Genomic DNA, 72,089 nt, shown 5'->3' on the forward strand with positions numbered 1-72,089 from the left:
TCCCTTAACAGCAACTAAAACCGACATCAGGCATTTGCCTGATTCATAATGAATTAATGGGTTCATTGAAGGTCATTTAGCAGCTGACAACATATGCAGACTACTGCATACAATAAGTATGCTTTCCGTGACCCCTCTGAAGTTTTTCATAAATATACTATCCATGGTTTGTGTGCGGTCTTCCCTCTTAATGCTGCAAAATGCAATGAAAGGTTAAAGTGGAATTACTTGTACTGTGGCTAGTGCTAAAACAAATCATGATAAGGCTCAAAATTAATTTAATCCATCAAAACTTTGTTTCATCTACAATGAGAAATCCAGATGACACTGTCCCTCCCTCCAACCTCTGGTGCTGACAAGTAGAAATATTATCATAATAACCCCAGTTACATACGTGAATGTGAACACCACATTTTATTACATGCAATAATTGTAGGGACCAGTCAAGGTATGTGCATTTCAACTCTAAAATATACTTTTATTCTATCCACATTAAACTGTCTGTTAAGATATTTCCATTAGGCACAGTGCTATATTCTAGAGCGTTTTAAAAAAATAAATCAGGTTATAGCATTAATTTGAATCAGGACTATCAAAAGATGCTATAAATATTTTATAAGATGTCAAAGAAGGCCAAAGTTCCCATAACTTTGTATGTCACAGAGAACTGACCATCTATAAATAGACTATAAATTGGTTTAACCCTAGAGTAAATTCATAAGTAGCGGCCCAAGTGATCATCAACCTATTTAGATGGGTAAACATCTTCATTTAAGAGCGATTTAGAGAAATAAAATCACTTAATCACTGCAAGCCTGCATTACATTCAGAAATATAAAGACATGCAATTTCCTCAAAGCAAAAGGCAGTTATTCATGTAGAAATCACTCAATTTTACTGTACAAATTCAATTTTACTGTAACTGTAAATAGACAGGACAAAGAAACAGCAGTAAATCAAAAATGCAATAACAAATACACACACACAAATAAATATATATATATATATATGTATATATATATATATATATATATATATATATATATATATATGTATAAACAATGGCATTCTCCATTGCCAAATGACTAAAACAATTTGGCTGATGCCTGTGCTTACAAATGATCCGGTCGGGGCATGTAGATCTGTTTATTCTGTATTTTTGTTTTGCTCCATATAAAGTACCTAAATCTTATATAGAGCACCAATATATTAACTTAAATGCAGCAGTGAGCTAATGTGCTTTCTTTTTCACTCAACAGCGTTGACCTTGTTTGTCTTTTCTACATTATTCTTACCTTTTCTTCCTGACTGCTTTTGAACAACCATTAAAGGTGAGTGATATCCTCTGTCAGCTCTACAACTGCCAAAGCACCAAAGGTACTGCTACAATCTTATTCGAATCATCTATCACACCAATGAGAAATTTTCTGTCTATTTTTGGTCTGCCACAGATTAACAGGTAAAAGCCCCCTGTCCCCTCTCTCTCTTTCCCACTGCTGTAGGCCAGTACTGGTTTAGATGTTATGCATCCCTGCATGCATTTTGAGTTCCCATGACTATTTTATAGAAATGCACTGTGATCTCAATGACATCACATTTCACAGTGTACGTTAATAAACCTGTACACGTCTCCATTAAGATGATGTAGGGTCGGTGTGGGGCTAATTATTAATTTGTTGGACTTTCAAGAAACAGTGAATCCACAGTGGAATAAGCTCAATTAAAATACTAGTAATGATACAAAACAGCCATCTCCCCATCAATGGTTGATCATTCCAGCAGATTGTGGCATGATTTTGCAGAATCCAGTGTACACCACATAGTTAGTCAGTACACGCACCATAATATCTGAAAAAAGCTGTGTCAAATCACTGGAGCTAAGCCAGGTGTGAGCACATACTATAGGTGGCAATGTTGTCTATATCGTTTATATATAAATGATATTTATAGGTTTCAATGAGTTAGTTATAAACTGTAGAAGATGTAATTGCATTGTAATTATTAGCTACTGGGGAGTGCAACTTAATGTAAAGTGTAACCTAATAAAAAAAAGAATTTTAGGTTATAATAAATCTAATGATAATAAGCAAAGGTGTAGGATATGTTAACTGTTTTCATGCATTTTAATGTGAACAACCTCTCTGAATCTACATCAGCAGTTTTGGAATGGCATCTAATCTGATATGGCTGTTAGCTTTTAAGACTTAGTTACTGGCAGGGATGCAGTGCTACAGTTTATAATAAATGTCATGTACTTTAGTAACACTTCAATTTGATGAAATTTTATGCATTTAAAATTCCCATATAGAATCTTAGATTGATGTACAGATTAATTATTCTCTGTAAAGAGATTCAGTATCCCAAATATACTTCCATTTCCAAAATATCAAACATTTGTAGATACATGCAAACATTTGCTCTCCACAGAAGTATATGAGAATAACAAAATGTGTCACACTTGCCACAGATCATTTTCTCTCTGCTCATGTTGATAAATCCCAGTTAATCTAAAAATTAACAGGAAGACTTTTGAGATGTGTTTTAAACGAGAATATCTACTAACTTTCATTTTTACAGACTGTAAAACAAACTGAATGGTTGCAACAGGACTATAGCTACATTCCAAATTAATCACACAACACTAATACTGCAAACATTTTTTTTTTATTATTATTATTATTTATAATGCAATAGATAGATGTTATTTTTGCCTCACTGGCATTTATTACTTTCTGCTGTGATGAAAGAAGCTGGTCCAAAATGCAACCATGGGTCAATACCGCAGTATTAACTGATTGCAGCGTTAAAATCTTACATCAGTTATTTTAGTCTAATTCAGTACATGGACAACACACCCTTGCTATCGCAAGCGTTCATTAACAATTTTCAGTTGACATGACGGAACAACTACAACTGGTATTTCCAAATTCCAGTTAAACAAATTATATGTGTCTGCAAATCTCTAATTAAGAAATACCCCCACCAACAATTACAAATTAAAGAAATGTGTCGGATACAGAAATTATATTTACCAAGGTGCAAACAAGGAAGCATAATTTGTCTGATTGTGTGAATTGGCTGCTCCACAGCTTCAGCGGGGAAACTTGTCACCTCATTGTTCTCAAAGGGTCTCGCAAACGGTTCGAGTTGAATTTAATGGTAAAAAGGATCTGCGCACAAAGAAAAGCATAAGCGCTGCAGGAGGAGGGAAAGGTGCCCCAGTCCTCTCCCCAAAGGATGGGCGGCAGTGTGGTGTAGTGGAAAGGAAAAAGCCTTGTAACCCAGAGCTTGCTGGTTTAATTCCCAGGTTGTATTCCTAGGTTCAATTCCCAGATATTGCACCCCTTGGGCAAGCCACTTAACCTGAATTGCTTCAGTAAATATCCAATTGCATACATTAAAAAAATATGTAAAAACTGTAACCTGTGTAAGTCTCTCTAAATCGGATCATCTGTTAAGAAAACGTATGGAACATGGCTCTTAGCTGACATCAAAGAAGACAAATATGTTATATTTTGGCCGGATAAGCTCAGTCTTTTGGCAGTCACGTTCTGTCCGTCTGCCCAAGATGTGCAGCAGGAGGGAAATCAGTCTCATCTCTCCAGCAGGAGAGACCCCAAGGTATGCTGATAGTGGCCAGAGTGACACAGTCTGAAAAGCTCCAGAGGACACCCATCAGTCTGTTGCTGAAGTCCTTTGCCCTCCTTGGCATTCCAATCTGAAAGAGTTCTGAAAGGAATTGGTGAATCTCCGGCTGAAATAAATGCCACATTGAGGAGGAATCGTGGGATAGATAGAGGGTGTTAACCTATCGTGTTGCTGTACATTTTGGATTTTGTCACTACGAAACCAGTTAACTTTTGAAAAAGGCAGCCACCAGTGAAACGTGTAAAAGGTGGAGAGTGTGTCACGAAGAAGGGGAAATGAGACGTGTGTTGACGTGTGTAGGGGCAGTGAAGTGTTTGCGAGGATGTACAGCACCAGTCAAGAGTTTGGACATACCATTCTTTCTTTAGTTGTACTATTTTCCACATTTTAGAATAATAGTAAAGACATCAAAACTATGAAATAACACAAATGGAATTATGCAGTGACCCAAAGGTGTTAAATAAATCAAAAAAATGTTATATTTTAGATTCTTCAAAGTAGCCAAAAATATTTTTTAAAAAATGTTTTGGAAAGAAATACATACATAGGTGTCAACTTCACTGTTTATATTGGTCTAAGAAACAAATTTGAAGTATTTAAGCATATGTCTTTAGAACAAAATGCCTTTGAATGCATGTTGAATGCATGTCTTAATCAGGTGTGTCCAAGTTTTGACTGGCACTGTATATGCGGGCCTACAAGCCTCTGGTGGGATGGGACCCCAACATGCTTTCAGGGCCTGTGGAGGAATACTCTTATGATCACATTGAGAATACTTGTACTTTTTGTTGAAGTGTGAGAGAGGTCTGAGTACAATCCTTTCAAGGGAACAGAAACCCCTGTACATCCACCCACAGACATACCGTCAGGCCTGGATTATTGCATGGGCCTATCGGGCACAGGCCCAGGTCCCTAAAAGCCCTAACCAAGTAAGCCTCGCTGCTCCAGGGTTGAACCTTGAGAGACCCTAAAAGGCCTGTAGCAATACACAAAGGGCTACATGGGCCTCCAACCTGAATGCAAGTGGTCTAGGGCTAGTCTGATCATATAGACATGTACTGCTTTAAATGTATGTTTTGCACCATATGTGAGGCCAAATATGTCACATAAGCACAGGGTGGTTGGACTGTGAGTCGCTTCTTGCTGTGCACATGCACCCAGGGGTTGGGGGGGGGGGTTATGGGGGTGGGGCCCAGGAGGCTTTCGTACCCAGGGGCCCTTGATTTCATAATCCGTCCATGCGTACCGCAGTTAGAGTCCTCCGGCATTTCCCCAGCCCTGAAGTGTCTTGTAGTGAGCCAAGCTCTGCAAGTCCTGTCCCTACAGCGAAGACGATCCAGTCACAGTCAGGGAAGGTCAAAGAACTAACAAGAGCAAGCCTCACCCACTCACAATCCAGACGTCCGACAGATTTTCCCCTCAGCTGGGGACAGACTAATGTAGACGGTGCTGGCTGTTGGTGATTTGTGTGTCATGTCGATCTAAAGCCCCTGCACATTCCACAGTCCTTAAATGTCCTCCAGGGCTGCGGTTACCTAACATTGAAGGGAACCTGATGCTGCTAAAAGCATGGTAAAGAGCTCATCCATGCTAGTACAGATGATTTTTGCAGGAAGAAAATCTCAGAAAGCATATTGTCTCAGTGTGTAACACAGCGAAAGAAACAGGCCAGTACAGTAATCATCTCTGGCCCCCAACACGCTTTCAGCAGAGGAGGTGAATCCTTTAGCAGGCTCTCTTCTCCAAACTGCCAACTGACTGGCTGTTGTGCATCAGGCCAAGTACATTTTATAGGCAGTTAGAAATTCTTTTGGGGATAAGCCTGGCTTGTACATAAGATATGGACTCCATTCTAACTGGTAGTTCACTGATTCTATCTAGTAATATAGTCAAGAATACAACTTCTGCATGCTGATTGCTTTCCCCCAGTGACATCATCGCCTATTGTATCTTCAGTTCACATTATTGAGACTGTCTCTGTTATCAGCAGTAGATTTTTCACTTTCTGCTGAAAAAGGGGTAGCATACACAGAAAATTTGATTAGAACAAATTTCTACGTCTGTGTCACTTCTTATGCATGTGAGAAGCTTATTGCAAACACTGCAATACAAGAAAGCATCGTGTTTGGGCTGCTAAACATTTAGATCCTTGTCTGATAAACCCTAATAAACAAATTAGCACTGATACCAAAACGGGCATCCTCTGCTCTCACTGAAATATGGCTTAAACCAGGGGGTAACATGTAACACCAAATGGTTCCCCTTTTCACCTTAAAAGCTTGCCTCTCCCATCAGGACTCTGTTGACTTTTCCCTGTTGATCATTACAGCTACAGATCTGATGTGGCACAGTTTAAATTTCTTAGTATTCATAGGCATTTTCTTAGTATTCATAGGCAAGTCACTACTCAACATTTTCAGTAAGACAGAAATACAGAAATTTAGCAGTAGACACAGACAGAGATTCAGTTTTTGAAGATTTTAATATTCACATGGGCAGAGAAGATCAATCCTTTAAAAGGCCTCTTCAATCTCAACTTGGTTCAATAGGCATCCTCCAAAAGGTGACAAACTACTCATGTACCCAGTCATGCATTAGACCCATTTATTTCAAGAGAGGCTTGACATCCTCAGCCTCAACAGTTATCTCTCATCATCCTGCTCTATCCGATCACATTTTGATTACATCTGAATTACCAGTGCCAAAAGTAATGATGCCTAATGGCAAAGCGTTTTCTTTGCTGTTCATCCTAACTGCTCGACTGCATCATACTTTCTAAAAACTCTCCCAAGTTTCTTATCGGCAGATTGTTGATCTTCTCCCCTCTCATCCATTTGATGAGTAGACAAGCACTGTTATACCTGAGTGGGTTCAGTATTATCTATAATCTTATTAGACCCTTACAGTCTCAAGAAGCTGGCTACCAGCTCATCCTCAAAATTTCAAAGGCTAAAAACAGGCAGGTAGGATTTTTTTTCTACATAAGAGACATTTATTCATCAGAGACATTCTCAGTGTCTAAATCCAGAGTAAAAACCCATCTCCTTAGTATATATTTTACACTTAACCCTGATCCTTGTAGTGTTTACTTTTTAACCATTGCCATCATTTAATTTTGTCTAGAAATGGTTTTCCTCCCCTTGTCACTTTGACGTGGGATGAATTTTGATTCTGTACTAAAATCACAGCCCTTCATAGGGGTGTAGGGGCTCCACCCCTCCTCCCCAGTCCCCTTAATCCAGTCCCATACAAGGACATTATTATCAAATCAGCATAGATAACAACAAGATGTGACATCCTCCTAAACACCAACTAGAATTAAGACAAGAAACTAAAGCCCTAATCAGCATACAGACCACCTTGGATCCTGTGTCTGTACTCTTTTGGTTCACCTGTCAATACCCGATAAGACTGCCAATTGTGTGCATTATGTTGAAACTTCAGCTTAATAGATAAACTGCAATTCATCTTAATGTATTGTCTCTGATTGCCACTAGGTTATTAAGGTCAAATTCTCTATTTTTATTTTCTTCAGCAAAGTATGTATAACATTTGCATAATTTCTTAACATATGCAAGGTGTTCTTGCAGAACATCTAATGAACTGTTTATATGGAATGCAATCCACTTAGCATTCTGTGACAATTATTGTAAGAGCTGTGTTCCAGATAAATATTTGACTGATTTATATGTCTGTGGCATCCAAGGGTTTACAAGTGAGGTCAGTGTGCACAGCTTACAAGGATGACTTTTGCCCCCTCCTTATCTCAGAATTATTTTCCTATTCTAAGATAACATTACCCTCCTGCCATTTATTCCCAGCCTTCACTCTTACCAATGAGCCTGAGTTACCTGAACTGTCTCAGTGAACACTGGGCTGTATAAATGGATAACAGGAGCAAGTTGTAAGCTCTGTAATTAGCTCTGAATAAGAGTATTATGTTAAGCAAAAAAAAAAAAAAAAAAAAGATTCATTCAAATTGATTAACCACTATAAGGTATGTGGTTTAATTAAATATTCCACTCTTTCCACAGAGAATGCTGTATGTCTGGTCTCTGACCGTTTGCTCTCTTCTGAATGTGGCGTTCGCATGAGGAAGGTCAGCCACTCTCATGCTTCTTCGGTTGCAACAGCACTTTCAACACGGTGAAATTAACAGGTTTTACATAAATGTCCATTTACAATACAGTCTGCCTGCTACTGAGGCCAATGTCAGATCAGGTGGATTAGGTGGATTTCATCTAAGCGGAATGGAGTCAACTGCATGTGCCACTTTGTGAAATATGTCATGACTTAGCAGCCATGAAAAAAAAACATGAATGGTGAATTTTGAATGTCAGGATGACTCAGGGAACATTTCATGTCCATTTAGCAATGGACACATCCGTATGCACTCATCAGACTTATTTCTCAAGCCATGGAACAAGATGCATGATGCACATGGACTGGCCACCCAACTTGGAACACCTCTGGGTTGAAATGGATAAGCACTAGCCTGGCTGGAATACATAAACATGCATCACGTCTAGCTGAGTGCGATATGATATCTCTGAAAGAAATATACACTCTCGTAGTGTTGTTGACACTGTGAGCACTGCAAGCAGTACATTTTAAGCGGAACATTCAGGAAATGGTATTTTCGAAGCATTCAGTTGATAAAGTAGAAAAAAAATTTAAATGTCTTTTAACTCCCTTTCTTTGAAAATGGTTTTGAACGTGTGTCATTAGTGCCCTAACATGTGAGGGCAAAGCCTTCACCTGTCCCCAAAAACTGCTTGATTAATTGAGTGTTAGTTGCATTCCTTATTGTAAAATCTTTGTGAATATGTTTAATAAGAATCCTTGTTTATTTCATATTCCACTTCATCCTATACTCCTTTGCAAGTCAGTTCACTGCAATTGTTTCATTGTCTGTGCCTGTATAATTGTAACTGTGTCTGGACAAGCCAATAGTTAATAAGCTTCTCCTGTGCCAATTACCATTTAGCCTGTCATTAAATGCAGGTGTCTGGCTACAGAGCAAGAGGCTTTTTTCAGCAGTATGTTTGGCTGTATACTCAAAGCTGAAATTTCTGTTTTGTGTTCATTTTAATGGATAAAATAAGTTATTTGATTCTTTTTGTAAATGTTTATTCATTTTTTTTTTCTTTCATGTGAGAAGTGCTGCCAGCTTCTTCACAGAAACCCATTGTTTCTGCATGAGAAGCAAATCAATCTGTATTTTGGTCTTGTTTAGTAAAAACTGGAGACAAAATTGTTTTGCATTTTTAAAGTCTCATTGTATTTTAAGCTGTCAAAGTGTATTATCTAATCAGTCTGTTACAGTAAGAATAGCTCATTAAAGCTGGTGACACGAATGTATCTGGTACATTACCCAAAATCAAGATATTTCATAGCCAAAGCAAGTCAGTGCCAACTTAAAGTCTAATGATTTTATCACCCTTATGACAGATTGGCCACATGATGTGTTTTAGATGGTGTTTTCACACTTTGAGAGTCAATGGCCCATGTGTCCTTTTGTGGAATGAGCAGGGAACATTGTTGTGTTCCAACTGTCAGTCTAAATCAGCCTGATCATTAATTAAAACACTGTATATGGGAATCTGGACAGCTTCTGGGTCAGACTCAGTCCAGGTTTCTGCGGCATGATGTAGTCTGTCATGCATGTCTCCTGACAGGACAGAACACCAATCAATCACATAGTCATTACCCCAACTGACCTTTGCGCTGCTAAGTACAATACAGCGTATAACTGCAACAGGCACCACTCGTACAACATCCCACTGTTACTGTGGACACTAACCACAGAGTCACTTGGCACATCAGTCTGTAAAATTACTTATTTGTTAATTGTAAATGTCTCTTCTTAAGATTATGTTTTGAAGTTCCTGCTTAGTACAGTTGGTACGGTACCACTGTGAACTCAGAGGGCTTCTATTTCCCACAGTTCCACCAGCAGAAGTGAGTCATAGATGAACTGCCCCAAGGTAACATCAGTTTCACACAGGCTTGCGGGAGGGGATCCATGGAGTCCTAACCAGAAAGAAACATCATTTGTAGAACTCCGTTCAGGGAGATGGCACAGGGAGAGAAATGCCATAAGCCTTGTTACACTCGACAAGGAGTGAATTATTTAAAAGTTCGCCTATCACCAGTGGCCCACAGGATGTTAAAGGGACCTGAAGAAGTAGATTTTTATGCAAACTGACAAATGTTTTGCAAGAAAATGTTGACCCACATACCAGCAAAGGTGGAACAAAGCACACTGTGCTCTCTGTAAGCGTCATGTCATGACACTGACTTCATTAAAGACTGTACTTCAGTTTTCAAACTTTTGATTCTGAAGAGCAGTTGATGTGAAAGGCAAATTTAAAAATATGTACAATTCTGTAACTAAGTTAATATTACCCATGAAATATCTACATTTTGAATTATGCACATCGTGACAGTACCAGAGGAAAGTTGCAATACTCACCTGCATGTACAAAAAATAGTATGACAAGACAACAGAATGTGGTGAAGCACTTGCAAAATGGGCAGGTCTGTTCATTAAGGACAACATGGCCATAATTTTAGTTCAGCAAGCAATAAATAAATAAATAATGCAGCCTTATGAAGCTGCATTAAAATTAGCTAATTGCACTAACATCAAGCTGCTAACCCTTTCGCTGAAAAACACACAACAAATGAAAGGGTTTCTCATAAGGGATAGCAAAGGTCAATATTTGAACACCAGATTTCATACAGTCCAAGGTCAAACATCTGGACAGCTCTTATCTCATTTCAAAATGACCAGCACATTATTTTTCCACAGGTGTCTACACCTTAGACTGCTGCACTCTACTACTGTCTTTCATGCCGAATATGTTGTATACAGAGCAGAGCTACCCACAATACCATGATATGGTCTGCCAACCTGCCACTTCCTCATATGACCTGTGGAGGGAGCCAACAGGTGAGTTGGTATTAGCCCTCTGGAACCAGCACTCCAATTCTCCCCACGCTCCCACCACAACAAGTATGAAGGTGAAGCTTCAGGGGTAAATATCGTAACAGAAAGAGTATGTACATAAATTGTACTTTATTGCTAGTGAATTTTACACATGGATACCAATACTAGCAACAGTTTACTATTAAATTTATCAGTTTTATGTGCTCTGTTTTCAGGTTTTCTATGAATGAGAATACAGCAAAACTGATCAGTTCTCTGTCAGTTTACAAACAGGGAATTAATCAGTTGTGTGTGTGTTTCTGACATTTGTTGTGTGTGTGCGTGTTTGTGACATTCATGTGACTAGTTGGAAATATATTTTAATATCTTCTTTGATATGTGTGATATGAAACATTACAACTAATGTGTTATAATAATCACTGTACTGTTAATAATATAAATGAAAATAGATTTTTAATGGGTCAATTTTTTTTTTTTGATGGAGTCATTATTTGTGAAGTATTTCTTTGTAAACTGGTGAACTGGTCCATTAAGCTCTTCAATAATTTTAGATATGTATGCTTGAACTACTTAAGGATTCAGATAGACTTTTTTTCAAACTGTGTGTCAGTCATCCATACTTGAGATGTCAAGAGTCCACTGATTGATTAATTATTAAAAATTATTCCCAGATATGTCATCTCAACGACATCAGTTCAGATTCTAAAAAACTTTTATTGGTGACAGTGTCAAAAAATAGTGTAAAAGCCTAGCGCACATATTTAATGATTAATACACTTGAATGTCACCCTCTGCAACAACAGCAAATATTTAGAGAGGAAAGAGATGATGATGCACAAGAGTTTTCCTAAAGGCTGTGGCAGAGATAAATTATTTGGTTTGTTAAGACACAGATTTTCTGAGAGACCTGTTCTACATAAGCCTACATTAGGTGCAGTTATTAAATGTAAGCTGGGTTGATGAAGAGTTCCCCTGTCGCTGACTGTCAGTGTATCGTGAGCACATCATGCATGGCTGACCATGGGATGATACACGTCTTTCAGCATTTACAGAATTGCTGACAGCAGACAACTACATTTGTTTGTTTGTTTTTTTTTTCCTTTTTTTGTGATGAATCGGGAGGCCACTTTGCAGCTACTTTCCCAAAGCCAATGCAGAGGGACCTCTGAGAGCGCGCCCTGCTGTGACGATGCCAACTGTCACACGTTCACGGTGGCGTCCCGCGAGGACAGGCTTCAGCGGAGTGCGAGTCTTGGTGAACGAGTGTACGCTCGTGACTCTGTTGCACCGGGAGCCTCCGGGAACCAGAGCTGCTCCAGGCAAGGAGACATGGCAAAGCTCAGCCACAGATTTATTCATCAGGACCAGAGATTCTGCTCAGTGCACATCACGTTGAAAGTTCTTATCTCTGCGAGGGTACAATAGTTCTGATTTCCTGGTTTGTTATGAACATTCTAGAAGGGGTGTGGTCTGAAACAGAACACCCGTAGTCAGCACAGGAACACAGATAGTACCGGCCAGATGAAAGAAACACAGCAGCTAAATATCTGATAAAATATTACATTACATTCATGCACATTCATTTGTAATGTAGTGAAATGTAATGAATTTGAGCTGAAATGTAATGACATGTAATGAATTGGATGAAACTATTGAAAATTTGACAGACGAATAAAATATCTGTGGTTCGGTACTGCACAATGTTTTCAGCCCTGCTCTGAAACCGCAGCTGTGTGCAATCTCTCAATTACACAGCTGGTGGCCTGCCCACCTGCCCAGCCACTTTAAAAGGAAAGCACACCGCCCACACAGGAGGGCGGTTAACCCAGCACCAAAGCTCCTTTTTGCATCGAGCCTGGGGCCTACCTGCCCTGCCTCCTTCTAGGCCCCCTCCGCAAATGAAATTACTCTACCTGGTGGTCCCAAAAAACTCAGCTGTGATCACAAGGCCACTCCCTCTTTCACCTGCAAGATGCTTAAAAAGAGTCACATTGTGCCCTTCCTAAATCATTCCTCTCTCAGCTATGGCTCAACAGCTCACGGGCAGCATCTGAGGGTCTGAAGACTGTAGTTTTCTCAACTGCTCCTTGGCAGGAAATAACCCCCCATCCCCTGACAGTCTCTTGTTTCTGCCCCTCCCTTCCTGCCTTACAGGTACCATCAAACCCCGGTGTTGAATGCCCTGGGAAAGTTCACAGATCCAAAGCTGCAAACATTGTGTGGTCAAATTTGAACCGCTTTCAGGAAATTCTAAGGTTGAATTATTGATTTATACTCAAGTATTGAACTGGGTTTTGGGTAGTTGCCAGAACAAATGTCTCTTTCTATGCAGATTCTTTCTAATGCCAGCGTCAGAGCCTGAATTTTTAAGGTCTTGCACTATGCAGGAATCCTACACCCCCACACCCCACAACTATGCTTTAGGGATGATGTATGTACTTTATTCTGTGTCTGCACAATGAAAACCCTCTGTTATGTAAGAGGAAAAATTCATATAATAAATAGAGTTATGCAGATCTGAACATCTTTTCATGTTTAGATTCTGCAGCAGAATGTTTACTCTCAGCATGATGTTTGATTTTTTTCTGGCCTTTTTAATTACAGATGTCTGCTTTTTAGGGATCTTGCATCTACTCTTTAGAAGACATAAAGTAGTCTTACTTTCATTTTCAGACATTTTACTGATCCATTTTGACAAGAGAAGTTGGCTGATTACTTCAGCCATGAAGGTGGTGCTGTAACATTAACATTGTACAGGTGTGCAGAATATAGACTATGTTTATTGAAATGGAGGATACATTTTCATACTGTGAGATTTGCTAACCTTATCCCATTAGCTGAGCTTTCAGTCCATAGACCATCTTCATATACACTGACATACACTACACTGCACAATAGCCTGTGAACACAGCCATGTGAAGACATCAAAGTTGTTTAATTTTTGGAAATATATAATTTCTGGCCAGTGTATGAAATACCTCAATGTCTTGTGATGGTAAATTAAACCTATATATAGCCACATCTAATTATCTCAGTATATTCATAAAGTGAAAGGCATGACTTAATTGGATACAAGCTTGGATTCCTTAACAAGGAATTCCCAGGACATAAAGAGGTTCAGTCTGTACCTGAGATGCAGATTTTAATTATAATACAAACAGTATAATGGTGTGCAGCATCAAACTGACAAGTAATTAAAATACATTAATGCACTGACTAATGACCTCTTATGTAGTAGGTCTTATTATCTGAGACTGAAATATATGTTTCCAGTAATTGTGATACTGAATACAGATCAAATCAATATTTTCTTCCTTCTGCATAATTTTGAAGTGTTTTCACAGGGGTGGTAGTATTACCTCAGATAAGCCTCAGATATGCGATGAGGCGAGGAAGAAAACAAAGGAATACTGGTGGGTGTTTCCAGCCTACCCTAGATAACATGGATTCTGTAATCCAATGCTTTGCCTATTATGTATGACAATGATTTATTACCCACCATTTTTAAAGGATGTTAGGGGGAGCCTTTGTAGTGCCCATGGCTGCACTGGTAGCTGAAAGAAACATTACGCCTGCCAGTACATTAAGATGATGCAATTGTACCCTTGACCAAGATACTTAGCCTAAATTGCTTCATTAAAATAGATCTCTATAAACATGTAATGTACATGTATGGCATCAGCGTTGAAGCTGGAGAGAGCGAGACAGGTATGTGCACAGTGAATGAAAGAACACAGTGGTCAGCAATGCAGAGCAAAAAGGAAAGAGTCCGCTAAACAGTTCAAACGGCCAGCAAGATCACCCTGCAAACATGAGGAGAGCAGATAAGTAAGAAGACGAAAAAGTCCAATGTTACAAGAATTTGAGCTGAGAAAGAACACAAAAAATAAATAAATAAATGAATGAAAACACCTATTCCCCGTCACGCTTCACGACACCCATGTCACTAAGAAAATAATCGTGCGTGTTGAAGGCAGGACAGGCTTTATACCTGACTTTGATTTTAAATGAGAAACTATCCTGCGTTTGTGTCCGGGTTGTTTTGATATTGGAAAACATATTGCTGTTCCTTGTTTTTTGTTTTGTTTCTGTTTTCATGTTTTCTTGTCATTTTCACTTGTCACACAGTTCCTGTTTTTTTTTTTTTTTCCTTTTCAAACTTTTTTGGCTTCTGGACAAAAACTTAGGATTGTTCCCTAATTAAAGGGGATACGATGGGATAGTAAAAGTCAAGGATATTACTCTAACTTATCCCACAGGCATTTTAGTTAGTAGAATAAGTTAAGGGTATTAAAATGCAGTAAGAACATGTCTCCTTGTACTGCTTAATTAAAACAATTGAAGCCAGAAGGCATTTTCCTCTTTTAGCATTTTACCCAACTTTACCCTAAAAGTACTAAAATATGTTGAGTGTGCCAAAAAAAAACTACACAAGAAAAGTAATTTTAATAGACATTATAGGACACTGGTTCAAGATTGTTTGATTTAATGAAGAAAACCCTTCAGCACATTACTGATGTGTGTTCATACTCCTGTAGGAATAGTTGAGAAATTAGAAAAGATTTTTCCCTAGAAATTATAGCTTGGGGAGGCCTGTCAGAATTGCTGCCTATGGGGCAGTTCTTGGCAACACAATGCACACCATTATTCAGGTGGTGACAGCTGCAGGTGGACCAGGCTGTGGTTTAGAATCTCAAGTATTACACTTATGCATTTGATACAGGTCTCAAGGGTCTAATAGCTGTAAAAAAAAGAGGGTGTCACACCACACTGTGGAAATCAGAAGAGGAACCACCTTTCAGAACAATGGTGAGAGCAGTATTGTCCTATGTGCTTATACACAGAAACAAATGTCAAGCTGAGAGGTGTGTCAAAAGACCCCTGTATTTCATCATTATGATTCAAATCGTTTTGTACCACATACTGTATATGCATTTGGTTCTTTCTTTGCAGAGGAAAAAAAAGATAAGGTGATTGTCTTATCGCATAGAACCTTTTTTAATACTAAGAATTATTTAAAACATGAAAGGTAAGACCAAAACTCAAACTCAAAACGAATTTCACTTGTGTGATTCAGTGATGCGGGCTACAGGCTAAACATACGGAGGTGAATGAAAATAAATGGCGCTTGTTCACACTGCCACTTGTGCTCCTCACAAATGTTTGAGTGATTCATTAGTTATTTGCCCAACAGGTGAAAATAAAACAAGGGAAGGGTTACGAAAATCCAGTCAATGCCTTTTTCATACCAGGCACTATTGTGACCCTTTTTTCACTCCCGAGTCAGAACCAGGCTTGCTGGCCTGTGTGTGTGGCTCTGTCTGTTGCCCGCAGTTTTATCGCTGTATCAATTATTAAACTCAGCATGACATGGCCTTGCTACTCCGACCCCATAATCGGTTTGGTGTCTGCCGGGGGCATGGATTAATAAAAAAACATAACTCACGGTTGCTGTTTTTTTTCTTTTTATGTTTTGTTTTGATCGTTTGTGAAAAGAAAATGCTCTGCAAACATGCATTTATTTTTCTCAATCATAGACTAGAAAGGTGTTTATTTTTTTCCTTTTATACAATTTCAAGCGACATCTTGCATTGCATACACCAGAGGAAAGCCAAGGGGGCCCTGGCAGCCGGAGCCAGGCTTGGCGCGACTCAGTCGGTGGAAAGTGGTTCCAGGGCCTGGGCTCAGAACATCACTGGCCGGCATCAGAAAGGGCACAGCTGCAGCCGCAGAGTAATCTTATGCAGCACAGGTATGTGTCCTTCTAAAGAGGAACAATCAGGACATTGATAATTAAACATAAAACATCACAAAACATCTCATCATTGGGTACTACAACCAATTCCGAGGGTCTCTTATCCTTTATACAGTAGACAGTTGCTTTTTAACATGTTCTATACCGCCACTTATGGATGTATATGTATACTGGAAGTCTTTCACAGTGGTATTGTTAGATTTTTTCAAGGGGTACATTTATGTTTTGTGCAGCTTTCTACCCATGCTAGGCAAGTCTTTACCTGTTCCTTGGGCAGGGTTGCCAGGTCTCACACAATTCACCATGATTAAAACCTGTTCTCACAGCTTCAAAGCGGGAGCTCCTCCCTGACTGTGTGAGAGCTGGTGACCCCTGCTTTAGAGCGGCTGTGAAGCATCGGGCTGAAGCACTCAGAGCCGTTTCTCCGTGCTGCGCTGCAGAGATGGCGGGTAAATAAAAATACGCGCGCAGCAGAAAAGTTTTTTATGCTTTGCTCTCATGCTGCATCGGCAGCAGTTTTTACAGTTTAAGAGGCCTCTGCCTCCGGGCGCCCAGCTTATTGTGAACAAACCTGTCCATTTTTAACACAGAACATTTTCTATGAAGTCTTTGTCTGTGAGGATAGTGTGGAATGGAATAAAGCTGAAAAAAAAAGAAAAAAAACAGCACTAAAAGAAACCTGTGACATATGGTGGATGGGACTTAAAGCTGTTCTTTTTTACTTTGCTCCAATGAATTCATATGAACTCGCTCATTACCAGCATGACTCCACAGACGGGGAATAGTCAGTTCCATGGCATACACTGGAGATGTTAAAACTGCATTCTGTCTGACATTTTCAACACAAAGCATTCATCTACAGTATATTAATTGGTTGACTACTTGATGCAATCCAAGGAGCAATTCATGAAGTCCGAACTTTTTTTGCGATGCAATTCAGGCTGACACCTGCATGCTAAATCTCTCTGTCAAATAGATGGTACAGCTGGAGAGAGGTGAGTTTTCTTCATCTAATTTGGAGGCAACACTAGAATGCAAATGTCTCTTGCTCTGTATGTCTCCATTTTAGTACTGGTGCTAATAACCTTTTTGGCTGGTGAGCTTTTGACCCTGGATAAGGGTGATGTCCTCATCTGAATGTCACTTTTTCCAGTGGATTTATTGCCAGTGAGCAAGCAGTTTATCCCTTGAACAGCATTCCAACCAAGTGCTGGTGGACCAACTTAGCACTTGGTTGGAATTGGTTAGCCGGTTACTTCAAAGCTCGCTGTGATGACAGTATCTAGGTGAATAGTTAGTCAAAAACCATATCTAGGAGTCCATCTAGCAAAAACAAATGACAGTTAACCAACCAATTGAGCATTTCTACTGGAAGTGCCACACTAATAATCTAATCACAAAATTACCAATCATTTTTAAACTGTATACTAAATTAGTGCAAATTATTTTAAACATATGAATGCTCATCAAACTAGGTATTATGAGCCATCTGGTAAATCTGTCATTTCTCTCATTTGGAGCTCATGAGTTACTATGGTCAAGTGGTTAAGATCTTTTGACTCTTCAGACCCAGAAGCTGGTATTGAAAATTGTGACATGATCTGGTGAATATGGGTCATGCAGAAATGTTGGTAGTTTCAATGTTTGCAAACACTAGAGCATGCTTTTACAACCAAGGCATGTAGATGATGTAATGATGACTTAATATGCGTGCATTCTGAAGTTGCTCATGAAAAACTACCCTTTTTATTCCAATGGTTGGATTTTCACAGGCTTCACATTTGCATGGAAATGAAACCTCCGAAAAGCAGTTCCTTGCTTTTTGATTGAAGTCTGGCATTATATGAACTCAGCACCATGAATAAGTCTTATGAATCTTTTCAATTGGCAAAGCTAAGGTGGCTCATCTTTGCCTTTTTTTTTGGATATCAGAACATATGCCCAAACCATTTCCTGTTCTATCAAGTGATCTCACTGCATCAGGGAAAGAGGAGATTAGATATAAGACCACTGTGTGTGCATTGATAGCTCATGAATATTTATGGAATATGCCAAGGTAATGGCATGTGAAAAACCCCTTCAGATAACAGAATAAACAGGCTCCTCGAAGTACAGGCAGTCCCCATTTCAGAAAAGAAACTAATTTCTGCAGCCATCAGTGTGGTTTTGTTAGATGCTTTTTTCCACCCATTGAGGTCCTGCAAGGCAATTTGTAATTAATTGAATTAACAATCATCATATAATGCTGTTAAACCTCAAACCTCTCGCACAATAGTCATTAAAATGATACTTTTAATGTGTTGACATTGTATTGTGTGGTTGCGGGGAGGCCAGGGTAGGTTGTGTTCACCTATAACCATTCATCTCAGTCTATTCTAGTCATAACAACTGGAGAGAATATCGCTTGGGCCACCACTCACAAAGAACCGGCATTGGATATCTGGGCCCCACTGGGCGCTTAACCTGTTTGGTCTGGAGATCCAAAATAAAATGCTACAAAAGAACGGTCTACCTTGGTATCAGTCATCATTGTCGTATCTATGACTGAGCATTGTGGAGTCTTCTTACCTGCAGAATGTGTTTTTTCCTCAAAGGTTTTACAATGTCAGACTGATAAGGATGATGTACAGTAGAGCCCAGGAACTGCATCAGTGATGATAGGATTCCTGGAATAAATGCAGGAAAAAGTGCTGCCAAGTGCTAAAGTGTTCCCTTTGTCTATAATGGTTTTGCAATATTTTTTGTTCCAGACCATTACCTTTACAACCCAAAAAGCGTGTGAGAAATTCTAAAAAAGTTTTAGAATGTAAATGACTGTATCATAAGTAGACAGATTTTTATTCACTTGCTAAGGCCTTATTGTCTGGCTTGATTGCAATAAGGAGGAAGTTACAAATGCTAACACTAATTGCTGCACAACAAAAAAATCTGATTTACTGTAAGAGACATGCTGGAGCTTGAGAACTTGAGAGCCAGCAAAAAAGTCTGAAAAAAAAACAACCCCCATCAGAGTTCTAAGGTTTACTTTGTTGTGTAACCTTTCTACTTTAATTATTTTAGTGTTTGCGTGACTGTTTGTGTCTTGTCATGCACTTCACAAACTGTAGGTCTCAACACTGGATACTGTGCTACTCTGCTTATAAGAAAAACTGATATGAGAATCAACTGTATAGGGTGATCACAAATGGTGGGACAGAATTGACAAAGAAGACAAAAAGACAGAGTAGACCAAAAAAAAAAACTGGTTGGTTTTATCAATCAATTCCACTCCACTTTTAAGAATCAACAGCTTATACGAATAAAAGTCATACTGGATGGATGTGATTTTTATAAGGAGAATACACTGTACTTTGTACTTTGACTCAATGTTTGATTAAAAAAAGGCTGCAGAGTCAAAGTGACAGGTTCAGTGTTCAGTGTTGAACACTGCTCATATCCTGTGGGAAAATAAGATTCATTTCCCGATGATCAGGTTTACAAAGACGTCTCCAGGGACGCCGCATGTATAGGCTTTATATACAGGTGTTGAATAAGTCATAGTATGAATTGTGTAAGACAATGAAATACCTTTACCTCTAAATGCCCCTTGAGGTTTCCTTGCCATTAGTTCAGCAGTATTTCACCCACCTGTGATTATTACCTGAATGACATCATTTTCATGTATTATCCGTGTTTGTTCTGCTAGGAGCAGTTTCTTCCTCTTCGTCTGCAATCGATGTACTGCCCAGATCAGTTGTATCTAAATTAAGATATTGCAGGCTTGGTATAAAACTCCGTATTTCTTCTTTAATACAGAATTTGAGTTTTATGCCAGCAAAACATTATAGGCATTCAAAGCACATCTTTTATTAATATCTCCAGCTGTTCATTTCATTTCAAGGGGATTAATTCTATATGTGATAATATTACAGATTTCACTTACATATATTCAGCTGTTAGTGATCTAGCCTCCGTTCCCAGTTTACTCATATAAATCATGTCAAGGTGTCCATGTTTTGAAAAGTAAAAGTACTCTGTGTTGTTCTTTTTGGTAATGGCAACAAGAGAGTTTGTTAATTACCTGCTTTGCATAACTAATCCCAATAGATAGGTCGTTAACTGCAGGCAGACTGCAACAAACCCAGTCCTTCTTTAGCAGTACTTTTTTACACTTTTTCTTTGCACTTTTAATAAAACATTCCATGTTTTAGTCTCGGCACAATACCCCAAAACTGCAAACGTTATGTAAGACTTTTTTCTTTTATGTGATTTATGTTGATTATCAAAAGTATTAATCTAACATTGGCAATGTTACAGATGCCAGCATTGTAGTTTTTGAAACCAATCTAGGACTGAGTTGTTATGGACTTGTAGCCTTCTAGTCTCGGTCTTTTGTCATAGCTATGTTCAATTATTACTTACAAAGATTCCATGATGATGATGTGTTTCAAGTGTGAGGTGAAACCTGCCTGACTTGTCAAAACATGTCATAACAAGTCAAAATGCATGTGAGGCATCAAGATTGCAACGGCAATAAGGCTGCTATAATAATCATAATACTACATTATTGACATTTAGCAAACACTCTTATCCAGAGCATCTTACATCAATTACAGGTTTTTACAATGTTATCCATTTATACAGCTGGATATTTACTGAGGCAATTGTGGGTTAAGTACCTTGCCCAAGGGTACAGCAGCGGTGCCCCCATGAACTGGAAACCTTTCAGTTATGAGTCCTGTTCCTTAATCACCACGCTACACTGCCTCCCCAATAACAAATCACTCTACCCCGAAAAATTGGCGATGGGCAAACTAACTGAGAGAATGAGACATCCAACCTAGAATGCAGGAACAATACCGATAATAAAATTGTTGGATAAAATGAAAACAAAAAACCAGGGAGCTAAGATTAAAAAAAACATAATGTCTTGCCCATTACTCAGCATCCAGTCTCTTCTTTCTTTACCATTAATCCTTGGTCTTGCTAAATCAGATGCAGTAACATTCATAATCTTAACCCATCATTACTGTATAGAGGTACGTTCAGACAATTAGAACACCTGCCATTGGGACTCTACCCATTTACAATCCTTCTTTCGGCTTTGTTGCTGGGAGTGGTGTCAGTATTTATTTTTTAATTACTGCCACCTAGTGGATCATGAGGTATTGCAGTTGTGAAGGTTGTGGCATCTTTGAGACGAGAATATAGCCATCTTAGGCTCTTGCATTCTTGACGTGTCATGAGCATAAATCCAGCCTCACATGTATTGAGGGATCACACATGTTATTACTTTCCACATATAGCAGACGGGAGAAGAGTCAAAACCAAAAAATTAAATTGTATGATTCTCATTGTGTTTGCATGTGTTTGTTCATGTATGCAAATTTTGTAACCTTGGCAATATGTGACTTGAAAGATGATAGAGTGGATTCCACTGAGCTGTGAATCCTGCCTTTTTTCATTATTTGTCTTCTGTGTGATTCTTTGCTAAAACTGTATTCAATTTAATTTTGACATCGAGGAGTCAAGATGAGTTAAAAAAAAAAAAAATCTTGCTAAAAGCAGCAATCAATGACAGTCACGGACTGTTTTATTTAAACACAGATGTGAAATTTACTTCTTTTTTGTCTAAGACGAAATGTTCTCTGCCTAAGCAGGTGGAAAATTTTGGATGCTCAGGATATCAGGGCAGCACCACTTGTCACTGTGCTGGCATTATCGGGTGTGGAGAGAATTGAGGTTATGAGCTGGCCAATGCAGTCACCTGACTGAAATTCTAATGAGAACCTTTGGGACCCCATTAAAACCAAATCGGATGAGCAAAACCCCGGTAGCCTGCTGAGAGCTCTGGGCCACTGGAACGGTGACATGGGACGAACTGCAGTAGGAATGCCTGTGGACTTTTGCGATGTAAAGTGTTTTAAAATGATTGAGGTGACAGATGATCTTTGTTTTGGAACATATTTTTTGTGCTGTCGCTCCCTTTTACCTAACTGAGAACATAGACTGGAAGGATGGATTTTCACTGTGCATTGCAATACTGTTTACATATGCTGCTTCAGCCATAACAGCCATATAAACAGAAATGACATAAAAAAAACTGCCCTACAGACACAGAAATATCTGTTAAAACACACGGAAATAACTACATGGGAACAGTTTGTGTGTGTGCATATGTGTGTGCGTGTGTGTGTGTGTGTGTTGGTGAAACGTGAGTATAGTTGGAGTCCATCCTTTTTTTTTTTCTTTCATTGATGCCTTAGTATGTGTGCGATATTCTCATTCTCATTTTCTTCCCATCTAAAACAATTAATTCTCTAACCTTGGCTAGCTAGAGATGAAGTGTTGCGAGATGCAAGGCAAGGTATAACCCAGTTACAGTAAAAGGTATTCTTTCGATGGCTGCTGCAAGCAAAATCTGTAGGAGGTGGATGTAGATTTCCTGCACTCTGATGCATATTTGTATTGTATGATTTTTAAAACAGGCTGTTTACATGCATGCATTTCAGGCTGGCCATGCAAACAACAGGATAAAAACAAACACAGATGAAAAACTCATGGCGTAGTGTCCAACCATTGCAGGTCAGCACTGTAATGAGGGATGAACTATACTCCTACTCCACCGGTTATCACTGAATGTTTGTCCTTTTACTTTTCGACCTTCAGAGCAGCGATTGCCACCAAACATGTTATAGTATTTGCATGGCATCACTGCTTTGACATGGGTCATAATGTAGGTCAAGTTCAACAACATTAGCTTGTACAGCCAATGGTGTCCAGAGAACTAACTAACTACTAGTAATAGTAAGCAGCAATGTGGGTAACAAATGACAGTCCATGCATGTCTGTTTCATTGGTGCAAAATCAGATTGAATTATGTGGTTACAACATGCGTGACTGTTAAAAGACATGGTTGTAGCCTTTGTGGGGCAGCTGCTTTGGTAGCTAGCCTATATAGCTATCTTCCCATCTAGTTATTTGCCTCATGTTCTGAGAAGCCAGGAAACTAATATCCACTAACTAGCAGTTAGGTTCCAGATTGACATCAGGCTACTAAGACAAAAATCGTAATGGAAAAAAATCTTTAAATATTCTTTTGTGTGTGTTGTTCTTGCCAAGATGGCTTGGTCTGGTTGTTCTCAGTCCTTAAGATCCTTAGCAAATAATATAAAAGTCTCTGAATCATATTTAGGTAAATGGTCTTTATTAGATTTGGAGGAAGAGGTATCACTGTGTTGCTACAGTATGTTTGTTGGAAAGCCAGACTAATATAGGCAATCCCCACTTTTCTGACACAATGCAGGAAACCCCTTTGTAAGATGGATCATCATGAATTGATTCCTGTTTTTCCATAGTTAAAGTGTAATAAGGGGGTGCTCCTGAGCATGGTCTAGAAATGTCATTTTTCACAAAAGAGATGCTATTCGAGGATATTACTATGGATATAAATATTTGTATATTTCAATATATTTACACAAATACAAAGAATAGTATAAATAAATTTGATATTGTGACACACTGCATGACAGTTTGGGAATAACATGGAGAACAGCAAGAGGCGAATCACAGTTTTCATCTGCTAGGGCGAGTAAGACAACATACCCACTTAAAATATCAAATAAGATCAAATTTTACAGCTTCCCCTCTTGGGTTCACCAAATGAAAAACTAATCTTACAAAGCAACAGCAGCCTAAAACAAAGAGCCCTGATGGGGTGTCCTTCTTTTGTTTTTAAATTTGGAATGCCCGATGGTTTTTCCCCCTTTCTCTCCCAATTTGAAATGCCCAATTGTATCATAGAGATGCCACTCATCGCCGTACAACCCCCTCTAACAAAAGCGCACAGGCAAGCACAAGCTCTCCTCTGAGCCACAGGATGCCAAGCACTGTTTCTTTTCACACCACAGTCCCCAGGCCAAGTTTGTACAGACACGAGTCAGAGGAAGACACTTAATGCGCAGCCTTACACGGTCAGACTGCGGGCGACCTACTGAACAGCAGCGGTCGCTAGTGCACGAAAAGACAGACAAACCCCCAGCCAACCCATACCCCCACAGAACAAGGAATGTTTGTTTTAGCACACATATTTTTTTTAACTTTGCCATTTTCTTGCTCTTGTTCTCACTTCCCAGTTCCTGAGTAATGACAGCATCATTATGAATATGGTATACCCAGAATGTCATAAAGCATGGAACTGCCTGCAATAATATCTGCACACTAGTGGGTCAAGAGCATGGACAGCCCTTCATGTTGTGTTCCCTTGATGGGGCAAGTTTAGCACATGAAGTTAGTCCTTCGGGTTCCGGGTACAGAACTGCAAGGGGGCCGAGATTTAGCCTTTATGAGAATGATGGGTCAAAGTGAGCAGAGGACAGTGAGATTTTGGTGAGAAACGTGGATGGAACAGTGTCTCTGAGGTAATTAACTTCACTCCTCTTTATTGTTATTGCTTTTTCTAGCAATTCCTCTGCCTGCTCGATACCTGGGCAATCCACAGCGCTACACCATAAATTATGTAGTAATGCTTGTGCAACTCACAGCTAAAACCATACTTGCTGACAGAAATATACTGTAAGAGCCATGGAATAAAGTGTCTCCAGGGATTTAAAGTACAGTTGTGTTGTTCTTTTATTAATGTTTTGACCTTTGACACTAAAACACAGTGATTACATTGCAGTATGCTTTCTGTATGCTAATCTTTCATGTTTGTAACTGTTCATAACTAATCTAAACCCAGCTGAATTTTGCATCGCTGTCATGGTTAGGTCTTGTCAGCAGCACCCACTATAGTGTGTGCAGGAGGTCACATGACACATGAAGGCCAATGAGATGCTGCCCAAGTGCCAAAGGTATGACTAATGTTTTATGGTACAACTGAGAGGGAGACACAGTTGAATGCGCAAGAGGGCAGTTTACAGATATGACAACTACATAGTAATAAACACTGTCTCCCCATAAACCTACAAATACATTCAATGCCATTGTCTTAAAAGAATATTAACTGTTCTCTGAGAGGTGAGGAAAGGAAGTTGGCTACAATACAAAAAGTCCATCCAGTGAGCATTGCATTGCATTTTGTGTGTGAATAGTTACAACAGAACAGCACTCACAATGCCAGCCTTTCTTTTAAAACCCCTGCATGGTAATTTTCATTCAACTTATCTTTTTAATGTCCTCATTCTGTGCTAACTGTATTGATCCCCATCAAAGTACTCTACATGTTAAAAACACCAACACTGAAATGACTTTTTATGAGAAGACTACAGAGTTACAACTGTTTTATTATAATTATTGGCGGGAAAGCACAAATGTTATATTACAGCTCATTAAAATAATTCTGTGGAGAAGCGTACTGTTGATGTTCATGGTAATCTTCCTAACAGTGGCCAATTGTTGCCAATCAACATAATGGCATAAGTCAATTCAAATCAGGAGATAATTGTAAACAAATTAGAACATTTTGGATTGCAAAGATAATTTCACTAACACCCTGTGGGTGGAAGATTAAAACTCGTGTCCTTGAGTTTTGATCATAGGGCAGGATAATTTTTGAATAGCAGCAGAGCAATTGTGAATTTGTGGATGCACATGAACATTTGGATGAACATTTATTTCAACTCAGTTAGCGACTTGGTAAGAAAGTCATTTTTAATTGTTATGTAATTTGCCAGCAGGCTAACTAAATATCTTTGTGACAAACATTATACCTTAGTTGTAATGAATAGCAACTATTCAGAAAGAGATAATATTGCTGCCTTCAAGCCAACAGGGATGTGTTGTTAGGGGGTATTTCAGCTATAGCCAGAACTGAGTGAACATATGTGAACAGAAAAGATGGTTGCTTTCTGTCCTTTTTCTTGCTTACTTTTTTGCTTCACAACAATGATGTAGACATGAACAGTTGAATAGCATAGTAGTATAGTGTACATAAGGATAGGATGGCACTAAAGCAGTATAGCACTAAAAGTCTCATCTATTGCACAGGTACTGTAAATGAGATTTCATTCTCAGTTAATGACCTATTCAGATGTTTTCAAATGAATAGCATCTCTGTTTAAGGACATATTTTAATCACCTGTTAGGCTCTTTGAAGTCTGTAACACTACTTTCAGCCTTCAAATTGGATAACTATTTTCATGATTTTCAATTAAATAAATCAATCAGTAAGTGACTGTTTGAATAATATTGAAATCAGTCAATTTGTAAGTGAATAAGTGTTGAAATCACTCCATGAATAAAAGTTAATTAAATCCATGTTTTAATGCTGTTAATAACCAGCCAACCAATGAAAACCATCCTACCATTAGAGCACAGGTGGCCGCCTGCAGGAAATACATTCCAGAATATGCAAATACAGATGAATGTGAAATATTCCTACTAAGAAACAGGCCCTGCTGAATAAAGGTGTGCTCTTTGGTAGCATTTCTTTTGCATCTTTTTGCAGTTAAACCTGGCATTGTCTGATCTGCATCATTTGGCACAAAATGCAACATGCATTTACATTGCTTGCAACTACTGCAAGTCAGTGTATCAGCAATATAATCTGTAGTTCCTCGCTCAGTTTTTTGCAGTTGTTGCCTTATAAACAATCCCAAGTAAGCGCAGCATGCCCCTGGACCCAGCAGCATTGTTGCCACATTAATCAGACGATAGGAGTTAACACAAGTAATGGAAGACGGGGCTGGCAAAAGCTGAAGCTTCAGCCCGGGATCGAAGACATCTCATTCATCAAAACCACTATTCAGACCGAGTCCATCTCAGTGCGGACCTTGGTGTACACAGGACCATCCTTGATGGACGAGGTAGAAACAGAGATTGGGTGCGAGCAACTATTTGCAGAAGGTCAAGAGAGACAGATGTTTGGCTAATTGCTGGGTGCTCTTGGAAGGAGGTCACGGAGGTGTTTAAAGTGGGCCAGTTTGTTATTTAGTCCCTCAGCCCCACAGCCCCCCCACACCCCCACCCCCCATCCCCCTCTGTCGTATTTCTGTGATGTCTCCAGTCCTTTCCAAATGTGTCCAGATTTCAGGAGCGGTGGTCAGAGGCACCCACGCCATTAATAAAGGGCCGTTGGAGCGGACGCACTGGAGAGCTTGGATGGATGGATCAGTCAATTCCGGTCTTTTTTTAGCAGCCTGGGTTCTTAATGATGGGAATTGAGGACAACGGCATTTGGAATGTTTGGGGTTTAATGCCCTTCAGGCTTAACTGGGCTGCGGTTTATTGGTCACCTGGGTGAACTGTTCAGCTGCAATGTTTGGTGGGTGGAGACTATATGTGTATTTGTGTTGTTTGCGTCTAGGCATACAAAATTAAAATATTACATCTCTACTTGTTGTCTTCTTTGATAAGCTGGCAAGAAACCTTACCTGTTATAATAAACGTTATAACATTTCATTTTATTGTTTTACTTTTTTACAAATTTAGCCATTTAGAAACTTATGAAAAACATGAGGCACTGTCATACTGTCAAATTTCAGTCTTACAACATACACACAGGGAAAAACAGCCATATAGGTTGAGATAAACCTTGTTCAAGTATGTAATTACTTGACCTCTATTTACATTCAGATAAAATAGGGTTCAGCTTAAGCTGACTGACACCAGTAAAGTAAAGGGGGATCAGAAGCCATTTTCAGCCATGCAATAAAGTCATTTTTTCAGTCTCTGAAATTTGGTTGAAAGAGGTTGTGTGGAATTAATTGACCCTTACCTTACCCTTAATCGAATCCCACCTATCAAAGGCTGTCTGAAACTTGTCCTGGCAGGGCTCACAGCAGGGCTCCTCTAATGACAGAGAAACTACTAGCTGCCAGCTACCAGTATTCAGACTAGTTGTTTGTTTGAAGTTGATGTAAATTAGAGAATGACTCACTACAGTACTGGTGAACCACACTGAATGCTACTGACATTCAGCAAATGTCCTTTCCTATAGTGACATACAGTGCAAGGCAATTAAAATAAAGCTGTCAAAAAATCAAAATAATAAATAAATAAATATAATTGCTCTTGAAGGAATTATATGAAATGTAGAAATTATGATAAAATACAGAAAGGACCAACTACATGCATTTGTGAAGGGGTTAAGTCTCCCAGAATAAAGCTACAAAATTATGAAAATATTTTCAGTTATTTTCCCCTGGACTCTGGGAAAAAAAAGTCTCACTGAAGAAAATTAAAACCAGTAAGTATGCTGAGCGAATCATTGCTACTATGAAAATATAAAGATATTATGGGAGAAAATCCAATAACCCGAGAAAGCTTTAAATGCCAGAAGCACCAGTAAAGCTGAAGAAGACTCACAGCATGTCTGAGAGGGTGGCACCAGGAGTTGCAGAAATAATGGGCCATAGAGCTGCACAGATGGCCAAAGTTGGACGATGAATCGTTTCCCGAGATGTTGTAACATGGAAAATAGGTACATAAATACTGTTTAAGTGTGAGTGAAAACTACTATAAAACTACTATAAGCAACTACAAGGAGGGCTAGAATGCAATGCACAGCAGGGGATCTCAAACTGGGGGTCGTAAATATGTTCCCAGGGGGTTCATCAGACAGTTCGGTAAAATAGGAAAACCAAAAAAAAAAAAAAAATAATCTATGTAGAACAAACTGATGATCTCAGTACAGGAGAAGATGTAGCCTCTGTATTAAATCTTTATTTTAAAAGCTCATTAATGATTACTTTTAACAGCTATTTTAACCATGTGTAGATAGATTTTTTGCTTATTTAGATCATTTAGCCTTGCTTGTGTAACTAAAGTAATGTGTAATGTCTACATCATTTTCAGGACTCACTGTTTACTGTTTGTTATGTTCTAATTTGGCAGTTAGCAAGACAGTGAACAAATGAATGGTTTAACACTGAATTCAGGCTATGCCTTACATTCACTCCCCCTTTCAATAACCAGAAAGGGTGTAACCTTGCTCCACCCACCCTTCTCACCCTAACTTTGTCAGCTGTGTACTGAGATTGCCTCACCATCACTGCTCACACCTCTTCACTGGTGCCTGAGTGCTGAAGCCCAACAAATACAATCCTCCAATACACCGTCTGCATCCAACGGCTATTCTTCACGCTACAAGTCACACAGTGTGCCACACTGAATGGATGACAGGAACAACCCCAACGACACCTCCTGAGGAGTTCACAGGTGCATGCAGGTCACTAGAGGGTGCTGGTGTGGGATGTGATATCACATGCACTGCCCTCAGTGGCCTAAGCCAAGTGTCTTGTAATGAGCATGTTGTTCAACTGAGTAAAGCGGAGGCCTGATGGGAACAATGATGGGTGTAATTTATCCAACTGGATGCTCAGCAGAGAGCTCAGCATTTAAAGCATTTAAAATATTTCATGTTTGAAGTATGTTTTTAAACAGTTTGCTGAGGTAACGTATTAAATCAATAGAAAAAAGATTGGAAGAATCAACTGACATATTGAAGTACATCATGAATTCTATAGCAGAAATCTTTGTTGATATTGGTAAAAGCTGAAAAACATACTTAGTTGTGGACAAACTGTTCAGTTTTAGACAGTGAGTAGGACAGCTGCCATACCCTTTAGAATTCTTACCATTCTGACAGGGCGTATAGATTAATATACGTCAACTGACAGTTTGGGTAACAAGCTACACATGTAGCAATTGGCCATGTTTCTGTCTGCAAGCGCAATCAGGATGAACAGTACTTGTCTGATTTTTGAGCCCAGCCAAAGCTAGCTCCATCCTTGAGCCAGACAAAGAGTCAGTGTATATCGAAGCCGGCAGTTTTAGGACAGCTATAGCAGGTGCAGCAGAGGCAGGATTCTATCTCTGAAAATTCAACGCACTGTGCATTTCAACATGTCAGCGAGGGTTTATCACCCCTTCAACAGCATTTAGTTTGCATTCCACAGAAAAATGCATCCCAACCCCATTCTATGCATCTTTTTTTTGGAATGTCCAGAACTATTAGGTGTAGTTTCAAAATTTTCATGCCAAAGCGATGTCATCAAAAAAAATATATATATATATATAAATGGGAGAAATAAAAGCCAAACTCTCAACAGTGTTTACTTTAAAAAAAAAAAAAACATACCCACCCACACACACACACACACAAGAACTAACCAGCTGGCTATAAAAACGAGTCACTAAGGAGACAAAGGCATGACTTCCTTCTCAGGAACAAGTCCATCTTGCTGTTTTAACTTAAACTACAAAATAGTTGTATTTAATTTGTCAAGTTTTTAGAAAAACTTGGACTTCTCAGCCTTACAAGTTAGAGCAAAATCTGGAAAAAAAAACACCCAATTTGGCTGAAAAAGACAAACCAGACAGCCACAATAACAAGTGGCAGCCAGTGAGCTCCAAACAAAGCAGGCAGAGAACTTTGCTTTAAACTGCTAATGGCCCTGAGCCTGTTTAAAAAGCCTGCCAATTTTAATAAGGGTCAGCCCTCAGCTGCTGATTCCCTTTTCTCTGCATTGCGTCTCATGTGATATCATTAGCTTTATGCACTTCAAGTTAAATCATGTTAATAGTAACAAAGAGATCAGACTATATTAAATCATTTAGATTACAACAAAGAAATATGAAATATATTCTTAAAAAACTTAAAACAAGTTTTTTTCCCTCCATTTATAATTAAAGTCAGTTCATTTGAGGTTCACACAAGTGGGGCAACCCAACCAGACTGCATGCAATTAGGTTAAAATGAATCAGGTGCAAGTTAAAATCAATCGGCTGCTAGCTACTGTAAATGAATCAGCTGCAAGCTCAGATGAATCAGCTGGGAGTTATAATGAATCGGCTGCAAGTTGAAATGAATCAGCTGCAGAGTCTTAATGCAGGTTTTCCATTACATTAGTAAATGCTGTTATCCGGAGTGTCTTGCATAGCTTTGAATTTTTATATGTTATTCATCTATTCAGTTGGATATATCCTAAAGCAATTTGGGCTAAGTACTTTGCCCAAGGGTATAACAGGAGCACTGAAACATGACGAATACAGCCCTCCAATACTCTCACACACAACCAATGGCTATTTTCTGCCTTCTAAAAATGAAAATGGTTGTTCTTTGCCCCTAAGGTGGTTTGGAGAATATCATTTAGATATGCAACAACTTGAAAGAATACATTTGTTTTAATATTGCTTTAATAAAAATGCATCTTCCCGAAATATTTTCCTCAGTTCTTTTTTTAACTGGGAATCAGGTATGCACTGAAATTCACTGTGTCCTTTCGGGGCCTGGCCCACCTCAATTTCTGAGGCCGTACCAGTGACCAGAGATCTTGGCACTGTGGAGTGCCCAGGTCCACAAGAGGAAGTGGAGTCCTCCATACCCTACACCCACCCATCCCAGGGAACTTCCAGGACCTCCCATTACTGAGTCACTGACCTCCCATTACTGATCAGAGTATCCCAGAATATCAGTGCTTAATCAGTCTCCGCCCAGCTCAGCCAGCTCGAACACAACCAATACAACCCTACATTCCTCCATTTCCTGAAACCAACTCATGAGATTCCATTCCATATGATTTCACAATCTAATCATTGACATTGCAGTTAACAGAACACAGAAAAACATCCTGGGTTTTTCATGTGATAGGTGGAAATAAATGTTTAAAAAATAAATGAATGTGTTTATTGTGTATTTCTGCTGTAAGTCTGTTCTAACAAAATTCCATCTTGGATAAATAGACATCGTCCTACTATGTGATCTGCAAAAAGTAATAACTTTTCAAGAGCAGACAGTGTTCAGACATTTAATGCATTGTGAGAATTCAGTGCCCTTTTCCTGTTTATGGGTTTTGCCGTATCCTCTCTCCTCCCACCTTGAGCCCAGTCAGGTGCCTTGTCACCATCATACCCCTTACCTCCTTCGCCCCTTTCTCCCTGGCATCCTGTGCTCACCCACCACCACCCTGCAACATTGCCTCTGCTGGTGGCAGTGCACTGCTATGGTCGATGGCTGTGCTGTGTAGCAAAACAGCATGCCACAGTGGTGCATACAAGTCTCTGCAGGTGATCCTGAGTGGTCCAAACACATGCGTCTTAGGAGGCCAATATGTTCTCCCTACAACCCCGCGGTGTTGGCACGGGGAGCCACTGTAGCTGCCGTCTTCAGCTGCTGTGGGGTTTGCGCACTGAAGCTACCAACCAGAAGCACAGAGGAGAACAAATGTCACCTTCAAAAGAGGAAGAGAACAGGGGGCTGTTGAAGTGAATGGCCAAAATCATCTTGTTCTCATGACAGTGTCAACAATTAAGGCAACTCGTTAATGTAACTTAGCAAGAAGGTGCCCAGTGCCAAGTTACGGATATAATCATGTGACATAAAGTTCCCTCTATCACAGAATGTAGGAGTCATGACAGGAACCAGAGTAGCATACCGCGACACTAGTTGTCTTCAGATGTTATTTTAAGACACCGTGAGCACGGTACGTGTTTTCCCCAGGTACCCGCAATGTGGGTGCAGTCAAAGGCAGCCGCTCCAGACAAAACCCATGATGGCATAAAATTCTTGTTTCATTCTCTACTGATCCTCCTAGTGCTGGGAATTCAATACACTTGCAGCCAACCACCAACAGCGTCTGTTGCATCGGATATCTCTGCGCATGGTTTGCAGGCCCTCACCAGCCATTCTCCGACTGCAGCATGAGGCCCGACGCAGGACACCACGGTAGAAACAGCTTTCACAGAGGATGATTGCTTGTGACTTCTGTTCTCTCTAGCAGGGACAGAAAGTGCAACTGCAGTGTACCCTTGCTTCTTGTCAGTGAGTCAGCGTTGTGTCTTTTAAACATCCCCAAAATGGCAGGAACGCATGTTAGCTTTTAACATCTGTTTAGATGTGTGATTTTGTTAGCTGTTGCTTTTTTTTTTCACTACCTTTGACTGCTTTCAGTTTTTTGAATTTGAAACTTGCTCAGCCGTAGCATTGTGAGCCAATGTAACCCATCAAGTGCAGCAAACATGCTGCTTTTTTTAGTGTGGCATTTGCTCCCTTACTAGCTACGACACAATGCCTTCTACAGTAAGAGACCAGAGCTCTGTCACATTTATTGTTGATGAAGATATAATATCGTTGATAGTATTGCTTTTGGTTTATTCTTCTCCATCTGTCTTCAGCTTTCCGCTGTAATAACATGGTTTATTCACTTTGCCACTCTGTTGCTTTTTAATGGCTCCCCTACGTAGCCTGTGATATCCAGGTGATTCCTGTCCTTTGTTTCATCATGATGGTTTGCTCACAAAAGGATTACGTTACAGTGGCTCAGCTGAGTCTCTTATCCAGAGTGACTTACATAGCTTACAATTTTCACAGCTGGGTATTTACTGAGACACTTCTGGTAAACTACCATGGTCACATGCTATGGCTATGCAGTACTGGGGAATCAAACTGGAAACATGTAGGCTGCAGCTAAGCTCTGCTCATTACCACTATACCACACTGCCACTGGAGCTGCAGGGAACCATCCATGAGGAGAGCTCATAAGATTGCTTCATACACAAAATGTACACTGTCATGTTGAATGGAAATATTTCTTTCTTTCATGTATTCATTTGTGTGTGTGTGTGTGTGAGAGAGAGAGAGAGAGAGAGAGAGAGAGAGAGAGAGAGCGAGAACAGGTACTTGGTGCGTATAACCCACAAGCGTTGCGAGCAAAATATTCAGCTTACCTGTTTCTGCATTGCAGGTGCAAGGCTTATAATACTGCTCAGCTAACTACTTCATTCAATCACAGCTCATTTACCTTGGAATTTACTTTTCCTCTTTGTACACATTGTAGTCCTCTCTGTCCCTCCTCCCCTGTTTGCCCAACTGCAGATCAATTTGACAGCCACCAAAAGTTCACCACTGGAGCATTATTTCAGCTTTTAGACGACACAGCAAGCTGAGATCAATGACATTTACAGAGTATGCAACCAATGGCTGTGAATGCATTACAGTACCAGTCAAAAGTTTGAACACACCTGATTAAGATAATGGGAAACATGCATTCAAAGACATTTTGATCTAAAGACATATGCTTGAAATGTGTTTCTTAGACAAATATAAATACTGAAGCTGACGCCTATGTATGAATTTCTTTCCAAAAAAAAAAAAAGATCATTTTTAAAAAATATTTTTGGTTACTTTGAAGAACCTAAAATGGAAGATAGCTTTGATTTGTTTAACACTTTTTTTGTCACTGTATAATTCCATTTGTGTTATTTCATACTTTTGATGTCTTTACTATTATTTATAACTGTGGAAAATAGTAAAAATAAAGAACACAAGTTGTGTCCAAACTTTTGACTGGTGCTGTACATCTATATGTATAATCCGGATTCTGCACTAAAGTGATTGTCCAATTTTTGTCGTTTGTTCCTTTTTTCTGTTGATGTTGTTGTTTTTTCAAACAGGCACGTCATTGTCCTTCATCGTTTGCTGTGCATGACCGTTGAGGTATACTGCGCTGCTCTTGCACGACAAAGGAAAATCTAATTGAAGCTGGAGGCCATGCTATCTAATGTTCCCCCCCCACGTATCCCTAATTGGATGACTAAACTGTCAATCAGATAAACCGTCCACCGAAACAATAGACGGCTGTGTGTCAGTGAGGGAAAGAGCATGGTAAGTCAAAATGAAATGATATTAATCTAAGTCAAGGGTAAATTGAAGTGGGCCTGCAGAGACTACCTTGCAGACCCTGAAAACTCAGCAGTTTTCTTCAGCATACCTCATTGAGCAACATAACCCTGTGGTGATGTCTTCTTCTGAGGGAAAAATGACCTTCCTCAAGTCCTTGATGGCCTTTGTAGTTTAAGCTCATTTGCTGTAGCTTCTCCGTACAGGATTTGGGGCCAAAAACTTCAAGATAAGCCGCCAGCACTCAAAAACAGACTTGGATGTTTGTTCTAGCATGTTGTCTCCAGACTGGGGTTATCAGCGGAATTAGATTTACTTGTGTAGGTGCCTAATCAAGTGCATCCGGGAAGAGTATCATTGTCGAACCCATTGAGATGACTCAAGGGCTGTTGCAAAATCACTCTGGGTTTCCGACATATGGCTAAGAAACGAATCTTAAAACCCCATACAGAACGTCTTGTAGCACTCAAGGACTTTGAAGAATCCGGTCATGATGCTCAAGTAAGCTGCTTCCGTTGTGAATGATGAAGCATGTTTTCCAAATCAATGGCAACACAATGACTGTACTGTTACCCCTCAGTCTAACTTGTTTACTGTCTGAGCTGGACTCATACTGTGAAAGATCGCTCCTAAATACTGGGGAGATGGCTAACACAGAGCGTCTGATACAGCCGTAGAGTTAGGCCTTTCCTCTACCCTGATCACACCAGTGCAAGACGCCACAGCAAAAAACACAACAGCTACTGTTTTTGTGCATTTAGATGCTGGGTAGTACAATACAGCTCAAGAGCATTGTTAGCATGTGAGTGTGTACACATGGTTGCAGATGCTGATATATATACAGCACACTTGTGTTCTCTAACTTTTCTTTCTGAATATACTTTTGAATGACTACAGCTTATGATATATGAGTAGTATGCATGACCCACCTCTGTGTGGGTATCTATGTGCATGTGTGCGTGGGTGCACATGTTGTCATTAATGTATTTAATCGAGTTCTTTATCACTCCTGAATTTGTAACCTTAACCTTGAAATCCCTGTCATTTCTCAACTGCTCCATACACCCCCCTCCCCATAGACCATGTTCACTGGGGAGTAATTTCATATGTGTTGTACGTCTTTGTCACTCATTACAGCAAAAGCAGCATATGTCCCATTACGCACTCTTTTAAATTGCACTCTTTTGAGCTATAATGATTTATTAATTTACATAGCTATTCAATGTGGACAACATTAAAGGTTTCCAGATTGTTCATGCCAACATTAGGAGATTTCTTCCGAAAATACATTTATTCAGGGCATTGGATGAAGGTCACATGTCACAACACCTGATAAGTGATGTTACCAAGAACATTTTTGCTCATGAAGTGCAGAATAAAAATTATATACTGTATAGCAAAGACAGGGATCCCATGGGGGAGTAGCTATTTATGGCAATTTGTTGTATGAACAGATTGTATCCAAAACTGACCTTGTGCACTTGTTACAATTTAAGAATAACTAAAAAAAAACATATTTGTAGTGATTGGGGGTATTAACTGGCCCACCCAAATGTACCACAAACTGTTCTATTGCTGCTTTAAACTCTAATGAACAGACTAATGAAAGTGTTATTTTAAGAGATTTTAACAAAATTTGGTTAGCTAAAACCTCTTTCAAGGACTGATGCTCATTTGACTTAGACTTTATGCAGGTGTCAAATAACCAGTGAGAACCAACCATGAAACTCACTATAAAACTCTGCTAAGCTGGATCTAAATTATCCACCCTGATTGGCTGATACAATCAGGGGTTCTCCCTGACTGTTTTAATTGGCTCTCTATGATTGACTGTGTTTGGAAAATCAAGGTACCAAAGTCACCACCAAAGTTAATAACAATCAGAAAATGCAAAGATACCAATATAATATCAATATTAATTCATTCATGATTTAAATCCCTTGCATTGGCAAAAATTCAAAATTATACCAACTGTGCAGGACTCAAGGGATTACTTGTGCCCTGAATTGCCAAAACTTGACTATGACTAACATTCCCCCTGGAAAAGAGCTAAAGTAAAAGGCAGGTGCTTACCTTATGAATTCAGACTTGATAAATCTGTTCAAACAATGAGACTAAGTCTGGGCTTAGTTTAGAAAGACTGGGAATGTAAGAGATTTGGAACCTTAGAGACATTTAAGAAATACGAATATGATACAACCCAGTATAAATGTCCCAAAGCCACTTGCCATGCAGACAACCTTTCCAAAACTCCAGAAATCAGGTCTGGAGAAAAACAAATGGTTTTCTTAATAAATCTAGTTATTATTCTATTCATCATGTTCAAAGACACATGACACAAGAACCTTTGCAAATTGCTGATGCCTTCAACTAACACATCTCTTCAGTTGGTTCAACAGTACACAATATAAGAACAATACAAGAACCATAATGCCTTCAGCTTCAGAAAATGAAACCTAATGAGGACCTAATGTCTATCCTCAACAACCTAAAATTAACAAGGGACCAGGTATGGATTGGCTGGAGCCCTAGTTCATCAAATAGTCTGTCCATGCTGAAGATACCAAGCAAGTGGAGAGGAAATAGAAGGGTCAAGAACATTTAGCAGACTCGTTCAATCTGTAAGATACCACATATTTGGAAATTCACAAAAGTAACGTAGTAACTATGGACTAATATCAGTTAGCTGTACTGTAGCAATAAAAATCTTTGATTTAGTTAATGTGCAATTAATTATTTCAGTACATTGTGGATCTTAACATGATCACCTGTTCAATTTGCTTTTAGACCAAACCTTTCCACTACTACTCGTAACATTTACAAATGATGTGACATCTTCCTCTAACCAAGGACAGACAGGTGTAATATTATCAACATATCAAAGGCATTTGATTTAGTTGATCATAACATCCTGTTAAAAAGGTTAAAACACAATGGTCATTGTCAGGGTACACAGAATTGGTTTTACGCATATATATGAGAGAAAAACAGTGTGTGGACTTTGAAGGACATGAGTCAAACCTTTTCAATCTTGAAAGAGTGGTCCCCCAACTTTCAGTTTTGGAACCTATCCTGTTTTCAATTTTCATAAATGAATTATTTTTGCTATGCAAGAATTCATATATCCACTGATGTTCAGATGACACAGTGATGTATGCCACCGGCACTAATTTATTACATATAGTTGCATCTTTCCAGCCTGACTTTGGCATATTATAAAATTCTCTAATGCATTCTCTCTAATACATTTGTGCTCAAACAGACACTCCTGTATTATGCTTATTGGCACAAGGCACAGAATTCTGAAACCCTGTTTTATAAGATTGATCGTTTAAAATATCTGAGATTATGTGTTGGCTCTGTTATCTTTTAAGAAACATATTGCCTAACTTGGCAAAATGATTCAAGCAGCATTATACAGGTCAAAACATTTCTTTACACAGAATATGAAGAAGAGATTGGTTTCACAACTTCTATAGCGTGTATTTGATTACTGGGACATTATTTATCAAAATGCGACAAAGAATTATACTCATTGGATGTGGGCAACAATCTATGCAGATCTATTCTGCTGTGTCATTATCAAATACATCACTGTTTGCTCTGTGCTTAACTTCAATGTTTATCCCTCCAATAGATGACAACTGTAATGGTATTAGTTTCTTTTTAAATGTATTCACCTCAATTATCCTGTCTGCTTACTAGGGCTTCTCTTTGCAGAAGATATAAACTATTTTAAAAGTCACACATATAAGCTGCTTCCTCAGGTTACAGGCCGGAAAAAAAGTTAAAAAGACTCCAGATGCATTTAAAGTGCTTCTGTAATTCAGCTTGAAGTAGCCTGCTCCTGTTAAACTGTTAAAAAATGTTAATGTGCATTTGAAATTATTTTAATGAATGTTAAGACTTGCAACGTTATTATTGCATTGTGCATACTAAGGGTCTGAACTCCATAGGATCCCCTCACAAATGAGTTGTTGTATCACAAGCGGCTTTATCAATTAAAATAAAACTTTTACACTTAATCATATAGGGATGAAGTTATTCGTGAGCTTCATCTAAAAAGATGACAGCCACCAGGATTCAGAAGTCAAGTGGTTGACAAAGAATCAACTGGCAGGGTCTTATGAAAGGAATTTTCATATCTGACACCCAAAGTTTGCCCACTGTAAAAAATCCTTGTAGAAATTGCTTTGACGGTCACAACAGACAGCAACTCCTCTGCTGTCTTCCAGGCCTTCATTTGCCAGTCTTGTCTTTACATGTACGTCAGCTGCCATTATGTCAGGGTCAGTGAATGCAGTGATGAGGTTACAGAGACAATACCTCTTCATACACTGACATCTACAGATAGACAAGGTTTATCAAGGGGAGGTGTTGACTCTTCACCTCGCGGATTGCAGACTATTGTCTTGTTGAATGAAAGCCATCATGTGTCACATCTTCCGATGAAAGTTTCAAAAGAGACATCTTGCAGCTCTTCATGAAGCTAATCATGTAATACATTTCCCCCAATGTCACTAGACCTAATCCTTCAATGAATCAGAGTCCACAGTGAAAAAAAATTGACCTATGCCAGGTCAATCATTATGAATTTGGAAACCATTGGATCCTGCCATGCTACAGGAAAAGCCTGTGGAATTTCCTTCCTCTCTACTGCCTTCAGATTCATGTTCTTGACAAATGTTGTTTGCAGAGGGCTGCTGTCATTATATAACAATGTCTATTGGAATGCCTTCAATTTCAAGCTGTTTGTTATTTACAGAGTTATGCTGAGACAGAGTCTACAGAGTTTACAGAGTCTATGTACTCAGCTGTCTTCTTTTACCTGAGAGAAGCTTTGAATTTCCATAAGAAAGTCCAAGAAAGTCCCTTTGAAAATTTAATTGGCCAAAAAAGATTTTTCATTCCATCTCCTGGATTTCCTCAGTATTTGTGTGCAAGGTGCTTATACTGTTCAACTTTTTCATTTTATTCCATCCAACCTAAGGGTGTGTTTACATACGTACCCAGAATTTGAATAAAACTGCTATTACCCTCTTATGTTTGAATTCAGTGGCAAACATGAACATTCTGCCAAGGGGCATTATCTGGTTGGAAAGGGGAAAGCAATTTTAATTGAAAAAGTGGTCTTCCTGTCAGATTGTTGGCCCTAGATAGACATGCCTTTTATTGAGTCTTCTATTTCCTAAAGTTTACTTTTTCCTTCTGTTTTCATTTATTTCCCCTTTTTTCATCTAACTTTGGAATCCATCCTTGAACATTAACTTCATCTTACCGCAACCTCCCAAGCGCTCAGCACACAGGACATTCTGAAGCAAGGCGCATGTCATTGTCAAATACACTCGTCCATTGACAATGGCTTTTGGATTTGACACCGAGAGCGTACTTGCAGTGCACCACATGAAAGTCAACACCAATTTGGCGATAGGTGTGACCCTCTTAGACAAATTATACATAGGTGCTTGGAAAGTTGCTGATACAGTGATGAGACAAGGCTAATGCTGGCAAAGGCAGGCTAACCCTACAGCATGGCTGCAAATTCTCAGACATGGTCTGTAGCCCTACTCACAGAAAGCTAATGATGTCTGGGCGATTGGACTCAACTTGAATTCTGTTCTTTTCACTTGTGAACTTGTGAACATAACTTCATTCTGTTCTTTTACCATGTCAAGATAACTCTGTACTGTTAGCATTTCTTCATTCTTTTCTTTTCACATGGAAACATGACTTTTCTGTTCTTTTCATGCATGAACATGAGTCCATTCTCCTTTTTTACATGTTAACATGACTGTTCTTGACACTGTTATTTCCTTTCCACCTGCTTGGCATCTTCTCTACTCCATTTGCCATTTTGAGGTACAAAATATATCTCTGACTTCCTCTATTCTAAGTTGTTCTTCCTTGACCTGACTGGATCTGATCCATTAAGTTGCCAGTGAAATGAAATGACTGCTAGTCTATCTCTGTACTGGGGGGATATACTTTGCCCTATCACTGTCTGACATGAGTGGAATGACTGAGGCATCAATCTGCAAATACATGAATTTAGGGAAAGATTTGCAGCCGCTTCAGTATCACTGTGTATACTCCATTTCCCCTTGTGCCCGTCTAATGCCTCGCTCCCCAAGCCTGTATCTCAGGATACCTGTCATCATTTCCTCCACAAACATGCCCGCCAGCTGCCCCGACTCCTAAAGTGTAATTGCGCTGTTTCGTCTCTGTGCGGAATTTGTCAGTGTTAGAAATACTCGCTCCTGTGGTAATTGAGTTGCATCTCAAAGGCCTCCATTGACCTCGAAACACCTGCAATTGAAGACCTCCGCTAATGTGCAAATGACATTCTTGTAGTCCAGAAACGAATGGCATATTGCATTGTGCAGTGCTGATGATGTTCTCCATGAGGCAGTTACGCCCAAGCATTGATTCAAGATGAGCACACCCTCCCTATATTCTGACATTGACTACTACAAGCTGTGAATGAATGTAATGTCAATAATCATATCTATTAAAACAAATTCAGATCAAACAAAATCAGTTCCTCATCATATTTTTTTAATCTGTGATTGATTTTGACCTTGTGATATGCGCCCTTCTAGAGGGAGGGGGAACTGGGGCTCGACCCCGCCCTCCTGCATGCCTGTGAAGTCAGCACACTGGGGCAGACTGAAGGTAGCAGATTCTGTTGAGGTGCATTGGCTGTAAAGCTCCGGTCTGTCTCACAGAAAGCAGGAGGAAAACTGCAAGCCACAATGAAACACGGAGACAAGTATAACTGCAGTTTCTCCATGAGCCTGAGAGGGAGAGGTTTCTGTTTTCATTAGCTCGTCATCCTGTCTTTGTTGTTTAAGCTTGTTGTTTGTGCAGACCCGGGAGGGAAAGCCAAGAAAACTATTTCTTCTTTTCATTGTACGTGTTGTGGTTGTGTCGGAAATAAACACTGGCCTGCAGACCCAAAACTTCCACCTCAGACCTCTTGTCTAGTCACTCCCAAACTAGACCACGCTTCTGGTATGTGACAGTCTCCTTTCCTCTAGAAGATGTTAGAAATAAACATCACTACAGGTGACCATATGTTTATTTAAGATTTTACAAAGATCATGAATGTGATCAAAACCACTGAGTAAATTCATAACTGCAGAAAGTTGTCCTTATGTTGATTAATTTAAATGTCAGTCTTAAAATGATAAAGTCTGGATGGACTGTCCATGATGATAGATGATAGATGGATAGATGGATGACAGATGTCCATGTGACAATGCTGGCCAGCGCACCACATGAAAAACAGAAAGGGGGAGACTTTTTTACAATAAAATCATGCAATTTAATAATAAAAAAATAAATAAATAAACCTGAAAACAGGTTTGGGTAACTGACCCGCAGTAGTTGTATCATTTCTTACAACTATGTCTTTGGTATCATTTGCTTCATGTAAATCAGGAAATTAATACAAATGAAATCATAATCCTCAATGATGACAACAGTCCCGATGAGTACAAATGAACAGTACTGTACAGTACTGCTCAGACAAGGTCATACTGACAAAATCAGGTATATTTACATTTATATTTATTCATTTGGCAGATGCTTTTATCCAAAGCGACTTACAAGTGAGGCAGATAGACGGGAGACTTTAGTGCTCCATATATGCCTGATTTGGTATTGACACATTCATAGGGGAATGCAGTCTCTTTATGTGGTAGATTCTACTGAAGCTGCTATGGGTTTAAACTAGAGGTTGATTGTTAAAAAAAGACATTACCGCCCCTGTGTCGCCCTGAAAGACTCCTTTAATCCTTAGCTTAACCCCCTCTGGCTGCGTGATCGCAGGAGTCATTATTATGGAAACTGCAGAATAATTTTGCATTTCTGGAAGGACAGAAGCTTGTTTTTCTGGGCGGTTGGATTTGGGCGCGACTGAATGGCTCCACACAATCTCTCCGAGGGGCGTAGAGGATGCCAACCATGCCAGCTGCGAGCCCATGCACCTGCATATCTCGGCCTTACACTGAGCCCCCAGTGCAGCTTCACTCTCCTCAACACAAAAAACCTTCCCTTAAACGACAAGTACACCCTCACTCCCTGCATCTATCTGTAGAACACATAAAACCTTTCCTTTTACCGCAAATGTACCCTCACCCACTTAATCTTCCTGCAGGGCGCATAAAACATTCCCTTATACAACAAATACACCCTAACTGACTGAATCTTACATGCAGTAAAACCTTCCCTTATACTACAAATGCACCCTCATCTTCTTCATCTATTGCTGCATCTATCTGTAGAACACATAAAACCTTCCCTTGTATGACAAATACAGCCTCATCATCTTCATCTATTTGTAGGACAGATAAAACTTCCCTTATATGATAAATAGACCCCCCACCCACTGAATCTTCCTGCAGAACAAATAAAGCCATATTTTAGATGAGGAATGCATCTTATCCCCCAGCATCTGTTTGCAGAACACATTTTGCCCTCCCTTACACAACCAATGCACTTTCACTCCCTGCATCTGTTTGCAAAACACATCTGTATTGGACTGTATCGGACAGTGATGACAGTACCCAGAATAAGAAGAGCTTGTGAAAAGCAGGTCAGACCTGTTCTTTTTTTTCCAAAAGAAAACAGGTCTTGTAGTCTTTTATCTGATGCAGGACCTTGTGACAATCTTGTAAAAGATATGCAAATGATGGGGGCCCTACTTTACTCAACAGTAAACAATAACAATAATTTACTTAACAATAACGACAATTACAGTGTTGCCAACTGTAAAGCCATCAGATCAAGATCCTGAAAAGCGTGAGTAACCTTTCTAGGATGGAAAAAACTACCTTCCATCTCACCCACAAATGTGTGCAATATTTTACTTTCACCAACACAGCGAGCATCAATTAGGCCAAAACATTTTCTTTTTTTGTCTGAGGAAAGTATTTAGGTTAATTTGAACAGCATCTTTAAAAAATCCCACCCCAAGATTTTTGATTTCCCAGCTCAGAAACCCACGAGGAGATTAGTCAGATGCGTGACGTGACACTCTCCTGTGAAAACGCGGGCTCGAGTCAGAGGCAGAAATATGCAGCCCGCAGCTTCAGACAGAATGATAGATGGTAACCTGATGATGTGCTCTCACAATGGTGCTGCCATGAAAGGGGAGAGCACACCGGCGAACTCGGTGAGCTCCTCTGTCACCAAGATAGATGCAGACAGGGGGAAAAGAAGCCGTAGCCACACTCTCTCCCTCTCCCTCTCCCTCTCCCTCTCTCTCTCTCTCTCTCTCTCTCTGATGTCTGCAAGACAGTGCGATATCAGAGAAAAGGAAACAGCGGAAAAAAATTACCTGGACTTTCTTTTTTCACTTGAGTGCTCGCAATCAGCTCTTGTGTTTTTACAAAGACCATCATTTGTTGCCGTGGCGGGTTCTCTCGCTAAAGCTGACAACGGCATCAAGATACGAGAGGGACTTCTATTGCCAGCCGCTTTAATGTTTCCATAGAGTCCCCTCCCGTTCTGTATTGTCAATCTGATCAACACATTCCGCCCGCAATTTTAGTGAGCTCAGCTGCCTACATGTAATAATTCTCCCCCGTTTTCCGAAAGACGCCCGGCGCTGCGCTGCAGATCAATTTAATATTAACAGCTGAACTCATGACTTAAAGAGCGAAATATTGATCGGCTCTGTGCTGTTCATCGTCTATCAGAATACAAATAATCCGTCACAATCTAGAATGGAATTTTTACATCCTTCGCAAAAGACAGCTGAGATGAGAAATAAAGCGTGTCAACTGTTTTAGCTGCCAGTAAATTGCTTTTTGTTGCATCATGGAAAACACTTTGATGCCCACACAATTGATCAAATGTACACGTACATGCACACACAATCGCACCTTCTGTAAAATTTTGGAACACATCAGAAGGTATAGTTTAAAATTATTCCTGGAAAAAAAATATATTATAAAGGATAGCCAGCATGGTTTGAGATCATGATTAACATCTTCTGGACCTCTTTCAGGGAAATATTAAATGTGTTCTCATATCAGGATTATGATATTATCTGGACTTTCTAAAGGCATTCGACAAACTACTGCCTCAGCAATTTATCATTAAGATTAAATCAGTAGGTATTAATGGAGTGATGGAATGATGCTTGGAATGATGGATGAATAATGGAATGATGTTTGACATTACCTAAGTAAATCTCTGCATGTGGGCAATAACAGTACAAAATGTAAAGTGTGTGCAACATGAAAAAGACTTGTGAATAATAATTGATATAAGAATCAAAATAATTAGCCTAACTGGGCTGTGTGACCTGTTTTCATCACGAAACATATGTTCATGTGTATACATACTCACACATACACACGTATATAGACCATGTGATCAACAATGTTAGTAATGACCATCATGAGATATCTTTGTGAAGAGGTTGCCATCAAGAATAACAAGAACAAAGCTGTCACCCTAAACATTCCACTATAGCGTGTTCATAAGTAGAGCAGTGAGGGTAGAAGTAGGACTTTTATACACCAGGGTTTGAAGAAAAATCAACAGACATTGAGGTGTATATTTCACTTTAACTGAAATAAAGTGAGTATTTATACAGTCACAGTAACAATAATAAAAAGGTAACCTGCATCCTATGTAATGTGACATTTCAAGATGAAACAGTATACAATCTGATAGCATGGATATGGTTATGTATACTATTTCAGACGGGTTCTAAATTGTAATCCCCCATGAGAGATGGAGCTTTGAAAAAAATTTTTCAACCACCTGTGCATTATTCAAACACTGAGTACATAAAAATTTGCCACCTACCCATTCACAAAACAACAAGTCTAGCAGAGGATGAGTTACAGCTTATCAGAAGAAGCATTGAATTCTGAGTAAAATGAGCCACAGCGTGAGAGCGATCTCTAACAAATGACAAGGTGTCACGCTGCTGATTTGCTGATGGAAGATCCCAGTGGGGCTTCTGAAGGTGAAAGAATTTTATTGCTTTACATTATTCATGGTATGAGCACTCTGGGGCTTGCAAATAATAGTACAAATTTGGTATCACTTTAGAATACAGTGCATATATAAATGCTTAATAAAGCATTAATAGCTGCATTTTACTCCACTAATATACATAGATGATACATAGCCCAGCATTAATGGATGTTGGCAAATGTGTTACTAAGGAGAAGGCCAGGGTTAGCAGAGAGCCTGAGAAAACTCCACACAAGGTAATGGTATGCACTGCTAAGATTACAGTAAAGCCCTTTTATGGGATGTCAAGCTGGAAACCCTGGCTTCCTCTTTGCAATTTTAAATTCAGTATTGTAATTATTATTTAACAACATGAAGGTTCTTTTTTTACCTGTTATCTTGCCACATAGTGTAAATTTCAGGAGATATCAGTGCATATATATTAAAGGGCCCTTATTACATGCCATTGAAAGCAAGCACTAATTTAAAGTGCAAATAATCTATGCAATAAATGCCTAGTTTGCAAAAAGACAAATTACAAAAAGAACAAACTATAGGTATATGTTATATCTGTTGGCATTACTCTAGCTTCAGGCATGTGTCAGAATGCCAATATCATCCAAGGTGACAACTTCCATTATTAAGCATATCAAACCTATCAATGCAAGTTTAGGGTAATTTAGTACATTATCTTTGCAGTAACTTGTGGGACCTACCGTAAGTAGCAATTATGTTCAGGTTTTAGTGGTGCCAATAAATCTTGTAGGAAGTATGCTTTTACTCATATTGCTTAGCTGTAAATTGACTTGTGAAGAGATAATGAGGCCATAAAATGTTTTAGACTGAAAGTTGGAAACAGTCATTCAGAAATCGTATAACCATAATGCCAGCTCATCTTTGGGTTTTATTTATTTATTTACTCGTCGGACAAGATTGAGACAACTTGATCTGGAGGGAAACTAACACTATCATTACGCTCTTTCCCCATCCCACCTGTCTAGTTGAGGAGGACACACACCACATGATATTGCTTTAATTAGGACTTCATATCAGCCTTCTGGCAGTTTCACCTGTCTCAGCTTTATGCAGAACATTTTTTCCTCTCGAGTCCATGCAAGGCCCAGTCAAAACTGGACATTAGTTTTGATTACTCAGTCACAAAATGAAAAGACCACTTCTGCGGTACTTTATAGTCCCAGTGATTGTATTCGATATATGTAACCTTAGATCAGATTAGCTCTGGCTCGCTACACCGACCTTGTGCTCAGCTTCAGCACTATCTGCATTGTATGACCTGTACACATCTTGCCCTTGTGCCTGTTTGCCCACTATATGCACTTTTGTACATTGTTTTGGATAAAAGCGTCTGCTAAATGAATAAATGTAAACGTAAATGTAAATGCCCACAGATATTGCATCAGATATTACAATCATAAACTTCTTGAATGTTTTAAAGAAATTTCCCAGCCATCCTACTTTGGTTCATTTGCTTTGGCATTTAGCAGCTTCCTCCCTGAGAATGCCTGTGCCAACAAGCAGAAAGAGGCTGTCAGATGCTCACATTATAAATCTGTTCCAGAAACACTGTAACATTCCTGTTTGTTACTTAATATAACCGAAGGCTAATGATGAGAGATGCTCGAGTGACGCAAACAAGAGACTGAAAAGAATTTAAATGATATCTCAACAACTGTATTAACATATATTTCTGGCTAACTATGTTGATATCTCTTACAATACACTTCATGTGCCATACATTGGATGTGCTGTCTTGACAGTGCCTGCTGCCTGAGTTAACCAAAGTTTAAGACCGTAAAAGTGTGTCCATGCTTCCATTCCGTTGGCTTTTGTGCCTTTGAAATATTTTCCAAACACAGTGATTGTATTTACTCATGTAAGCATTCCAGCTAGTTTTTAATGCTTTTTCCCCCTTAGGCGACCCTTTTCTGGAATCACCAATTGTGCATTAGTCTCACAGCAACAATGTCTGTATCCATGTAGGGGTGCTGAAGCAAAACAAATTTAATCCTTTCGCAGACTCCCACACAGCCAATGGATATTTTTCACACTACAGATTACTCAATGCACCACACTGGAGTAGGTGCTCATTGGAGGATAGGCACTACTCCACTGATGTCATTCAAGCAATTTGCAGGTGTCTGACAAATTGCAGCGTGTCTGAGAGCGGTGGGACAGGACACCCTGGCTGACCCAGCCACCCCTGTCCTCAGCAGAAGGAAGCCCATGTGTTCTGCCGCTGTTGGATTCCGTTCATTGTTGGCAAATTACACATGCCAATTTGGAACATACGACAGAACTCATTAAAATATGTTGATTATTGATCAATCAACTGAACAATCATCTTATTGATTTCAGAGACATACAACTAATTCATAATCCCATTCTTCTAAATCATTTAGACATCACCCATAATCCAAAACAAAAAGCTAATTACCCCCACAAATGTCCTGGAATGTACTCATACACACCATTTTACTTATATCTCTTGGGGAAAGAGAGAAAAGGGAGACCCACTGCCAAGGGCTAGTAGTTAAAGCCTGATTCCAAGGCCACTTTGACATTGAAGGCATCTGACCCCAAACGTGCTTCTTTTACGTATGTTTTGATGTATGTTTGCATGTTTGTTTTCTGTATTTCAACACATTAATCTCTTTTATTCATCATATCAGAAGCAGTTCTGCTGGAAGAAGTCCCCTCCATCCTCATCATTTGTTACTAATGTTCAATATGTCTTCTCCTGTAATAACAGCAGCCTCTGACTTTTGATGACTTTCTCATGCCTCACGGCAAAGCATCGGGTTTTTGAATATCTTAAAATAGCCTCTCAGCGACACCCCATTGCAATCATTGCTTGGCTTGATAAATTTGAGAAGGTGTATTCCTAACTCTTTCCCAGATTCTGGGGGCAACACATTACAGACTGCATATGTATGAGCTGAAAATGATTATGCATGAAAGCTAACCCACATTTAGCCAAAGTGCTCATTTCCCTTGTGGTTAGCAGTCGCAAGGGCCATCACAATAACGGTAATAAATATCCTCTGTGAATTTCTTAGCACTGTGGTGATTTCTGTGGCCATTTACTCAGCACACATCTCCAGGATGCTAAAATGGTGGCCTTTCATGATAGTGCCTTTCAATGGTGAATGACATGTAGACCAAGCCTTACTTTATACTGGATTTGTAAACAGTAACATCAGTACCATACAAAAGCCATATCTTTTAATATACCTTTGTACCAAATTTTTAACATTTGTGAATCTTTAATTGATGAGAGAACTGTTCTTGGAAAGCTCTAAGTTGGCCTCTAAGCTAATCTAGTGTTATTCACTTGAGGAGGTTTAGGTTCCAGGACTATAGATTTTGGTTTTAAATGTTCAGCCATGCATTCAAGTAGCTGATACACATCATAAAACAGATAATATTTTAATCTTTTTGGGTGAGAGTTCTCCTTGATTTTATCTTGACCATTGTAGATCTCAAGATAAGCATTTCTTGAACCGCATCCCGCACCTCAAACCTTGAATCCCTTTTTTTATTGATGTTTTACAGATTAAAGCAAGCAGGATTCTGATTTATTTCACATGCATACTACCAACCCATTTATGGGAAAAATATTCAGCTTGTGCTAAGATGTTGCATGAATGGATTTATTTTTCTTTGCCAGAAATTGAAGCTAAATGTCTTGGGCAGTGGGGGATGCAGGGGTAGTAAATGACCACAAAACTCACCATGATGCTAAGTATACTGATCCTTGCTGTCATTGACCATGACAGAAGTCGGTATTACGACTGAATGAGGGTGAGATTTTCTTCATAGCCACATATGTGCCATCTGGCCATTGTAATGAGTTACTGTAAGCATTCTTTTCAGGGCCTATGCACACAAATGCTTTGGCATTGACTAGACGTGATGAGACTGGGACTGTCCAGGTGACCAAGTGTTAAAAATGTTGTTCTGGGCTCTGTGCGTGTAATAAAAGACAGGCTGTGATGCACATATTTAAAATTATTGTTTAATTCAGATTCTTCAGTTTTCAGTCATTTCACTCTTTTCAGGTCATTCTTCAGGTCAAGTTCATGTACAGTTTAATGTGATGGAGGTCGTATAATAATAAAGTCAATGCTGAAAAGGTCTTGCTGTTGGGATGCCACTTTGCTTTACCACATAGAACCTCTTGTTCCAGGCAGCGAGGCTTCTCTTTCCTTTTATGGTGCCTATTTGTCCTTTGCTTTCAGTTGGCTCTGGTTTACTCTCCATTTTCATTCACCTTCATCTTAACACACATACTGTGCGTCTTATCATTGGAGGTGTCTAACTGAATAGCAGTGAGGGATATTTAAAGCGGGTCTCTGGCTGTTCCACACCCCCCTTTCATCAGTGGTTACACAACAGTACTACATGTACAACTTATTTGTACATAATTTGTTTGGTAAGGAAATGGAAAATGTGTAGCATTTAAATAAAAAATGAGGTCTATGAACTATGAAAGAATACATAAGGAGACATGATATGAGCTGTGAGATTCAGCTCTGCTAGGTGCAGATTTCAATTGACCAGGGTGAGATATTTCATGACTTCATTTTTACAGAAGTGATGTCAGTTACCTCGGAGTGGCTGTCACTATGGAGGTTTAGCAAGATAGGGAGATTACAGAGAGGTATGGAATATTACACTTTTGCATGATTATATATCCATTTGAGAAACTAAAAACGCTTGTTTTAATTACTTCTTGATTTCAGATTTTTTTTAGCGCTTGTCTTGCTAGGCCCCCATCTGTTACTTCTTGTTTTTTCTTTGCTTAAACAGAAGCAAGGTATTTATTGCATGTTTAATGGCAAAATGACTAAAGAACTTGGTGACTATTATCAGGCAACTTTTAAACATAATTTAGAAATGATCTGGTTCTCTGAGGAAAAGGGTGATAGCACAACAGAGAATCTGGAGAATTTGGGGCATTGGAAATGTGCATGCAGAGATGGAGAAAAAATATATATATTATGTTAGTGGTTCACCTCAGTCTACTTCATGTCATTTGATCCCTTTTTTGCAGCATACTTCCAGCGCTTGTTAGCTGAAGCACTGTTCCCTGTATCTCTCCAGATGCCCTGTCCAATTAAGAACACAAACATGTCCATTTTTAATTCACAAGCCTCACACACCTCTGTCCCTCTCTCTCCTAATGCAAAGAGACGCGGCACCGGAGAAGAAGGAGTTAAAACGCTCTCACCTCTGGGCATTAAAGAACAGCACATTTTCCAAGAGGAATCACAGTCTGGCATCTATTGAGGGGAAAAAAACTAATAAGAAAGCAGCAAAACTATTTGTGGGTGTAAACAGTGCTTTCTTATTGATCGTCGGTTTTCCTTGGCGGAGCACTCCAGATGCATGAGGCCCCTTATTAGCCCTCGGCTGAACATGGAGCACTCATGATGCCCCGCAGCCAAACAAATGGGAAGCATTACATTCACACTCGTAGCAGAAACCGCACGTCTCCGCGGGTGTTTTTAAGTGCTGATGCAACACTGTCTTAGACGAAGCTGTCTGATTTTAGGGGTCATCTGTGTGATGTCACAACACATCCGGCAACAAGCTGGGTGTCAAATCTCGGAGGTTCACTATTGCAGCCTAATGAGGGGGACTGAGAGGCTGTTATGCTGTGTGATACTTCAGGTCGGAATACATCCGGAAAACGGCAATAATTCTGCGATGTGCCCGACTCAGGGAATGTTAAAATGGAGAGGATGATGCAGGAGGTGTAGTTTTATTCATTCCCAGCTGAGTGGTTGCTGTTTGCACAAGTGACTGGGTGTCACCTGCAACCCCTTGCCTTGACAGTTAGGAATATTTGTTAATGTTTATATTCATTCTTACTGTACTTATGATAAACTAAAAATAATTATGTCAAGATTCATTCACACTAATGCCCATGTCATTTTGTGTTGACCACCTGCTGCAGTTAGCTATTTTCCTTATCTTGGCTGTCACTACAGTAATCCTTCAAATTGGAGCACAGAAGAATAGTGCATTCATTTACATTTACATTTATTCATTTAGCAGACACTTTTATCCAAAGCGACGTACAAAAGTGCATATAGTGGGCAAACAGGCACAGGCACAAGGGCAAGATGTGTACAGGTCTTACAAAGCAGATAGTGCTGAAGCTGAACACAAGGTCAGTGTAGCGAGACATTGAGCATTCCTCCTAAAAACTTGGTAAAAAAAAAACATTTGGAGGCAGACGATTGGTTTAGTGAATGGCCTGCAAAAACACATGAACTCAAGTAACATAAGACCATAGGCCTTTGTAGAAAGAGACCCACAAATCCCAAAGAAGGAAATGGTGAATCCACTTGCTCCAAGAGCTGATCCCAAAGGAGGAAACAAGAAATCCGCAGATTGGAGAGCCTTAGTGGGTAAATCACTAGTGGTCCATTTAGCTATATAAAGACAAAAAAGGAGAATTTTGGTCATTCGTTTAGGGAACTAAACTGTTCCTTCTCCCTGCCAAACCCCCTTGTGTAACCCCCTGAGCGATCTAATCAGCTGACCGTGACTGGAAGCTTTCAGCAATGGAAATTATCTGGGTCCAGCCCACCTGGGTAAGGTGAATTCATGTTGGCCAGGCCTGCTCAGCTCATAAAGGCTGCACTACACATTAGTATGTCATCAGGGCTGCACTACACATTGGTGTGTCATAAATGCTGGGCTACACACTGGCGTGTCATTACGATTGTACTGCATGTCAGTGTGTCATAAAGGCTGCGCTGTGCACTGGTGCGTCATTAGGGCTGCACTGCACACCAGCACGTCATAAAGCCTGCTCTATACTCCAAAGTGTTCATCATTCACACACTTTCCATGTAGCTGCCTATTCAGTCTTGAGATGTGTCAGGCACTCACTGTGCCACTGCAGTGCCTCTATTCTCGGTTTCACAGCCCACACATTGCCACGAGCATGCTATTCTCCCCTTTTCCTGCTCAATCTGATGTTGTCAGCAAACAGTAAGCCACTGCTGTCACACAGCCACGCTTAACTTATGTCCTTTAACCATGTTTTCCCTCCATAGTTTCATTCAGTCTTTTTCTCAGTGCTGCAGTGTTTCACATGCCTTGGCTCCCCCTGTTCCAGGGAAACTCTCATTTCATGAACATCTACGCCAGCGGGCATCTGCTGATTGAGTCACTGCAGTGGCAGGTGTGCCCCCATTTAAACACATGCTTACAGATTCGATTAGCGCACTACAATCAGATAAGCAGAAATCAATCAGGCAAGAAAAAAGGGAAAAAAACTGAAGGGAATGCACAAAACACAGTTAGACGATTACTGGGAGAAATCCATAAGCCTGTTTTTTCTTTAATGATAGCGTTGTGGGTTTAGCCCGTGCAGCGCATCTCACACAAAACATTATCCAGGGGGACAGCAGATTTAAAAATACAGAGCAGCTTCAGGTGACGTGCCCAGTATGGTTTATTTCTTAATCAAATGTACATGCTGCATATGAAGTTAGTGTCACAAAACATGGAATAGCCTTCCAGAATGGACTCTCTGTGTACAGAGTGTGTATGTGTGTGTGTGTGTGTGTGTGCGTGTGTGTGTGTGTGTGTGTGTGTGTGTGTGTGTGTGTGTGTGTGTGTGAATGTGTGTGTGAGTGTGTGTGTGCGTGGATCTTTGTCAGAACCATGGGGGTTTGTTTGTAAATGTAGGGTGTGATTTGGCTGAGTCACCACCAGCAGCCATTAAACTGCTCTGTCTACAAAGTTAAAGGCCATACAGATGGAGGAGTTTAGGGGAAATGGAGATATTGTGCAGTGTTGTTTCACAGTGCATTTCCTCTTGCCATATGAGGAAACATTAAAGATTATCTGCTTCCCTGTGAGGCTGAACCCCTATACAGAGAGAAAGCTGTGACCCCTTCTATCTACAGTCAGGCAGGTTATCTATATATTAAATGCTGCTGTATTTCTTAGAAGAACTTACAGCACATAAGTTCTAATATTAATCCACTGTCCAGTTTTATATGACACTATTACAAATGTAATTGAGCAGTTGGGCTATCTTAAAACGTTTACATACAGTATGTTCAGCTGGTTAGTGTATGTGTGTCTGGACTGATTGTTGATTTCCCTCATTTTTTTCATAGACTCTTGATTTCACGCCTCCATCCTATCGACATTCCATATGAGAGAGTCCATGCATTCAAGCATTCAGTAATATGGACACCATAAAGGCAGAGATATTCAGTCTCTCCAAGGGCTGAGCACACCCCATAGCATTGTATAATCTGTTTCCAGGGTGATTCCAGCTCGCAAGTTTAATTACTTTCCTCATCATTATAAAGTAAGAATAAGGGAAGTCGTGTAGATTTCTCATTAGACGGCCATTGAATCGCGTCTGTAAGTCAGCCAGGAAAATCTGATTGAAGAGGTTTTAACAGGGCTCGTATGAAACCTTTTCAGACGTTAAATTAATTTCTGCCTTTTTTCTAGTTTTCTAGTCAAGCAAAACCACTTTGCTGTCCTGATGGGGAGAGATTTAACTTTGTTGCTGCCTTTTTATCTGCTTCTTAGAAATTCATACCGACAAAAATATAACCACAATAAATATACTTGTTTTGAGGTGTATATCCTGACCTTTGTGGAAAAGATCACTGACAAAATTTAAGTAAACTGGTATGATAATACTACTACTACTACTACTACTACTACTAATAATAATAATAATAATAATAATAATAATAGTAATAGTAATAGTAATAATAATAATAATGACAAAGGTTTGGATTGAAACTATGATATACATTATATTTAAGCGTAATAATGTTTAAATTCTGTACATAAAAGGGCACAAATCTCACAAATGATCCCAAGGCGGGATAGTGAAGAGGTGTTATAGTTCCACCAGCTCCCTAATTCAAGGCTCATCACTCCATTCTCCAGGATTCAGAGACTTTTCATTTCTTTCATCAACTTCTGAAGGAACTGCTTGCGAAAACGTCAGCTGGTTTACAAAATAACAATGGTGAATGTATGCTTATTCATGCTGAAGTATTGGCTAGCACATAACATGGCATAATTAATTTGGAGAGTAGCGTGAGTTTTGTTGCCTCACCACCAAATTAGCAGACCATCATCTCTGCCAATCACTGCCTCCTGTAGGTACGATGTCACCTCAGCATGAACTCTCAGTTCAGTGGGTAGAGAGGCAGCTGAGGTAGCTTTTGCTTTGCCAAGAAGACTGCCTACAGTTTTTGTTGTATTTTTCAGTTTAGTTTTTGTTTTCTTTTTAACTGGAGGCTGCTCCACACCTCCCCCCCACCCTCCTCTGCCATGACTCTGAATGGCCTTACATCATTAATGTTGCCACTTTTGTCACCCTGTTGCAACTTCTGTCTGTAGATTTAGCAACTTTTCTGACTGACTTTTCTCTTGCTTCTTTTGGAAAAGCCTATGAAGAGATCTAGTGGTTTTCAATAAGTTTTGCAACTTTGAAAAGCAAAATAATTGAAAAGGAATGGATATTTTCCCCCTGTACAACTTCTTCACCGTTCATTGTGGTTTGTGTGTAGTTGCGAAACCAGGAATCATTACAAGAGCCCTGCTACTTTGAGGCTAGGCCCAGCTTCATCTCTTCAACTTAATTAGACAAAAGATTGACAGGTGAATAGACAATTCACTCAAATGCGTAATTATGATATATTGTCTGACCTTGTGATATGTGTTCAGTGACATTGTGATGCATCTGACACTTTTGAGCACTAAATCAAGGTCACTCCAATGAGATCTGTTGAGAAAAAGGTGTCACCAGTAGTTGTCATATCTTTCTCAAGTTTTCTTCTTGTCTCTGCAAATTTGTCATCATAATGCTCACGGTAGTGAGGGGGTAGGGCAGGAATTTGTATCACATCCTGAGTTTATTTCATGTCATTTTTTGGCAGGACCAGGTAACTACCCTGTATTTTTACAGGTATCACTTTCCTGAAGAAGACAGAATGGCAGACACGTTGCAAAAGTGAAGTGAAAAGGTTGTTAGATACATCCACTGAAATTTACAGACAGAATTGAGTGTTAGCAGCTGACATTTTTGAACAGCAGCAATATAATTTTGCCTCCTGCAGTTCAGTGTTTTCAAGCAGAGGGTCAAAGCATGGTGTGGCGACGCTGTGTGAATCACACCACCGGGGGATCGGACCCCCACCCCCGGGTGTGTCACTCTCACCAGAGTCCTCCATCGGTCCCTGCACGCGGCACACAAAGACATCGTCTGTGAGCAGCGGCCAGACACGCAGGGGGTCGGAACAGTGCCGCTACTGTTTCCCCGGTTCACCGCTCCCGGCTCGCTCGAGCCCTCTGAGCTGTGGAGGCACCCACCCTTCCCTCGAGACCGTCCGCCACCTCGTCATTCCGACCGGTGTCACCGCCTGACCTCGCACCAACCTCTGGCCGGTGTATCGAGCACATTACATTGCATGGCGCATACCTAACGAGAGCACCTCCCCGTCGGCTGACATTTCGAGGGCTTTGCGTGTCTGCAAGAAGGGGCACTGCCCTACAGAAGGACGGCCATCTCCGCTAATCCCTTTGATCGCAGATTCTCACTTACTTTGGGAACGATTTTTTTGTGTTTTGTTTTGTTAGATTGGTCTTTGAAAATATCGAACGGCAGCCCTCCCTTTAAATGACCTTGGATTTGCAGACCTGTCGATAGCACAGGCTTTGACTTTGTGCAGATCTTTGGCTGATGTACAAAAAAAGTTTGACTACAAGGGAAACCTGTGGTATTTTGCACAGCACATAACTGTCACCCCCCCCTCTTTGCAAGACCTGTGACCATGCCTCACATCCTCCTCTCATGCCCTACAGCCCTCCACCCCTGCTCATCTGTCTGTTCATGCACTCAGAGTCTACACAACAAAGGCCTCCTCATTCCCACCCACTTAAGAGCTATAACAGTATTTTCATGCGCAGAACTTTTTCATATTTTCTGAAGGAAAAGTTTAATCCCGTCTGTACAGATGACGTGTGGCCGAGGCTGTTTAAAGCCTCTGACACACGAGCCCTCTGAAGAAATCTCATCTCATTTCAGAAACGTGCGGTTCATTTCCTTCATGAGAGAGCCGCGACCTCTCTGGGGGTTCGTGCAGGACTTTCAAAATCAAAACGCTTCGAGTCCCCTCGTCAAACAGACCGTGATAACCCTTTCAGCTGGTCTCAGTTCAGTCGGTTTCGGTTCATTTCCCAATCAAACTTTGATGTTCACACTGATGCTGACTCTCTGATGATGGAAGGGCGTTCGGGCTCTGAGAGTCCAAATACAAAAAGAAAAACAAAAACTCCACTCAAACTCCACTGAAAAACAAAAAAAAAAAAACTCTAGGCAGTCTTCTTGGGACCGCAAAATCTACGTCAGCTGCCTCTCTACCCACTGAACAGCGAGTTCAAGCTGAGGTGACATTGTAACTGCAGGAGACAGTGATTGGCAGAGAGGAGGACCTGCTAATTTGGTGGTGAGGCAAACAAAGCTTGCTTCCCATTGATGAGGGGAAGGGACTTCTGTATTTGGACCACAAGCGCACCTTTGGAATATGTTTTGGCAGGGCAGGGACATCTTTGTCCAATTTGATGTTTTGTTTAGATTCTTTTTATCTAAACAAGCATGCACACAAATTAAAACCGAAAACTGAAGATTTACATAATATTATAAATTATAATATTATATACATATAAAAAAAAACATGTACAGGTCTTAGTGGGATGAATTTCATTGTCAACAGTTCTAGTTTAATAGGTATATGAAGTCAAAAGCATTTTTTGCAAATAATAAGAACACATCATGATTAGTAGTGAACATAAAGCCTTTGTAAATGACATTATTATCCTTTAATGAGCAACTTCAAATTCCAAACCCTTCTTGGTTGTGATTCTTACATGTATCAAAATAATCTTGTGTGATGCTTTGATGCCAGGTAAATTCAGAGACTGGCCCCATCCTAACAGTAACTCTTAGTCCCTAACGGTAAGTCCTTGAAGAAATATGTGCGGTGTAGCCCCTGAACTCCAGAATGGATTGGCATTCCATGCAATCAGGTAAGTTGATTACGGTGAACAATGGGCAGAAAGGGAACTCTGGGAGTATTTTTGGCTCAGAGAAGCCTAAAGAGGGGAACTGGGAGCAAGCCAAGCCCTGCATTCACATTAAAAAGAGACAGCAGAAGGAGACAGCAGGGGAAGAGACAGCCCTGTAAGCAGGTAGGACTGCAGCGTGAGAGACCAAACAAACAAAAGGCAGGACCGGGGAGGCTGGGCCCCTCAGGAAACGAGAAATTACAGAGAGGAAAGAGCCAAAAGCACCGGGGAGGAAGGCACAAGCCCAGAACGGCACCAGGGGCCACTGCCATGGAAACCAAGAAACGACTTATTTATGTCATAAATCCTGCTTTTGCTATGATTCAGTTTAAACTTTTCATTTTTGAACTCTTTGAAATCTTAATTTTTAGATTCATATTCTAAATCAGTATATATAGAATATATTCCATAATATAGAATTTTTAGATCATATTATACAGCATATATGTATATGTATGTGTCCAAATGAATAATAATTAGAAATGGATAGCGAATGAGGAGCATGAGATTGTGCCCCATTTAATTTACACAAAAAATGCAAATGAGCTCAGTTTGTTTCAGGAGGTGCCACTACAGTGCAGGAGGGGTGAGGGCAGGTGTGGCTTTTGGCAAATTGCCCCGTTTGGTTCCTGCAATCGGCAGCCAGGGCACCACGGCGCTGTTTTTAAGCACAGCAGGTGTAATTGGAAGGAGCTCACGGGGGCGTGTTCACCGGCTCCCCGCACTCCTCCACTCCTCCGAGACTTCCTGAAGCCCACAGCTTGACAACCACAGAGAGGGAACCCTGGGGTGGAAATTAGGAAGCCCACTGGACCGGGAGAGAGTGAGAGATTTTAACAAATGGGGCGGGGGAGACTCTTTACGTGTGGCGAAATGACGACAGTGCCTCAGCGGAAGTGGGAATAGCATCAAGGGAGCGACAAAATTCACAGGGTGATTCACTTCTTCTCAGAGAGGGGACGTAGGTGTATCAATTTTCGGAGCGTGTGACAGCACGAGAAACGATTGTTTAGATCTCACCACCTGAAAAATTGATTGGAAAGATGGGAGAGGGAGCTCTGACAGAATTTATTCTGCTTATTTCATTTCACTTACCTCAAAAGCAAGTTGCAGTACATATTTTCCTTGACAATTGATGTTATTTAAGAAAAGCATGTCAATTTCCTGTCACATTATTGCATTCTTATGTTTGTCAACTAATGTTGATTTCAAATACATTAAATCAAGCCATCTAGCAACAGCACCCAGTGGAGTTTTTCATTGATAAGGAAAAGGAATCATTCAGTCAAACAGAGTCATTGCTGTTTTTTTTTTATTTTACAAGAGGAAAGTTGTTTACAGATGAGCACTGGTGCTTTTTGCACTTTGATTTGAATTCAATTCATGTCATTCGCTTCATTCACCTCTCTAGAAGTTTCACCTGTGAAGCAGCAAATATAAGCTTTCTGGTAAGAGAGAACCTGTTGTCCAAGATACAGGACCAGCTGAGGCAATAAAAAGGTAAACATTTTTTCCCCAAAAATGGCTCTGTGCCACATGTGGCTCCATTACACACAAACTGCACTTACCACTCGGCAGGTCACAGGGGTAGCATGCTGAGGATTGAAGTATTCCGAGGCCAACTGTCGTTAACACAAAAACAGTGTCCAACTCTTTCCTTATGGAGATGATAAACTGTGAGCTTTTTATTTTATGTTCAATACATAACATTTTCATTCTGTTTTTTAAACCCAAAATGGTGTAGGTTTATGTAACAATTTATTGTCTTCCCCAAGGCCACCATGAGCGGGCGAAAATATGCCATCTCCCTCCCCAGAAAACACGGGCACCTGTTTGGGTCACCTGCCAGTGCCAGCAAACAGCACCATGTCACGCCGAGGCAGATGGAGGCAGCAGGCACCGAGGGTATAATGGAGGTGGAGAGGGGGCTGTAGAGAGGCCATAAAAAATACGGGTGAGGTTTAATTGCAGGCGCCATCACGAGGCCTGAACAGAGCACCACAGGATGGCTCTTTCCAGCATCTCCTCTCTGTCAAACTCGAGACAGGTGAAGGCCTGTGAGCTCCACGCCGGAGGCCTCAGCGTTTACGTCACACCGGGCCCCATATGTCAGTGCCACAGCCAGCAGTGATTGGCCAGACGCTGCTTTGACCCTGCTGGCTTATGGGGTGGAAGAGGAACTGTTTTTGGAAACAGCGAAGCGATGGGAAATAAAGATGAACTCCCTGAAGAAGTAAAGGAACCCTTGGAAATAAAGAGCTCCCTGACAAAAACACACAGGGTCAAGTTACATTGAGGAATTTAAGACCTGCGTTAGGTAGGTCTGCCTTAAGATCGTGCTTGTTCAGCTTGTGTGAGATGATGTGTAACATGGCTTAATTTTGATAGCAATACTTTTATTGGCAGTGTGGTGTCGTGGTGAAGAGTAAGACTTGCAACCAATTGGTTCACTTCCCAGCAAGGGAGCTGCTGTTAAATCTTTGACCAAGGTACTAAATTGTCTCAATAAAAAATGTCCAGCGGTAGAGGTGGATAACATGTAAAAAAAAATGTAAACTATGACAGTATCTATACACATCTAAAAAGGAAAAAAACTGTGGTCTTCAAACCCTATGCCCTAGTGGAGCAGCATAAATTGAAAAGCTTCTCAAGACAAAAAATGGTGAAACCTTTTCAGGAAAATGATGCAAATTATGATGAAATTTGATCTTGTTCTCATGGATCATCATTTACCACCATGAAAACACTAAGACTTCAGCTAATGCTGCTTTTAAATATTAATGTTAGGTTCTGCATGTATTATAAGTTGATGTGATTACACTGCTCTTAAGGGTATTTGATAGACACTGTGTACTTATTTTAGCACTGATTTTACAGCGTGTTTTCTGTAATTCTGGCTGCACTGTACCCTCATTACTGCTGTGATGTATTCAATGTGTCCTCCCATATTAGCCTAGCAAGTCAGGCTGGTTAAATGGGGTGTCTGACAAATAATGAAATATCAAAATTACCCCAACAATGAGCCTGCCTTATCTATCATAAATTGTGAAAATACCTGACCATTACAACAATTCGTAAAAGGGAAGACATCCTTCACATTCTGTTGTCCTCTCATTATAATTGCACACCACTGAAATGGCTCAGCCTTCTCTGAAATGCTTCGGCGGGGTATGTGTGTGTGAGAGCCTGAACTCTTCAACTCCGAGGACAACGCCAAAATGCGTCGCTTTAGAAGCCATCTGTCAAATGGGCTTTGTGGAATTGCTTTGTGTTGTATTAAAGTCACAGCCCTCTTCCACAGTGGTGTGGCTGACTGTGGACGGAGGACTCAGGGGGGGAAACCGGGCAGCCTCTACTTGCGCTTTCTCACTGGGAAGCAATAGGGGAGAGAAATATTTATTAGTTCTTCTGGGATGTCTGGTTCGGAAAAGCCCAGAAGGAAGATTTGCAGGTTCAACAGTTCCCTCCTCAGGAATGTTTTGATTTGAAAAGGCTCAAAATTTCAGTCTGCATGAGTGGCATATTAACCACAAGAGCTCATTATGTCCATTGCAGCAAATACAGGTCGCTTGCTTGGGAGATAAGTAGCACAGAATTGGGGATTTTTGTTTACTTTTTAAACTGAAACAATACACACTGATAGATAACATGATAGATAGAGGAGCTGACTGAAAATCACACAGAGGGCTGCCCTGAGCAAGGACTCAAACTTTGGAATAAATCTGGCAGAGGCTGCAAACGGCCCCATAGCCAGTCCCCAGTAGCTGGTGGACCCTGAGTCTGAGTATGAGTCTGATGCACTCTAAGCTAGTGTGCATTAGAACCAGCAGCTGGGTTTTAACTGGACCCATACTCATTAAGCTAACGTGCATTAGAACCAGCAGCTGGGTTTTAACTGGACCCATACTCATTAAGCTAACGTGCATTAGAACCAGCAGCTGAGTTTTAACTGGACCCATACTCATTAGGCTAGCATGCATTAGCATCGCAGCTGGGTTTTCACTAGACCTCTACTCATTACACATTGGTCCTGTACTCACTAAGCTAGCATGCGTTAGAACCAGCAGTTGGGTTTTAACTGGACCCATACTCATTAAGGTAACGTGCATTAGAACCAGCAGCTGAGTTTTAACTGGACCCATACTCATTAAGCTAACGTGCATTAGAACCAGCAGCTGGGTTTTAACTGGACCCATACTCATTAGGCTAGCATGCATTAGCAATCGCAGCTGGGTTTTCACTAGACCCCTACTCATTACACATTGATCCTGTACTCACTAAGCTAGCATGCGTTAGAGCCAGTGGCTGAGTTTGCACTGGACCCATACTCACCAAGCTAGCTTGTTAGTGTCAGCAGCTGGGGAGAATTACTGGGAGGCGGTAATTGGTGGGTTGGCGGGATCTCGGACGTGAGCTGAGATGAGGCACACCTGAACCTCATTCCTAATTAAGCTGGCTGGCACCGAGGAAGCAGGTTAAAAGCCCATTCAGGTGAGAGGTAGGTGATTTGTGGTTCGGGAGGCAGGGTCTGTCTACATGGGGACAGTAGGGGAGACACAGCACTCCTCTTACTTTGCTCATAGAAAGAAAGAGGGAGAGACAGAGAAGGGATTTGATAACTAACCAGTGTGGGCAAAGCTAAGCTGTGTGTGACCTTAGCCAGTAAAGGGAACGCCTGTCATAGGGTTTGTGTGTGCAGGGTAAAATTTAAACATGTTTGGCTGTAGATGGCATCTCAGGGGTCAGGATGGAATCTGGCACAGCCCTGAAGGGGTTGGGGTATTGTTAAATAGCTACCATGTTTTTCCTTTTCTTTGCCCTTGTCTTTGTCCATGCTTGTGGGTTAGGCAGAATAGGACCCGCAAGGGGAGGCGGTTGTGGGGCAGTCGACAGTTCATGGCATTAGCTAACTGACAGGACTCTCTGAATTACTCAGTTCAAATATTTGTGTGTGGGAGTTCATCAGAGTATTGGTCCTGCATTCCAATGACACAGGCCTGGACAAAAGTATTGGAATAGCGTTCTACTCTACACCGCTATGCTGTAGGTGGCAGTTATGCATGCTGTTGGCATAATTCTGCCATTTCAATTGTGAAGTGTAGCAATCAAAAAAGGGGCTCCAATATCATGAGTATTTTTAGTCACATGACCACTGAAGCAGACATTAACTCTTGTAATGCAAACTATACTGACATAAAATCACAACTGAAGGGTTTGTGAATTCATAAATTATTGTTCTTCCTACAGTGCTCTCCAGCAATCAAACAGTGAAGTCTGCTAAAACTGAATGAAATTGAAATGATGGTTAATGAATAATTAAATTGCTGATTTACTGAAGGCATGCACATGCACACTATAACTGCAAACAATGTAAAATGCATGTGTCAAGACCTCAGTTATGACATCAGAGAGCATTGCGCCACTTGCTGTGGACTTAAGCACCGCCCACGGTAGGCTGATGCTGGTATTAGTGAAGGTGGGCTCCTCGGTTGGCTCAGTTATTGTGATAGACAGTTATCAGTTTTTGGTTGGTGAACATGGGTCCTCCTCTGCCTCCATTACTCATAGCATCCCACAGGGACCTATTTTAGGTCCAATTTTTTCCCGCATTTATACACTGCCTCTCAGCCATATTATTCATAAACATAACACTGGCCTCAGCATTGTGCTGCTCTGCTGCTGACACACAACTTTATCAGTCAAATAAGGTATTATGAGTTTATGATTGGTCCTGCTTCAAGGTCTTCATATTAAAATTTTATGCACCAAACATTCTCCAATTCAGTTCAGTAAAATTTAGACAATACAAGAGTGTTTGTATTTGCTTACAAGCAACATTTCAATGTAATGTGTAACAATCATTGTAAAATCTTACAGAAAAGAACATACAGAACTTTGCTGTTATCTTTGATGCCAATATCAAATTTGTAAATTACTGTATATTAAGATTAATCCATAACAATCCATAAGACGGTACACAGAGATGATATCACCACAGAACTATGCCTATTAGTCAGTAGAAACACACTTCCAGGCAAATGAAATAAAATTCATTGTAAATCGCATTTGATAAATTCCATCTTGGGAGGTGAAATCTAGGGTAAGAATGCACCCTGCCATATGGATGAGGTTGTTGATTCTCCCAATGGACCCGAAAGCTTTGTTTAAAGCTTAAATGATATATTTTTTACCATAGGACATGGGAGAAAGTCATCTGAGTTACCATTTCCTCTTGAGCAGGTTATATTAGTGCTATCTTTGGCCCTGCTGAGCTGTGTTGCCTACATGCTTTTCCCTATCTACAGCTAATGGAAAAAAATGATGCTACTCAAGTCTGAACATGAATCAGCAACTTTTCATTTTAACCTGTTTTACTATGATTTTCCTGTAATTCTGAGAACATTTTTTAGTTGTCTGTTTTTTTTATTTTCTTTATGCCTCTTAAGCGATTCTCTAATTGCATTTTTCTGTTACACACAATGCTTTGACTGTATTTTATATCTCTTGAACAATGCAGCAGTCATTACCATAAGTTGCCATTTTTTTAGCATTGTGTAAAATTGGTGATGGTTTATTTCTGTCAGCATAATAGATGGCTTAGTTTGACCCCTTTCTTTTTTTATATTTCATTCTCAACACTAGCACCATGCAGAGCTTATCAGGAATGACTTAAATAATAATAATAATTCCTGTGAGACTCCTTAGACCCCCACTGGCTGTATCCCCAACTTCCCTTTTTGAATTTACTGTGTGACTGCGCCCCGCCCCTCTTGAAACGAAACCCATGCCATCCGAGTTTAAATAAGGGAAAATCTGTGCAGGGAGGAGAGTAATCAATGCCATGTCCGTCTGTATGAAGATTGAAGGGGCTTTTACCCAAATAATGTAAAAACCGTACCAAGAGACCCCCCCCAGGGGACATGCGCGGATTTAAATAAGAGGCTTCTCGCATTGGGAAGAACATCTAACCTGACTTTGCCAATTTTCTCCCCCCCTAACAAGGATGGCTCTGTCATCAATCATCATCAAGTTCACCTCGGCTCGAAAAAAGGAGCAATCTAGCCTGGCAACGAAGCCACAAAATGTGCTTAAAAAAAAAAAAAATGTGCGAAAATGTGTTGGGTCCTTGCTGGTGTTTACATTTAGCCGCTGGGTATGGCGATTCCTCCGTTACTCTGCTCCTTTTCATGGCTTTTTCTTTTTAAGCCTACAACAGCAAAGTTCACTATCTAAGAATTTCAGCTTTTCACACTCCATAAAGGTCACAGGGAATCTTGCTGAAAATAAGGCTGAAAAAAAAGTGTTACTGTGACCTGTGAATGTTCATGCTCTCTCATATTTTTCATTATTTATCCGTTATTTAACCAAGATATTGTGTCATTGAGATTTAAAATCTATTTTCACAGAGTGAACCTCTTCGAAGATCTATACTAATGTAGTTCTCGTACTCATACAGTATAACTGACATCTTTATATGAAAGAAACCTCTACAGGGTAATGCAAAATTAGCTGTTCACAATCCTGTTCCGGCATCCTGGATCTTTTATTATTCATTTATGGACAATTTCAGTACAGTGGAGTGTGAGTGTTGATTTAACTTCAAGGTGGAGTCAGCCAGTGTAAACCGCATGAACTTATGTTGAATTGATCATTTGAATCATTTGCTCTCCAGAGACATAATAATATGATGCCATGAGGCACACTGTAGTGATACAAGTTTTAGTGGTGCATTATTTGATAAATTCTTTTTAATGATATCAAACATAACAAAATTGCTTTTTTGTTTGAATGGTTTGAGTAGGACTTGAGACTCAGGGACATATGGTATGTTTACATATAGTATTCATAATCGCATTCAGTATCACCTTCTCAGTCTGACATAGCGCCAAGGCACATTTTAACCTCCTTGTGCTTTCGTGCACAGGAATCATTCAGAAACAGATGCAGTATTTTGTACCCTCTTTACGCCATTCATGTACGGCATGTGCAGGGCCACTATCAGTCTGCGCACAATACAGCAGGTGCACGGGAAGTGGGTAGCTGTGGAAGAGCTACAATGACTGGCCATCCACCTATCATTTATTAAATGCTTGGGGCAATTTATCATGCAGCCCAGCATAATCCGTGCTGAAATTTATTGTTTAGATATATCCCTCCTCTGCACGGTGGAAAGAAATGCTCGTGCTAACAATTGTGCAATAGTTGAACCGAGTCTATCTGGATCTGGATCTGGCTCTCAACTCTGAATCTGCCCCTTAATCTCTAGTCTCAACAAAAGGAGGGGATTTATTTACAACTTTACATCTCTAAAAGGGCTTAATAAAGTGTTGTAGAGATGTCACTCCTACATGAGTTCCGTCAGCACAAGGAGATGACATTGGTGGAAATCCCCTTACACCAGGAAAAGCCGATCAAAAGATTCCTGGATATGAGGCACCCTCCTCATAAAAATTGACTATAAGACTTATTATAAAGTTAAGTTTAGTCTGGACTTAAAAATTGAGATTGTATCTGAATCCCAGATAAGTCAATACTTTTTTGGGAATGAAACAGTAATAGAGGAGCCCTGCATGAAAAAGTTCTACCAATTGCCGGAACCACCAGACTCTTGTGAATGAAGCAATCTAGGAGAGCTGTAGAGGATTAATAGATCCAGCAGGTAAGTGGGCACAGGTATATTTGAAGCCTTATAAATTAGAGGCAATAGTCTGAAATCATTCTGGTATTTCACTGTTAACCAGTTAAGCACTGTTATAACTGGACTAATATGGTCAATTTTCTGTTGTCAAGATTATAGTGGCAGCATTTCTTAAGGGGATTTAAAGTGGCATTTCATGGTCCTGGGCAAAAGTAATTACAGTAGTCTAATCAAGGTGTGATAAATGCATGAACTCATTTATTTGCCTATTTCATGGAGAGTAAAGGCCACATTTTGGCAATATATCATGCCTGAAAAAATGTAAGTCATGAAATGTTTTGTATGGGTTCAAACAGAAAGGTCTGGGTCAATCATAACTACAAAGTCTTTAACAAGTAAATTTTGGGGTGGCTGGGTTGTTACTACATGCTTCAACTTGGGAAATCAACAATATTTTATATTAAACCTAAATCTCATTGTTGACTGTTAATGCATTATTCATAACTGGCATAATACACATACACAATATATCATAAACTGTTATTTAGAGGAAAGGGTTAATGGGTGAGGATTTGGAATAAAAAGGACTACACTGTGCCACGGTGTGTGAAAGTGGTTGACTGCTCCATCTTTTGGAGATCAAATTTCACCTTGGTAACCAGAGCTGTAAAATTCTGCAGCATGGAGGAAGAGGAGAGAGTGAGTAATCTTAATGCCAAACGGTAGGGGAGGATACCCTGAGCGCATGGTTTCAGTACATGCACAGCCTTCGGGGGAGATCAAAGCAATGCACTTTGTTCCTCAGCCACATTTCTTTACCACATTCAATAAATAATCATATTTTATTCTTCTCCAAAACCCTCCTCTGCATTCATAATAATAACTGGCTCTGGTTTTTCTAAGGACAGGGTAGTGTTTCCTATGTGACTCTTAGTGACTCATGTCTCTTTTTAGACTGATAGTGTCTAAACAGAGAAATGTAAAGACGCCATTGTCCTAACAGTATTGATTCATTCGAGGGGTTCTATATACACCGCACTTTTGTACTCAGCATGTTACACATGACACAGCCAGCTAATCAAATTACAAATAATGTACTTGTATGTATGATATTAAGGATGGCAGACAGGACAATGAATTGTGGCCATTAGTGAATTTGTCTCCTTTGAAATAGGATCGACAAGGGCTGACTCCAGACAATATGGAAACCTTTACTTTAGTTCATTACCATTAACATTGAACAAAGAGATAGGGAAACTCTAATCATATTTACCTGTATTCTGGAGAACCTTGAGCTACATGGAGGGCTAAAAACCATTTCAATGCACCCCCAAACATATATATATATATATATAAGGTGCCACCTCACAGGTAAACAGGTAAACCTTTTGCAATTCAACGTTTTGTATTTTGTGTACATTTTGCAAGGGGTTTTCATACAGACAGAATTCCAGCCACTTGCACACTATTGTAAGGATAGGGTAGGAAGATGCAGATGTATCGTTCTTTTGAGGAGTTAACCATTACGTTGTGGGATGAGTCTTAAATTTGAGAAACCAGCCATGAAGATGATTTACGTTTGAGCTGGTGAGCTAGATGCTGTTTAGCCTTATGCATACCTGTAGACAATGCACCCTAAGCAATAAATGTCCTACTTTCTTGGTGGATACGAAATTAAATTGTTCTTTAATACAGCTTTTTATATAAGTCTGAAGTAGATTCTGCACATTTGAAAGTCTTAACTGTGAAACAGATTCTATCAATGCCTGTCCTTCAATTAATCAATACATCAATTAATTAATTTATCAATCAACTAATCACATTTTGAGATAATCCACCATACTAGCATGTTCTGAGATTGAGATGATCTCACTCCATTCACTTTTAACAGCTGGTATGGTTTTCAGGTTGTAGATAACCTATTTATTTCTATGAGGTCACAGCTTCCCTTATGAAAGAATAACCTAAATGAACCTCCGAAGGGGGCGGTCCCTGAAGTTTATTTGGAAGGAAGGGTGGCGCATCAGAGGATCATGAGAGCGCAGCATCAGTCTATTCAGCTGCTTTACTATAGGGAAGAAGGGCATTATCAAGATAAAACTAGTCTGTTGGAATGGCGCCCATGAGAAAAAAGAACGTTCTTTATAAATCCTGTAGAAAAACATGTCCAACAGTCCACAAATATAGAATGACACATGAATGTGAAGCATGACGTGGACATTTTTGAGGAGTTCAAATTGTTTGGGTCTGAATAATCTAATTTTGGGTCAATCTCACAATATGCATCATGTCCAAAGATAGGTGCATAGGTGTATAGATTAGGGAGGGAGAAGACGTGCGTTGAACATATCCCAGCATGCATCGGCTTGGCACCCCAGCTCAATCAACAGAAGCATTGTGTTCAAAGGCATGGTAAGCATTCATGGTATGTGAAACACTTGAGAATAAGAAATAAGGTCAATTAGTATGGTCTGGCATGCTATTGAATAAATTGACCTCCGATAGTAGCTGAATCTTCTCAAAATAAAAAGAAATGGCCTGTGGACAGTTCCAACAATAATATTAATCATAACATCTCAAGGTAAGCAGACATTCTTTCAAAAGAAAGAAGAGCTTACATCTCTCATCTGGCCATGAAAATGACTCATATACCCTTTTTGCATTTAACCTATCTGTCATAGCCTCTTGTGGGAAGAAAACCTGAAAAGAGAAAGGAGCAACCTTTGAATTGCGAAGGGAGAAAATGTATTGATTTTGCAATAGACACAAAGCAGGCTTTGTGGGCACCTTTGGGTTTTTTCTTCCATTCCACACTAGACTCTGAGAAGGAGAACTCCCACAACGGTTCTTAATCAAGGCATTTACAACATAGCAAATGCTCAACAAAGCTCAAGAATAACAGCCAGCCAGCAGCTCAGTTATTGCCATCATAAGCTAATAAAACCAACACAGACACAGTCTGTGGAATGAAGTTTGTCGAGCATAATAGCTATGCTGGCACAGATGAACCAAGCAAACTTCATTGTTTTACAAGGAAGAATATGTAAGCTGTTACGTGAGAGAAAGGAGAAAAAAGAAAGAAAAATACACAACAGCAAAAAATACACAACAGCAAGACATTACATTATTGTTGTTTAGCAGACACTCTTATTCAGAGTGACTTACAAAGGCTACAGTCTTTACATGTCATCCATGTATACAGCTGGATATTTACTGAGGCGATTGTGGGTTAAGTACCTTGCCCAAGGGTACAGCAGCAGTGCACCTGCGAGTTATTGAACCTTCAACCTTTCGGTTACAAGCCCTGCTCCTTTATCACTACGCCACACTGCCACCCTAAAATAAAGACAAAGAAGTGAGACAGCTATACGGTTCAACAGAAATGTATGTACACCCATTTAGAGGCAGGAAAGAAAACACTACTTTTATAAAACATTGGTCTGCTTATATGAGGTGGATTTAATAGCTTATGCATGTCATCCTAATTAAACCCTACAACACAAAAGTGGTGCATTAGTTTGAATAAGAACACCCACTACCCAGGTCAAGTGAAAAAAAAGAAAACAAATTACACCAAGAAGGTAATGCCAACCGGCCAGCTATAACTATCAAAAACATACATTCTATCCAGCTTTCTAATGAACAAGGTTCAAATAAAAGACAAAAGAAAATGGTCTCACCTTTCACTCTTCAGGATCACTCAGGCTCTCAAAGCTGAGGATAAAAACGATCAGTTCCTACAGATAACTGCCAAGGCTGGAGCCTGACCAGATGGTTAGGTCAGGAAAAGGAAATTTTCTTATCTCAATAGTGCAGTCTGCCCTATTCTCTTGCGCATCTGAGTGTGTGTGCCTGTTCTGGACAGTGACAAAATCTGACAATGAAACCCCTCGGTCATTGGCCTAGTGATGGGTAAGCTCCATCAAGCTCGCTGAGCTCTTCCTCCGGATATTTTGACATAAATTTAACAGGGGTTGGTCCCTCACTCCCCAGCGCTGCGGGGTCTGGTGAGCAGACCAATTTTCTGGGTCATGAGGACAGGAGTGTCTCTCCTGTTGCCAGGTCAAAATGACCAAAAAAAGCTAGATGAAAACAGATGTGAAACAATGTTGATGTTTCCACTGTGTCCAGGAGGTAATGTCTATATTTGTAATAGATATGGAAATTTGTAGAACATAATGTGAGATTAATGGCATTAAATCTAACAGCAAGGAATTATACAGACAATGCAGGTCTCAGTATAGTTTTAAGTGAATCTGTTCATCTTTCAAGTGGAGTATTCTTGCTGTTGGTGCAGCCACTGGGTGATGGATACTCCATGGAAAGTAAAAGTCTTACTACGATCTGCTATCAATAAGTTGTTATGTCAAAGGTTTTAAATTTTTTAAGTGATTTGGCCTCAGCATTATAAGTCTGGTCTTAGTTCAGGTTTCTGGATCGTTCCTGGATTGTTTCTGTTTCATGCATTGCGTCTGGGTTCACTTTTCCCCAGCTTATCAAAAAACTATTTCAGATAATAAATTTTGAGATACCTCCTTCGACTGATTCAAGCCGTGCTTCACAAAGTTAAAAGGTGTCATCCACTGTGCAACAGTAAAAAGAATGCGTTGAAGGAAGAAGTGTGGTATTTTCGGATTCCCTTCTGCATCATATGATGGAAGGCAGAAACAGACCGGGCGAGGGAGGTGATTGCCCCTGTCTCCTTGTGATGTGTGTAGGCCCAACTGGAAGCCGAAATGTAATAAATTGATTACACATTCTCCGGGCACTGTCTTTCCCAGGCTGTTATTATTATCCGTGTTGCCATATTTTACATTGCCAGATAAAATGCCAAGGCTGCTACCCGGCCTCCAAATGCCACCGGTCTGAGGGAGGGGGATACGTGAAGGAACTCTGATCCTGCTAAATGTGTATTGATGATCCCTCTGTGGTCTTTTTGCATTTCCAGTCAGCCAGACGGGGGAATTCCTGTCACGAGCACATTGAACGGACCGCTCAGATGCTCCTAGCTACAGCGGTGTGAGAGATGTTTTATTTTCAGTTTTCACTCTTAGGATGGAATGTCTTTATCATGTGCTCTGCACTCTGACTGCAAATAAATGCACAGGGACCTACTTTTAAAAACCAGGCATTTTCTGGGGGATTATTGCAAGGTATAGCCAAGCAATGACAACAAAATGTTTTTGTAGGAGGGTATAACACATTGATGTAGTTTTCTGTACAGTAAAAACATAAAATAAAATATGCCTTTTCCTCTGCAATTATGTATATATTCAGCTGAGGAAAATCATTGGACAAATCATTGGACAAGTACCCTTAATTGCAAATAATGTTTTTTTTCCTAAATGTTACTGTGTCCTTGCCAAACTAATGCAGC

This window comes from Megalops cyprinoides, chromosome 20, assembly GCF_013368585.1.
Source record: "Megalops cyprinoides isolate fMegCyp1 chromosome 20, fMegCyp1.pri, whole genome shotgun sequence".
NCBI lineage: Eukaryota > Metazoa > Chordata > Actinopteri > Elopiformes > Megalopidae > Megalops > Megalops cyprinoides.